Source organism: Trachurus japonicus, chromosome 17 (genome assembly GCF_045865225.1).
Source record: "Trachurus japonicus isolate A0001 chromosome 17, Traja_1.0".
Classification (NCBI taxonomy): domain Eukaryota; kingdom Metazoa; phylum Chordata; class Actinopteri; order Carangiformes; family Carangidae; genus Trachurus; species Trachurus japonicus.
In genome coordinates this window covers 32,521,678-32,592,117 of record NC_140923.1, presented here as the reverse complement: position 1 = coordinate 32,592,117, position 70,440 = coordinate 32,521,678, and the positions used below count along the sequence as shown (strand labels likewise).

At 42.5% G+C, this 70,440-nt stretch overlaps 5 protein-coding genes across 8 annotated transcripts; 3 read left to right on the top strand and 2 right to left on the bottom strand.

Moving 5' to 3' along the window:
- Positions 1–790: 790 nt before the first annotated feature.
- LOC146971126 (peroxiredoxin-6-like) lies at positions 791–3,366 on the bottom strand. Its single transcript, XM_085805215.1, has 5 exons — positions 3,234–3,366; positions 2,406–2,562; positions 1,543–1,692; positions 1,233–1,379; positions 791–1,075 (listed from the first exon to the last, which is right to left on the bottom strand). The coding sequence occupies exons 1-5, from the start codon at positions 3,323–3,325 to the stop codon at positions 932–934; spliced, it is 690 nt and encodes a 229-aa protein (XP_085661341.1). The 5' UTR covers positions 3,326–3,366; the 3' UTR covers positions 791–931.
- A 400-nt stretch (positions 3,367–3,766) lies between these two features.
- Positions 3,767–6,235, top strand: LOC146971125 (polyisoprenoid diphosphate/phosphate phosphohydrolase PLPP6-like). Its single transcript, XM_085804113.1, has 2 exons — positions 3,767–4,255; positions 5,643–6,235. Exons 1-2 carry the CDS (start codon positions 3,871–3,873, stop codon positions 6,062–6,064), a joined length of 807 nt encoding a protein of 268 aa, XP_085660239.1. The 5' UTR covers positions 3,767–3,870; the 3' UTR covers positions 6,065–6,235.
- A 3,434-nt stretch (positions 6,236–9,669) lies between these two features.
- Positions 9,670–12,744, bottom strand: LOC146971124 (myocilin-like). The gene is made up of 3 exons (XM_085805197.1): positions 12,116–12,744; positions 11,560–11,664; positions 9,670–10,759 (listed from the first exon to the last, which is right to left on the bottom strand). Exons 1-3 carry the CDS (start codon positions 12,594–12,596, stop codon positions 9,957–9,959), a joined length of 1,389 nt encoding a protein of 462 aa, XP_085661323.1. The 5' UTR covers positions 12,597–12,744; the 3' UTR covers positions 9,670–9,956.
- Positions 12,745–22,740: 9,996 nt separating this feature from the next.
- dnm3b (dynamin 3b) lies at positions 22,741–45,243 on the top strand. Its single transcript, XM_085805196.1, has 20 exons — positions 22,741–23,922; positions 25,826–25,899; positions 26,112–26,261; positions 27,847–28,050; positions 29,355–29,453; positions 29,578–29,738; positions 30,090–30,232; positions 30,386–30,521; positions 31,566–31,633; positions 32,190–32,328; positions 32,441–32,527; positions 34,488–34,558; positions 34,778–34,832; positions 36,443–36,556; positions 40,351–40,460; positions 41,259–41,373; positions 42,224–42,388; positions 42,507–42,742; positions 42,865–43,038; positions 43,528–45,243. The coding sequence occupies exons 1-20, from the start codon at positions 23,762–23,764 to the stop codon at positions 43,568–43,570; spliced, it is 2,505 nt and encodes an 834-aa protein (XP_085661322.1). The 5' UTR covers positions 22,741–23,761; the 3' UTR covers positions 43,571–45,243.
- Positions 45,244–46,500: 1,257 nt separating this feature from the next.
- On the top strand, positions 46,501–62,813 carry LOC146971122 (SUN domain-containing ossification factor). 4 transcript variants are annotated; one of them, XM_085805193.1, is made up of 24 exons: positions 46,501–46,756; positions 50,003–50,111; positions 50,892–51,014; positions 51,363–51,580; positions 51,758–51,856; positions 51,965–52,106; positions 52,199–52,316; positions 52,408–52,532; positions 52,628–52,695; positions 52,796–52,903; positions 53,170–53,275; positions 54,467–54,487; positions 54,949–55,004; positions 55,901–55,983; positions 56,175–56,240; positions 56,320–56,385; positions 56,498–56,588; positions 57,844–59,196; positions 59,304–59,391; positions 60,493–60,597; positions 60,890–61,047; positions 61,732–61,823; positions 61,959–62,014; positions 62,106–62,813. In XM_085805193.1, the coding sequence occupies exons 1-24, from the start codon at positions 46,692–46,694 to the stop codon at positions 62,565–62,567; spliced, it is 3,978 nt and encodes a 1,325-aa protein (XP_085661319.1). In that variant the 5' UTR covers positions 46,501–46,691; the 3' UTR covers positions 62,568–62,813. The 4 variants fall into 4 exon arrangements, with proteins under 4 accessions (XP_085661319.1, XP_085661318.1, XP_085661321.1 ...); XM_085805192.1 differs by having other exon boundaries at positions 50,003–50,123; positions 50,898–51,014; XM_085805195.1 differs by lacking the exon at positions 54,467–54,487.
- The last annotated feature ends 7,627 nt before the right edge of the window (positions 62,814–70,440 follow it).

Sequence of the window (70,440 nt, the reverse complement as noted above, 5' to 3'; positions counted from 1 at the left end):
AGAGTCATGTTTCCAGCAGACGCAAGTGTGTGGGGTTACCATGTAGACATAATCCTAACTGAATGAACCTGCTGAGACTGGCTTGTCATTGCCTTTAACTCACTCAACCGCGCATTGGACAAGTCCCAGCCAGGTCCATCACTTTTTAGTGTCCCCTCAAAACACTTCCTTTGCGTTGTCAAATCTAATGATGTTTTCTAAATCTACAGCACAATGAGCACATTTCTGTCTTTGTGTGTCTTTTCTGAAGTTGCAGTGAATGTGTCCAGCTCTGCACAGCTGAGTTCAAAAAGCAGAGAACTAAGGATGAGAAGATAGCACTGTGATCCAAAGCCAACAGCATCAGAGACGTTTTAGTGATTCTTTGTCACTAATCACCGCTCTTCAGTCAAGATTGTTCAGCCATTATGCTTTTATTAGGTGAGAGACATACATCGTACACTCAACTATTAGAATACAGCCTCAGTAATCCATGAGATGAATTATCTTGACCTGGCAGAATAAAGGCAAAGTTATCACGACCAGTTACTCGATTAGACAATCCTGCACCTACTACACCATGAAATGTATATAGTGTAATGTGAAGTTGCTTTGGGAAAGATTGAGAGGTGAATTGTTCTGTATTTAACTGTGTTCAGAGTAGTTATATTATTCTGTGTGTAAGTGGCAGCAGAAACCACTTCCTCTATGAATAAATAACAAAGGTTGCCGGGTGACTGACCTTATAGCTTTAACACGTGATGACACAAAATTAGTAAATCTATCTATCTTTCAAAAGCAATCACCTTTACCTGACGTAGAACATCTATGTACATACATCTCTATGTTTTTATTAAACCAGTACAGTTTCCACTCCATCAGCTGGATGAGGGCTCAGGTGTGTTGGGTTGTGGAGAGCTGCTGGACGGAGGTTGAGTCTGTGCGACAGAGGTCACTGTTGTGCTTCTTCTGGCCGAGGTGTGTAGCGCAGGTACTTCTTTCCAGAGGGCAGCTCTTTGGTGTAGACGCCAGCTGGAAACAGAGCGGCAGCCTCCTCCTCAGACAAGCTGGGAGGAACCATCACACAGTCGCCCGGCTGGGTGGTGGTGGTGGTGGTGGTGGTGGTGTTAGTGGCAGAGAGCAAACACACACAGAGAAAAAAAAAGAAAAAAACAGCTTTATCGTTGCAGCCAGCTGCTGAAGTAATCGGTGCCAACTCAGGTCACTAACAAAAGGTGCGACACACACTGTACCTGCCAGTCAGCGGGCGTAGACACTCTCTTCCCCGCCGTGAGCTGGAGCGAATCCACCACCCGCAAAATCTCATCAAAATTTCGTCCTGTGGTGGCGGGGTAGAGCAGGGACAGCTTCAGCCTTTTGTCGGGGCCGATGATAAACACCTAAACACGATCAGAGATAGAGAGAGAGAGAGAGATGGAGACTGAGAGAGCTTCTATCTCACTCTACAGGCTCCACCACAGATAAGGCGCCGGTTTTGAAGGCCTTCCTGTAAAAGCAGCAAATGAAATAGTGTGTTGGGGCGGAGGGAGTGAAGGCGCTCACACAGCGGGCAGTCAGTGGCATGCCGTCTTTGTCCTTCTCTACTGGGTCCAGCATGCCCAGGGCCACTGCCAGCTCCCGTCCACTGTCCGCTATGATGGGAAAGGGCAGCGAGCGGCGGTCCGACTCCTCACAGTTGTAGGCCAGGATGTCCTAGTTAGTGCAGAGACACACGTCCAGCTAGTTAACTAAACTGCTCCATCCATTCCATAAACAATTTCAATATATAATCATAAAAAAAAAAACATTTAATTTAAATGTGTATCAGTAAGAAAATTCAATCCTGATATTGCATTGAATTTGAAATTTGCAAGTGACAGCATATGGAAATGTCCCTGTTAGCATGATGCTAAATTGAAATTGAAACTGAATATTTTTTTTTTTTTTAGATCTCAGTGGTTCTCAATTTTTTTTTCACATCAAGGACCTTTAATGTGACACAAATTAAACCATAAACACCCATTTGATAAGATTTTTGCTTTTAGATGTTTTCTTATATAAACTGTAACCAAAATTGTCTAAAATTCTGTTATTTCCTTATTCATGGATGGAAATGTTAGGAAAATAAATGATTTCCCTTTTTGCAGGGACCCCAACTAGAAAACCACTGGTTCGAGTTTTTTTGTGTAGTTAAAACCTAAAGCATATAAAATACAGTCACCTGTGTTGTCTAATGTGTTGTTAAAACGAGTCTTATCAAAGTCACAATATTCAGTGTCGAAGCAGAGGAACAACTGCCAAGCAAAGATCGACATGAACCTTAACTAATGTAAATCTACCCATCTTGCAAACCCTCCTGCAGCCTCTGCTACTCTGATGCTATCGCTGTGTGTGGTTTCTGAAAGCAGGCGCTGTAGCTGCCACACCGTGCTCCAGCCGTGGTGATCCTCCAGGCAGTCCACGGACAGGGCGATCATCTTGACGCCACGTTTACTGAACTCTCCGTGCAGTCTGGCAGCCCGGCCCAGCTCCGTGGTGCACACCGGGGTGTAGTCTCTGGGGTGGGAGAACAAGATCGCCCATCTGGGGTGGAAAGGGAGAGGTCAGTGAAGTGAAGCTGTGTCAGGTCAGGTGTGGTGTAGATTAATAAGGTCATATGAGATTTCACAAATTAGTTTCACTCTGCCTCAGTTTCCTCTCATCAGCACAACACATTTTCATGATGTGGTAAGTAACCATTGTTGCTTCTTGTTGGATTGCACAAGAGGATGTTTGCTGTAGCTGACACCAGTGAGTGAGAAGAAGAATCATTCTTCTATGGGGCTATGGCCTCTGTGTCAATCAGTTGCTGCAAAAGTAATAAAGTCTTTTTAGTGGTGGTGAGGCCTAAAGTCTAGTCTTAGGCGTGGTCAGTTTACTTCATGATTTTAATTTGGATCATCTCAATATGAATGAGAATCCTGAGGTCAGGTCATAAACTGCCATGGTCATAATAACAGACTGGACTGATCTATTTGTCAATATCAGCACTATATTATTAATTTTTATATTGCCTATGGCCACTCTTTCATCACTACACACTATACACACCTAATTGCCAAAGGTAGAAAAAAAAGCAGAAGCTATAGGAGGCTGAAACAGGAACTGGACTCAGGTCAGCTCTAGAGCTCCCTCTCTCATATCAAATACATTCTTCATTAAAACCTAAAATTAAATTCTAAATACATTAGATAATAATCATTATGGTTACTTACGAATCACCCAGAAACTCGTGCAGTTTAATTTTGCCAGTGGTGGTCTCTGCCTCGAAATCAGGAAATACATCTCCCAGCAGCAGCCCCGGCATGGTGAGGCTCAGCAGCTGCTCTGGTGACTGACAGCACGACAAGAAGAACAAGAGGAGGCGGGAACTTCCCCAATGAACAGGCAACTGTTTACACTCTCATCTATCGAAAGGGACAGTGGGCTATATAATGAACCCGACTGCTGTGGTGCGTTCAGGGCGCGTTGTGAGTGATTGGTGCGCGGCTGCTGCAACTTTTCAAATTACCATTTTTTTTCTTTTTTACGCACGCGTAGCCTACGACATTAAAATCAACTTTGTTCAAGTGCAACACTGAAACTCCGCTAAAGTGAAATATATACGAATAAGTCGAAAACACCATTTATAGTATTAGGCTAATACATCTGAAAAGTTACACCACATTAAAACTCAGTTCTCTTAATTGCACCTTAATAGGAGGATACTGCAGCCACGTGACCAGAGCAGCCCCGTTCTGACCCGGACTCCCCAGTTTGCAGGATGTTTAACATCTAAGCGCAGCAGGATCAGACCTGGGGGGTCCACAGAGAAGGGCGGCTAGATCACCGAGGACTCTCTGACACACCAACATGTCCTCACCAGCGGCCAGACGGAATAGCTGCCGTGGAAGCGCGTGTGGGAGCCGCGCATCATCTGAGCTCCATGTCCGCCGCCGGGCCTCCTCCTCCAGCTGTTCCTACTTCTCCTCTGGAGGACAGACTGAGGACTTTACCGTCAGACTGAGTCAGCCCATGTTCGCCATAACGCTGCGCCTTTTTCTGGCCATAGATCTGTGGCTCTCCAAGAGGCTCGGGGTGTGCGCCTGTGAGGAGTCTCCGTGGGGCAGCATACGTCCGCTGGTGCGGCTGGTGGAGATCTCCGGCCACGTCGCCCCGTGGCTCGTCGGCACTCTGTACACTCTGCTCCGCGGAGAGACGGCGGCGGAGCAGGAGATCATGCTGAATTTGGCCCTGGGTAAAAAAAAAAAAAAATGTGTCTCCTGTTTTGAATTTGAGCCAGGTGTGACCCTCATTAGGCGACTGAAGGACAGGATCAACAGCGGTAGTGTATCTGCCTCTTAAAACTATCATCAACCTTGTCATAACCTTCTCATTTGTTCACTTAACAAATCTGTGACATCTTGGTGACAGCTTTCATGAACACAACACTCTGAGTCATGTATCACCCAGATGCCATTGAAGTGTCTTGTTTACGCACCTTTATTTGTCGCCACATTAGCAGCGCGTAAATCCGATGCGTTATTACGCACGGTTGTGCCAACACCAAAGTGAAGCTTTTGTGGCTTTGTAGAGCTGAATAATGTTCATATTCAAATAGGTCAAACACAGCAGGACAAAGCCTCGTCAGTCCAATCAAGTGTCAAATAATGCATTAGTTATAGAGAGTTATAGGCTGCTCGTGCGTCCCCGCGACCGAGCCGCAGCCATGGCACGTTTTCTCTTTTGAGCCGCAGCTGATGGCATCTGCAGTCACCGAGAGACATGCACGCGAGACACATGTTTCTTTATTTGCACATTTGGATTATATTTGCTGACTGACAGGTCTGAGGTCAAATCCTGTGCTCTGGAGAAGTCCCAGAGCTGCTCTTGACTCTGCAGCCTATAGGATGACATTATGTTTTGGAAATAGTATGGCCACCAATCAGAGAGTACAGAGGTTTTAAATAGAGTTCATTTTATAGGAGAGAGTATTAGTGAAAGGTAAAAGATCATTTGATAGCACTTTATTATATATACTGTATATATATCGAATTAGGATACTAATGACATTTGTAAGGGAAAATATTTATTGGTGCTTAGTTAAGACATTAATAAGTATGATTTCCAGGTTGCTAGGTTGTGGGGGGGGGGGGGGACCTTTTGTCTGCAGTTCATCCTTCAACATCGAAGTTGTCTTCTTGCTCTTTTAGTTGGATGGACTATCATAAAAAAAATGATCATGACTCATCCACACAACTACAGTCTTAATGACATATGAGAAGAGAGACTCAGTATTTGACTGTAACTATATCATAAAACTGAAAGAATAGACACCCAAAGAGATTTTTCCCCAAACCATGTTCTTATTCATGGGTTGATAACACATTATATTTACACGATTAGTTATTTTCCATAAAGATGGTCTAATTAAGAATTAGAAAAGCAGTTAAAACCCTGTACAGAGTGTCTAAAGGATACACAGAGCCCTAATAGTTTAAGAACAGGAGCAGTAACCAAGAAGAAACATTTAAGAATTGAGATAATTGGGACTGTCCTGGATAAAGCCAGCTGCTTTTAGAACAGGTCCATTTTCAGGCAGTAATGCAAAGTGAAACTGGTGTTGTCTTTTCTCTCTCTCACAGCTCTGCTGCTGGATCTGCTTCTAGTCAGAGTTGTGAAGACTCTGGTCAGACGTCGAAGGCCTGCCCAGAACCGCTCTGACATCCTCTCCACGTTCTTTGTGGAGCGCTACTCCTTCCCTTCAGGCCACGCCACGCGGGCGGCCATGTGCGCCCGCTTCCTCCTGGCCCAGCTGGTGGACACGGCCTCCATGCGGGTTCTGGTGGTGGGATGGGCCACTCTGGTGAGCCTGTCCCGGCTGCTGCTTGCCAGACACTATGTGACAGATGTGGGCTTTGGCTTGGTAATGGGTTACTGCCAGTACAGCTTGGTGGAGAGGCTGTGGTTGACCTGGGACTGCCTCCAGGACATAATGCTTATGAGACTGAGAGAGAGACTCAACAGGGCTTATGGTGGACTCTGGATGGCAGATTGGACACATTAGGTTTGGTGGTTCTGTGTGTCAACCTATATGGACGGGGGAAAACATGTAGCATGAGTGTGTGTGATTCAAAAATCCCCTACAATTAAAAAGTGAACTTTATTTCTTGTGTATTGAATCTGTATATTGGAATTAATGGCCTGCAGTTGCTGGCAAGTTGCAGCTTTTCCCTTCAAGGTGCACTTGCAGCTTGTTTGCACATGATGCACTTGCACTTAATCTCACAAAGGTGAAACCAAAGCTGAATTTAATTAGAGCCCCTTTTGAATAAAAGGTAAAGTAAAGTGAGCTGTGTATATTTCCAGATGTAGTTCTTGAGACTGTGTGCGTTGGTGGATGCTTATCAAAGCTTAAACTACTGTATGAAACTGGCACAGTTTCCTGAGGTGGTGACACATTGTCGCAAGTAGTGTGTGGTTTCGTATGCTGTGACAACCCACACACAGTGGGTTCTCTCTATTTGTGTGACCGCTGGTGGGGATGAAGTCAACTCACACTCACCCAAGTTTCCATCAGCTGCTGCTGAGCCTCCTGACTGTCATTATACTGTAATACATCCCATCTCCTCTTACACTGTTGATAAACTCTGCTGTCACCACCCCACTTTTTTTTAACATACCATAGCAATTTTGAAAGAAAAAAAAACTTCATAAAGGTGTAGAGTTTATGTGGACTTGGTTTAAAACTGTTAAAGAGGCCGGAGAATGGACAAGGCCTTTAGTTTTCCCTGTGCATATCTGAACTAGAATCAAACAGCTGGAAGGTGTGCGTGTAAAATATAGATGCAGACAGTTTTCCACTGTGCATAATAATAATACTGTGGCTGCAAGTAGCAACATGGTCTTTAAGCAGTATACATATGGATTTAACTAGCTCAGGACTTTGTCATTCATGTGTGTTGGGTCAGGACTCAGGGACTGGATCGGTCAGGTTCAATTACTCAAGATTCTTGCCCATCTATTTGCCCCAATGCAGGTGGGTTCATCAATAATATCAATTTCCATACATTTTAACTGCTAAAACTCCACAAACCTCTGGCCTCAGCTAAAATTAGCTGTAGCACTGCTCCTGTCTTTCTACACTGAGTTTACCTTTGAGAATCAATAATAATAATTATGATAATTATCCATTGTTGCTGAGAGGAAGGGGGAAGGGTTCAGAAAGAGGTCACAAGAGTGAAAGTGCATTTGAATCTACAGCCCTTTACCAAATGTTCTGTTAACTTATTGTCATAATCATAACAGAAATATTAAAGTTAGATTCATATCAGGGTGGACTATGATATAATCAAATTCATGGTCTGAAGTTTCAGTCCACCCCTGGACACAGTGCATTATTTACCTGATAACAGTGGAATAGGCCTATATAATGATGTGGCCTTTATATGACAGGCTGCACATGTGACATTGGTGGTTATAGATGATCTACCCAACATGCAAACAACATGATGCTCCATTGTTGTCTAATAAGGATGTTAAAAAGGAAGCCTGAGCCTGACGCCAGCCACATAGTTACGTAGTATGAATATTAAACTGAGCTTTGGCTTTGTTCTTCCTTATGGTTTCTGAGCTGTCTGTTCTTGTTGTGTATGGAAACATATCTGATGTCTCTACACAGCTCTGGGTCTGTGAATGGGAAACAAACAAAATGGCAAAGACCGAGTAACACAACACTAATCCAGCTGGGGAGAGCAGGGAAAGGGGGCAGAGAGGTCAATCTGGCATACAGTATACTAAGAGATAATGCCAATGTAAGGATTACCAGGGGAAGCAGGAAAAATAGTCTGCCCTTCTGTCTGAGGAGCTTTGAGTGGGATTGATCGTAACTTCAGACAAGACACTAGTGGAGAGAGTGGAGCTGCAAGTTCAGAGGAAAAAGTCAGAAGAACCAAAATTTAAAAAGAGATGCTACTATCAGGCAAAGAGCTGTGTCTACACCAGAGGTGCTCTCCAACGATGGAATCTGCATGGACGGTAAGAGAACTTCACCCCTAGACTTATCTGCTGGGACAGCGACACAGAGGAGGCTGAGAAAGACACTGACAGGGCTGCTAAAACTTGTTTTGATGCTCCACTGTCCCACTGCTGCAGGATTTGCTGTCCTGATGGCCACCAGTCAGAAAATGGAGGAGAGGCCTCGGGGAGTTGAAAAGCATAAAGACGGATGCAGCAGTCGCTCTATTCCTGCTTGACAGATGAGTAACTTTATTTTAACAGTGATGAACAGGGACAGTAGGTCAGTTTTTTCTATGTCTATGGGAGTGTGGATGTGTGCAGCTGGATTACTATTTGCTCCATTTTGTCCATATAATGTCCATTAAATGATCCATTAAAAATGTTAAAACGCAATAGTGGTTTTAGTGGTAGGCCTAATTTGAAAATGCTTTATGGTAACATTAATTTTTTTGTTTGAAGTTTGGGGGTTGGAGCATCAAACTGACCCTCTGTTTGTTTTGCTGCCACTATAAATGTCTGTTGGTTTCCCGTTCAATTTCAGTTTCATTTCAATATCACTGTCAATTATAATTTCTAAATCTGTCTGCTTACATGTCACCTGTCCTACCAGTAGGTGGTGCTATGCACATCCACAAGTATCCTCATGATGTAACCCAAATAATGCCTGTTCTTTAACATGTCATTCCACCTGGTCCTAGTTATGATACTGTCTGTTTTGATATGTACATGGGACTACATGGAGAGGAACTGTGTGTGTTTGTGTGTGTGAACCTAACTACGACAGGAAGACCTTCAAGTTCTGTGGTAAAACCACTACTTCAAACCACACGACATGTCACAGCTATTATTGTTGTGTTGTGGGGCGGTGTTTAGCTCAGTGTTGAGGTTATAGCCCTAATTGCAGGCGACCCCGGTTTGAATCCCGCGCCGAGCGGTCCTATCCTCCACACACACACTTGCACACACACAGAGCCACAGAGAGTGGCTAATTAATTGCTTATAATATGTTTTAAAAGTTCATAAATGAAATATCTGATAAATTGGTAAATGGCAAATTTATACCCAATGTATCTTGGGAGATACAAACTCTAAAATGAAAAATAAAGGTCATATTTTGTTATTCTACCCTAGAAACATTAGAAAATAGCAATTTTTTATTTTTCCAAAATTTTTATATATGCTTGCCCATTTAAGGGATATTGTATAAAATGTTTTATATTAAACTGGGCCTATAGTGCCATGAATAAACATACCGTGTTATTGTTCATGCAATACTAAGCTATTCAAATAATACACAGGTTCATATATTCATATTTTTTCTAAATGTGTACAGGTAGGGTGGCTGTGCCGCTGCCATTTAAAAACATACCTTGTTAACTGATACCAATGTTGATATCTGTCAACTGCATGATAATCATGCAGACAAGCTATTCAAATTGACGTTTTTATTTGAAACATTAATGCGGAAACTAAAAGATATACAACATTATCCACTCAACCAAAAATTCCACGACCCCTAGGGGTCACGGGCCACCTGTTGAAGACCTCTGTTTTAGAGCTCTTGGAAAAAGGTTATGTTTGATAAACCAAATAAACAAATAAAAAAGGCAAAGAGTTCAATTGCCAGCACAAACAATGACAAAAGTTCTTCAAAAAACATTTATTGAAAACTTACAGAACATGAATATTTATTGACAGATAACAAACATATTTTCCATTATTCCTTTTTCTGGTGATAGCTGATCATCATCATGGGTCCTATCACAGCTATCACAGTCATTATACATTTTATTTACAATAGTAACAGACAAAATAGATTTTAATGATGCAAAAATATGTTGGAGCCTTGCATTAACCGCAATACAGTGTCAATATTTGATCTCATTCACTTGCTCTTTCATCAGCACAGTCCAGTACACAGCAGTCTCTCTCTGTCATGTTTAGCTGCTGCCATGGCTGGCCTTGCCCAGTCTGACATCATAGGTGACCATGTGGAAGTTGTCCCAGGCGTACAGCTTCCTCTGGGCGTGGTTATAGTCTAACATGCTGTTGTAACGGTACTTGTTCTTGAAGGGCACAGACACTGCTTGCCCCACGCCGGTGGCTGTGTCGAACACAAAGTTAATGTTGGTGTTGTTTGCTGTGTAGCTCGCCACCGTGTACAGACGTCCACACACCATGAAGGCATTGGCCACCGTGTTCTTCCTGATGTTGGTCTCCCAGCTCTTCTTCACCCCCAGGCTCTCGGGGTCCAGTTGGGAAATCACAATGGCACCTTTTGCTTTGCTTGTGCTGTAGATTGCCCACAAACCCTGTTCGTCCACGGCCAGGTCGATGTCGGTGTAGCCTCCCCAGGAGTAAGGGTGTTGCCCGTGGAAACCGGCGTGGGGCAGGTCCAGGCGCGACGCCACGCTCTCAGAGGCCAGGTCGTAGCGGATCAGGGTGCGGCTGCGTTTGCGCTGGTAGTAGATGGAGCCGCGGTACATGGTGGCCCCTGTGCTCTCCACAGGCTCCGGCAGGACCAGGACCTTCATGGGGAAGCCTCGGGCAAACTGATCCATGTCTTCATATGCAAAGAGCTGACGAACGTCCTTGCCCACTGCATCGATGCGCCACACGGTCTTGTTGGTGTAGAGGTCGCCCTGAGGCTCGGGGTCTTGGAGCCACACTCCATATTTGCCTGTGATACTGTCAGCCTTCCTGTGCATCACAGGATCTCCCACTGAGAGCAGCTCTCCACAGCCTGAGGGGGGGAAATAGAGTTAAAGGGATAGTTCAACATTTTGGCAAATTGGCCCATTGCCATAATTGCTATAGTCATAGCAGTAGGTTCGTTACCTTTAATTGTAGGTGTAAGCTATTTTTAGTACAGCGGAGCGCAGCAGCTGGCTGCTCAGAGCTACGCTATGGAGGCTAACGGAATTTCTTGGTTTCCCTCATTAAACTCATCAAATACAAAATCCCAAAACTCCACAGCGCTTTTGTAGACAAGTTGTGACCTGCACAACCACCACGCTATGAGATAATGACGGAACGTTACGAAACGGAGCCGTTTTCGAGGTAAATACAGGGTAAATACGGAGACTGCTTGCTGAAAAACTGTCCCTGAACGCAACGCGCATCAGCGGTTTTGTATGAATTTACCTCGAAAACGGCTCCGTTTCGTATCGTTCCGTCATTATCTCATAGCGTGGTGGTTGTGCAGCTCACAACTTGTCTACAAAAGCGCTGTGGAGTTTTGGGATGTTGAATTTGATGAGTTTAATGAGGGAAACCAAGAAATTCCGTTAGCCTCCATAGCGTAGCTCTGAGCAGCCAGCTGCTGCGCTTCGCCGTACTGAAAATAGCTTACACCTACAATTAAAGGTAATGAACCTACTGCTATGACTATAGCGATTATGGCAATGGGCCAATTTGCCAAAATGTTGAACTATCCCTTTAAACCTCATACTTGCTATACACTATTCAAAGTGCATAGAAACAGACTACATCAGCGCCCCACTACTAGGCCAATTTGAGCAGAGACAAGCCAATTTTTTTTACCAGTAAAGGTGTGATTCCCCTCAGGAATGAGGTGGGATGCTGGAACCTCTGTCACCTCCGCCTTCATCTCCTGGTACGCCCCATTCCCAAAATCATATGCAGGGTCTGGGATAGACAGTATAAAGGAGAAAAATGTAAAATATTACACAAAAGTTTAGATTTGGAAGAAACTTCAGAAGAACATGATAGGAAATAAGAACTTTTACATATATTAGTAGTAAAACAACACTCAGACAACATCAAAGTGTAAATGTGTCATATGTTTGCCTCAGAGCACAGCAGCTTCCCTCTTACAACCCTGCTATTGATCTCCTGAAAATGATCACACACACATGTAAACAGACATGCATGAGTGACAAAGCCATAAAAGAAGAGTGTGTTGTAAATTCCTATCCTCTTACTCAACCTTGGATTGCTAACTGCGACCTGACCTGTTGCCCTGGGAGACTTTTCATAGCCTGAGTCAGCCACAAATACATTTAGAAAATACAACCAAACGTACAGAAAAATGTATGGAAAAGAAGATCTACATTTGGATTTGTTTTGATGCACATACCACTGGCGGGTCTGTTTCCACGAGTCCCAGCGGAGGTGTGTGTCTGTTTGCAGGGCTTCTGCCTGAGGGTCTCTGCCTCCTGGCTCAACTCGCCCACCCTCCTCTGCAGCTCCTGGATCTGCGTGTTCAGACGCTCCTTGTCTTCTTGCAGCTGGTTCCTTTCCTCCGTAACCTGGGCGAAAGCTTCCTGGAGGACCTCTTCGCCGTCAGGCTCGATCCCAGTCCCCGTGCCCTTATCCTCTCCTGCTAAGAGCCGACTGACCGAAGCCTCCAGCAGGGTGAGCCGGGACAGGACTCCATCCATCTCTGGTCTGGCGCTGCCTCCGGGGCAGCTGGTCTCCTCTGGACTGGCCACGGTGAAGGTGTAATGGCAGCGTGCTTTGGGGTCATTTGAGCGGTGGAAGATGGCACGGTCTTCAGTCTGGCTTTGACTTGACAGAATAAAGCAGGACAGACACAGGAGAGACACTTGGAGCCACATCTTGGAGTCACTGATCCTCAAGTTTAGGATTTATTGCAGAGATACAATTGTTTATCAATGTCTTCTCTTTAGGTGACAGTCCCCTCTTTTCTGTCCTGCACTAGTCTCTTCCTACCTGAGTATCCCTGGTCAGTGCAGGTCAGTGTCTGAATCCCAGCAATGCTCAGAGTAGGATATTTATACAGTGAAGTGTCAGGGAGTGGGAGGGGACGAGGAGCGTGGCGGGGAATGAAATAGCCAGGGGGGTGTGGAGCTTGTGTGTGCATGTGTAAAGGTCCACGTGTTTTTGCTTTTTTTTTTTTTTTTTTTTTGCTGGTGGTTAAGTGAGGTGCACTGAAAGGGACAAACAATGTGAAACTCACCAAGTGTCAGTGGAAAAACACACAATTTGTTGATGTTGTTGTTGTTGTTGTACAGTATGGAAAAAGTTATGTGGGTATGTCTGTGCAGGTTGTTTTGACTGGACAGCCTCTCTTTATGACCGTCGGCTGTGGAGCTGTTTACTTCCTCCGTAAGTACCATTAAACCACCTTGTGATTAGTACGAGAGTTGGAGAATCTGAAGCTGACATTTGCCAACCACACTCAGCTGGTGCTCTTCTCCTCCCTTCACAGCTGGACAGGATGTCTGGCACAGGAGGATAGGCTGGCTGTCTGGCAAGACCTTGAGATGTGGTGGAGTTGCTCTTCCTCTCTTCCCACAAAATCCCCATAATTTCCACAAACTCGACCTGCCAGTAAATCAGCCAGACTAATGGCTCTTACGTCAATGCGCTCCGGCATAGAGGGGCTTTGAAGTGATGCATAGGTTTAATGATCACCATGTTCATCATCACCTAGCATGATAGCATGCTTACCCCCTTCCAATTTTTTTTGTTACAATTTATCCCAAGGTAGACATAAATGTCTTTACCAAATTCCATGGTAATCTATCCTGCATTTATTTAAAACCACAGATCTCCACCTCATGGTGGAGGAAATGTCAAGGGATCACCACAGTTATTTTGATACAATATTTGGGAACAGCCAATACCTAGGTTAAGTTGGGCCATCTATCAAGTAGATTCTAAGATGTTTTCACAGATTAAAAGCCAACTATGATTTTCTAATATGTATGGCACTCAAGAAATAAAGTGAGCTAAGCAAAGTTATTAGCATTCACTATCTGTGTGCCATAATTATCTGAAAAAATGTCATTGAAAAAAATAGATTTTGGCCTTGTGGTTGCGCTACAATCAATTAAACTCATCAGGCATAATTTTCTGGCAAAATTTAAACTGTCATAGCAACCCATCCAGCAAATGTGGAGATATTTCAGTCTGAGACTGTAGACATTGTCAGTGCTCTAGCACCAAGCCACAATTAGCCTACTATGTCTTAAACTGTGGATTAAAAAGCCATAAATTTGTAATTGACTGGATAGTGATTTTTTTTTTTATGATCAAAATTACACTTAATCTTGTGTTGGAATCACCGCACATCAATGTTTTGGTGTTCCGATACTGTTCACAGTAGCCATCAACACATCATTACTGATGATACTATCACATCAGTATTCTATCCTTAAGGGTTTGGTATTGGCTTTCTACCACACTGTGATATAAGGCCCACCTGTGCTCCATCTGTCTACACGTGATATAACTGGGACTTGTCCTGGGTTTGTGTTGAACGCGGAGGGGAAATACCAAATATATCACCACGGAATTCCAACACAAGTGAATCCATTGTACGAACGCAAAAAAAACATTATTCTGGTCTCTGAGGGGATGAAGACCATTAGTTACAGATATGTACTAGTACAACTTCCTCTTATGTCCTGTGCTTTTCTTCACCAATGTCCTTTTCATTTGTCTTTAATCTTAATCAATGTCCCCAGCCTGGTTGTCACAGGACATTTCATAAATACCAACAGTTTCCCCCCAGAGACAGCTTGCAGCGGTGCACATCTGTATTTGGTTCCACAGAATATATCTGCTGCCTAGTTAACCTGTCTGTTTTATGGCCCATGGAAAGTCACCAGTATTCCACAATGTTTTTACCACTGAGGTGCACTTTTCTTATGTAACATAACGACTCAGGCAACTTGTAAAAAAAATTTGCCCCAGCTCCCCTGTCAGTCCTTAAGAGAACAGATCACAATGTGCACAGTTTGCACACACTTTTCCATAGGCATTCTCGCTATATGCAAAGGTACTGTAGCTCTACTGGGAACCAGGACCTCAGTGTTAGTTGTCTGCTTAAATACTCAACATGTGTACCCTATCTTGAGCTAAGACCACGTTTTTACATGATGATGATAAATATTCTTCTTCTTCTTAGGTGTATTAGATACCTGGGTTACCTGGCTTTCATGAGACAAAGCTACATTCATTACACTTTCTAAAATATAGGATTTGTTGCTTAATCTATCCAGTCATCGTTTCCACTTCTCACTATATGTATTATTAGCCTGTAGGTTGAGCCTTTATATAGCCTACCTCGTTCACCATCTTATAGCCTATAGGTCTTTTTCTCAAATTTGACCTAGGTGTCCATGATTTGATTCATGGCTGCACGAGGCACCTGGGGGCAGCACAAGCTCGTTGTGGATGTAGCTAATGTATCGTCACCTCGTAGTTAACACCACAAAATCATTAGCAAACAGTTACTGACTTGAACATAGAGCATTTCCAGAGTAAATTTATCTTGTCCCGGGCCACGTGCTGAATGTAAGTGTCCTCTCTCTTTTAGCTCAGTGTTTGGTCACTGCCAAGGGAAATACCTGACACTGCTATTTTACAAAAGGAGATTAATACAAATTGTTTTTTGTTTTTTTTTTACTCTTAGATCAATTAAGGTTCTGGAGGCTACAAACATGTAGTATTACAAATGTTACTTTTTGGCAAATTTGTTTTCATTTTTGGCAATCCTTTATTCATATCATTTTCAATTTAAAAAAGAAAAAAAAGTTGGTTAGCTCTGCATGATGTCTGGTGGAAACAGCTCACCTGGTTACTGTATGTGTAAGATTACAAAATCTGCCAGGCACAGATAGTTGGAGCAATACATTACACACAGTTTCAGTTATAAAATAAGGTCACACTTTATTTTAAGGGGTCCTTGTTCCTGTGTATCTACCTAATTAATTACAGTGTAATTACCTATGTAACCGTATGTAATACACTATGTATTTACAATGTAAGTACATGTTATTACATACGGTTACATAGTTAATTACACTGTAATTAATTAGGTAGATACACAGGAACAAGGACCCCTTAAAATAAAGTGTTACCTAAAATAATTAGGTTTTACCTGTAAAAAAAAAAAAAAAAAAAGAATAGCAAATGAGTGATATCATCTACTGAAGAAAAATAGTTGTCTTGATAGCTACTCTGGCTGTCATTTTAAATACTATTTTGGAAATACTGTCCCAGAATTCTTGGCTGTACAGGATTTCCACTGAGTAATCCTGAAGGGACATTTTGCTGCCGCATGTTTGAATATGAAGTACTACTTGTAATATTATGCAACAGGAAGCAGAGGGAGGGGTGATGGGATTATTGGCCTCGCAAACCGAAAACAAAGCAGATGAGAGAAACAGTGTGATTGCTGAATAAGGACAGACACATGGAAAGTGAAGAGCTTGCCATCCGAGTTGTTTACACAGCAGCTACTACTACAGATGTCATTTGCAAGAAAGGGGGAGGGAAAGGGGGCTTGTTAGCGAATCAAATGATGTGCCACTGCCAATTCTCTCACTGGGTCATTACAACAATGACAACATTATTTCTCAGTGGCGACAAAGAGCAAATATGAGCAACTCCCACACGGAACAATCACTGGCTCACCAGACGTGCATTTACAAGTGTGAAGCGTTGTATAACATGCATTTACATAGGTTCCAGTCTGGCTTGTGGATGTGCAATGTGACACGGACATGAGACAAACAGTCACCACAAGAGCAGTGTCGGGGCTCAGTAGTTATAACACCATCGCCCCTCGTGGTGTAGGTGACATTTTCACAAGAAGTCTCAGTGCTCAGACCGGAAGTAGCCTACAGAGTGTGAGACTGCATTGGTTTTTGTTCAGTTTCAAGATGGAGAGCTAGACAGTCTTGACACTTTGAATGTGTTGTGTTGTGCTGCTGAAGCTGAAATGAGTCATGGTGTTTCATTCACAGGGGAGTGTTTATAATTATAGTTGTATGCCTCATTGTTCACTGAATGGACCCACAATTGGTCAGTGTGTTGTGTGTGTCAGAAAAGCATAAAACGTGTCTGTCTGTCTGTCTGCTGTGACTCTGAGGGTATAATCACTGTGGATAACACACCCACACACACACACACACACACACACACACACACTCACGAAACCTTAACTTTGCAGCGGCACAGTAGGTGTTGTTTGGCCTTTGACAGGTCAGTACAGGTGTTACACCACAAGTTCTTATTACTGATGCAGACAGTGTGGCATGGCTCCACAGCTTTGTGAAGACACAGACAGTCACGTCATCACATACAAACAGATCAGATCCAACCATGTGCACTCTTGCTCTCAGCTAATGTTGGTTTTCTCTGGAAGAAAGAGAAACAGATATCTGAACAGAAAGTGATAAGGTGTGAAAAGTTGTTCCAGGAATTGGGGGCATAGACTTCTCACCAAGTAATTGACACAATTGTTTTTCCAAGGCTGAATATTTTCATACAGGTACATTCAAACATGTCACAAGACTGATTTATGCATTTTGGGAACTAAGTTTATTTACTTTCTCAATAGATAGATAGACAGACAGACAGACAGACAGAAATTCAATGAAAGTTAAATTGTGACTGCTACATCTATTATTACATCTATTAATACATCTGCCAATCAGAGCAAGAAGACTTGGCGCAGCATTAAGACTGCAAACCTACTGAGACCACAGACTAACAGGGGGCTGTATTGTCTTTTTCTAGTAACAAACAGTAACCTACTCAAAATATGTCAAACATAATTGATGTCCGTCTGAGAATTCTTACATTTTAGATTCAAGTATTATTTTGTAAATGATCCACACCTGATGTCCATGTGTCTCTCTTATATGACATTACATCATGTAAACACACAGGGTAAAAAAAATAAAATTCCTGCCCATTGTAATGTCAGTAATACCTCCTCAGCCCGTCACGCTTCAGGCACATTGTTTTTATAAGTGTGGGTTACGGGATCGCAGCAGCTGGAATATGTACAGTCAACAGTTTCAGTAAATTCCTCTTTTTCTACCTATGACACAAACTGTCATTCCATCCGTGGCTCTGTGTGTGTGTGTGTGTGTGTGTGTGTGTGTGTGTGTGTGTGTGTGTGTGTGTGTGAGGTGCAGAATGTTACTGTTTTAGGTGTTAAGGGGTGTGTGTTACGTAATGGGGCCACTGTTTCCCTCATTGATGGCAGTTTAACCCTCTCATGCATGAATTATGATAAGCTCAGTCAGGATTTTTTTACTAAGTGTTTTTATACATCTTTAGGGATGTAAAACAAGGTTTGAAAAAACATTTTTTTTCTATCTTTATTCTATAAAGATATATTTATCTGTCCACTCAAGTGTACTTCATGCGTTTTGTATTGTAAAAAACATCAATGTAATAACATGGTAGTTATGTAGGTATAGTTGTAATTTAGTTATACAGTGCAATATGGTTGGAATGGTGGTTCCTCCACTACCCTGTAGGCCTCTCTATTTGAGCTCTATAGATAAACTGAGTCAATTAAGTCAATTAAGATTTTTTTTTTTCACTAAGCGTTTTTATTTATCTTTAGGGATGTAAAACAAGGTTACAAAATAAAGATATATTCTCTCTGAACTGAGGATAGTGTGACACAAGTAGTCTCTGAACTGAGTGTAGATCCTCACAGTATCTTGACGGTGTTTATCATATTCTTGTCAAGTCTCTCAAATGTTAAGTCTCTGAACTGAGCATCTTCTTTCCTCATAGTATCTTATAGCATTTATCATATTTCCTGTCAAAGCATCATTCTGGATCTTGGGTATCTGACATATGACAATACCATATTCTTTCCAAGAAATGTTTTTTTTAACTCCTCTGAGGTCAATGCCAGCTTGTCTTTTCCTTTCTGGACAGTGTACAGGTTTGTATTGTATGCAATATCATCGATCATATAAGATGTATGAAGAAATCTATTGGATATATGTTCCCTCAACATTCATCTTGCTCTCTCCTAAGAAAGGAGGCAGGTCTCCCTCAAACTGGTTATCCTTAACTTTTCAGACATTTCTGACACTCTTTTCTTTTGCTTTTTTCCCCTGAGCTCTGGGAGGTAGTGGTCCCTCAGGTTCCCCCTGTATGCCTGTCTTTATGAGCTATAAGGATATATATATAAACAAAACTAAAATTACATTCTAAAAACATAAAAAAGTTGATTTACAGCCAAAACATTACAGGATATGAATTATTTTCAAGAACAGCATTGGTAGTAATTGACATTGCATTGAAGCTGAAACATAGCTAGTGATGCATGATGTACAACTGAATGGACAGATGATTAATCGGTATTTCCTCCAAATATAAAATCAAGATTTGGAAAATCTTTACACAATATGTCATATGTAATTATATATATTTTTTACCTGCAATGGCATCTTTTTATAGAAGGTAGAAACCGAAATAGCTGAGGTGGTTGGTCTTTCGCCCTGTCTGTCAGCCATCTTGGTTTCACTAACTACTTTTTCCCATTGCAATGACCAGCCAATGGGATTTTTTTTTGTATGGGATGATGCAATAGCTTGGAACTATATGCAGCAGTGCCCAAAATTGCAGGCATATATAAAGAAAAAACACTTTTAAACAGCTGTATACTGTAGTGACCTCCATGCATGAAAGGGTTAACGCCTGCGCACCAGGCAACAATTTAGCAACTTTGCCATCAGGCTCAAATAAGGGAAATTTACAAAATCTGTGCCTATTCATATCATTTTTCCTCACAGGCTAAATCCCTGAATAGTTTTCAACCTTGCAAACGTCAATCATTGATCTGTTTTCATCTTGAAATGACAGGAGCTCATACATTTCCCCTTAGCTCATCTCAGTGGCCTTGCAATCTCATTTAAGAGCGGAAGAAAGGACCAGATCAACTGAATTCCTTCCCTGGCAACAGCTTGAAATCTGGGGCTGTATCAAATTCAGCAGCTGTATCTGCATTGCTGTTGGGCTACGCAGCAGAGAAAACAGTGACCTTTTTAGCAAACAGCAGCTCCTGTTGTTGTGGTGCTGCTCAGACCGGAGACAGTCAGGTCATTTGAGTGTGAGCTCAGACATGGTGGGCAGACAGCACCGTCCTGTGAAAACACAGTGCTGCAATGAAGCATGGGCAGCATGGGATGATGGAGTGGTGCATGGAGACCAACATGTTTAGAACTGCTCTCTCTGGCCCAGGTCTTTGACTCTGAGCCAATAATCTGTTCTCCACCAGCGCTCCACCATCTGTCTCTTGTTCAGAATACTATACAATGACAAACAAATACATACGAGCACAGCATCGTCATGTATTTCATTTAAACAGGACGTGCATATTTCTCATTGCTGTTCATTTTATCAATCATTTCCCTGTAGTGTTCCATGATCTAATCTGATCTAAACACCTCATGAAAGAGAAGTTATTCTCCAAAATTGTTTATCTGCAATTGTAAACTAGAAGGCTCCAATCAATACAACTTATTATTGTTACAGTATACATGTACGTGTGATATGTACAGCAGATTTTTTTTTGATTTTTTTTTAAATAATACTTACACCTCTTTTCCGCAGCATTTTAGAGGGAAGTCTTATTATTTATACTTTTTATGTTGACTATAATTTTTGCAGATGTATGGTAGTTACTTTTAGGTTTTTTTAGGTAATGATTTGGGGCTCTGTAAATACACTATTTGAAAAGTGCCTCAAGATGACTTCTATTGTGAATTGGCACTATAGACAGCATTACAAAATGACACATTCCCTGTATGGGACTGTTACCACTGAGAAAACTGGGCAGAGAAACATATTTCTCCCTTATTTATTATATGACTATTAAATGCATTATACATACTACATGCAATGTGAAATATAAGAAACACAGGCAAATAAGTGGATTTTGAAGTTATTGTATTTAACTTGGATGGAGTAAATTCTATCATTATCATGGACCCAAAACCATGTGTTAAAGCCTGTGTTTACTTTGGCTAATATAGGGACATAATTGTTCTCCACTTGTTGGTTGAACAGCTTTTGTTACGAGTTAGGCTACTCCTTAGAACAAGATTTTACACAATATGACAGAAACTTGAGAAACAGAGGGGGCATGGTGGATTTTTTTTTGGGTTGTCTACGGATGTTCACATTTCCGAACTAATGGAATTAAAAGCATTGAAAAGTTTTTATTTTGAATGTTGTGTTGTTGTTGCAAAATCTTAATATGTATTCCACTACTCACATTGTGGTGTTTTATATGACCTGGTCTTAATCATATAGCACTATTAGATTCTAAAATACAAAATATAATCTATAACATTAGTGTCAGTGATTTACAATGCCACTATGTCATGTGGCGCCAATATATGTAATATTATCAGTGTATTTGTCTTGTGATCCTTTGACAACAACAGCACTGTGGTAGGTCGGTTAAGGCGTCAGGGGTTCCCCAGGAAGATGGACACGCTGAGCCCCCCATAACATCTCACAGCACTGACCCAGTAAATAGGTACAATTCCTGGAACGGCCTTTGGACCGTGTCCAGCTCAAGGCTCATTTCAGAGGTGTCCCTGCTGCCTAAGTGGACAGGACAGGTCAGTGGTGAAGTGACTGCCAGTTCCTGGACTAAAAACAGGCCCACCTATATTTTGAAGCCTTAAAGACTGACCTGGAGACCAACTCTCCTGTTGCCCCAGATACCTCAGGAAACAGGATCTTTGGCAGGAGATGAAAGTGAAGGTTTAGGGCGAGAGAGGGAGAGGGTGTAGGGTTGATGTTGGTGTTACTGGATACCCTGCTCACACATCCTCTCCCTGTCAGGTAGATTCACAGGGGTTGAGCTGGAGATGGGCCACAGCCTTTCAGCAGTCAGATGGTTTTTACGTCAGTATAACTCTCCATTAAAACAGATAGAATCTAAAGAACAAGACACACAAAGCAGAATTTATAGACATATGAACATATTTATATACATATGTTTTTCCCTTTATTCAGACTGTGCTGTGATTAGAAGAACTATGTCACTGACATCTGCATAACAATTACTTAACTTAACAATGAATCAACTCAAGTGTAGCCTACTATTCTATAGCCTACTATCAGTACTATGTTCATACATTGAATAGATGACCAGTAACCACCTGAATATCATCTGGACCCAGGCACAGTGTGCCACCTAGTGGCAGCAGAGCTAACTACAACACAAGTGTGTCAAGTAGACCTCGTCCTCAGAGGCCTGGCCATAATGAAAAGGGCAGATACTGGGCTAATCGATACAATTTTACTATCTATGGCAAGTGTTGGGGGGATGGTGCTGTTATGTCCTCGACGTGCAGCCTATTAGGTTTCGGTTCAATCCCCCAGCGGAGGGAGCAAATTAGATCTCAGCTCCTAGATCATCTCAGGATAGCAGATATCAGCCAGTGGAGGAGAGGCACACATGTTGTCCTGAGAGAGGATAAGACAGACTGACAGCGTCCTTTCCGCATGAGAGCCTCCACCAGCCCGGCCCTCTGTCACAGTCTGGGACCGGGCATCTCACTCTCACGTTTGAGTCCAGTTAACGCAAACCACCGCCAGCAGGCCCTTCTGTTTCCAAACGTGTTCCCATAATGTCAGTGTCTCAAAAGCTGCAGCTTTTGAGACGATGCACGAAGCAAAAGCGACAGAGAGTGAACGCCACGGCCTGTAAAATGGAAGTGAATGAAATGTACGACAGCTGGTGTGTCTCCTATAGAGTAGAGAGCCTGGTGCTGCGGGGATCTGAAGGAGCGCATCCACCTTCTTCTGTTGCAGCGATGCGCAGCCGTGCCGCATGACTCACAACGGGCAAGAAGTGGCAGGGATGTAAACAGGGGGCGGGCTCAGGTAGGCCTAACCTGTACCTGGCCAGCCAATGGGGCGCCGCGCTTCTCTGGCTTCGTCGGCGAAGCCCGCGCGTCTCATTGGTCCCCTCGCGCGTCAATATGGTGTAGGGGAGCGAGGCGCAGCTTCGCAATTACACCGCGGAAAGGAGAAGAGGGGGAAAAATGATTAATCTGTCAAAGGCGAATTTGTGTTGGAGATGAGACCGCTCTGACATTCAGCCGACCGTAGCCGAGCTCTCAGGCCGAACACAGTCAACACGGGGAGGCTTTTTCCGGCGGGTGCAGGTGATGCTTGTATAACCGACCGGGGGTCTGTCATCGTCTTTGCTGCCTGATCTGCGTGGTTTCAGCACTGTGGACAGCGACCGGTCCGGGACCATCGGACATTGAACGCACCGAGGGAATCCTGAGGCGGGGTAGGCTCACTCAGCAACACAATAACACGATCTGGGGATTATCACAGCGCTGGACGTTTTCAACCGCACACGGGTTCTGTCGTGTGTTCGCGTGCAGGCAGCGGATGGTGCTTTGTTTTTGCATTTTATTAGGCGTAATTCGTTGGGGGTTTTTTTTTTGGGTGCACGAGCCCCCTGGGCGCACCGGGGGTTTTGCTCGATGTGACGAGGCTGTATGGGAGCCAGTGGGGGCTCCACTCACCTAATGCCCTTGAAACTACACGGGCTTCGTGCGGCTCACTGTGTGTGTGTGTGTATGTGTGTGTTCGTCTGTGTGTTGGTGTGTGATAGAGAGAGAGAGAGACAGAGAGAGAGAGAGAGAGAGGTTATGGTGATGGTGGTAAGCAACTGCGCAATTGTCTGTCCCTGTCTGTTCATATCTCTCTCTCTCTCTCTCTCTCTCTCTCTCTCTCTCTCTCTCTCTCTCTCTCTCTGTGCTTCCTCAGTCGGCCGACCCTCGCTTGGCTCGGGGCAATGCGCGGCTAGATGACTTCACTACATCAACAAGCACCGCGGTATCCTGGACTAATATAGCAGCGGCACATCTCTCCCCCCTCCCCAACTCCTCTCTCTCTCTCTCTCTCTCTCTCTCTCTCTCTCTCTATTCGCTGATCCCGAGTCCGTCGGTCTAAAGGCACCATGGGAAACCGTGGCATGGAGGATCTGATCCCGCTGGTCAACAAGCTGCAGGATGCGTTCAGCTCCATCGGCCAGGCCTGCAACCTGGACCTGCCGCAGATCGCAGTGGTCGGCGGCCAGAGCGCAGGGAAGAGCTCCGTGCTGGAGAACTTTGTAGGCAGGTAAAAATGACCACCAGAAATAGGATAATCCCTTCTCCCGTTAACCTTGAGGTGACGTAAGAGGCCTATGGAGCCAATCTCTCTGTGCAGAGTTCAAACCATCTCTCCCCAGCTTTAAGTCACTGCTGTTGCACCTTGCAACGAGTAGAGACCTTCAGTTGTGTGTTTTTTTTTAATGCAGTGTGTATTTTTAAACACACAACACTGTCTTGTGGCCACTGACAGAGGAGGGCAGCAGTATTTGGGTTACAGCAGCACCTTGGGGAGCTCATTCCAATCAGCACCGACTGCAGTCGGGCTCCTTTCACAGTCCTAGAAATATTCAAGCATCCATTCAAAGCCATACATACATACATACATACATACATACTATCTGCTGTTATAAAAGGACATGTTGTATAAAATGCAGATTGCAGAGGCATGTGGCTGCATGTTAGCATTTTAAACCACCTCATCCTACTGTACATGCAGCCTTGTGGCTCCCACTCCTGAAAACAGACATGAATATTCAACAAATAAATCATGAGCGGTGCATTAGAGGTGTTTTTTTTTTTTCAAGATAAGGATCAGGCCATTCACATATAAAGGATTTTACTGGTTGCATAAATTCCAGCATTTATTGGGGTCTTGAAATTTATCAGAAGAAAGAGCTCATTCAGGTTACACAACCACCGTGCTCTTTGTGTGCTCTTATCTGCTGCAAAATGTATTTTCTCTTCAACAATATGGTACTACAGTCATTTTACAGCACTGCATTTGAAAGACTTAACCTTAAATGATGGCTTTTAAATGAGGGCTAATTATAATGGCCTTCAGTTTTCAGGTCTAATCGTTTAATCTCTGGCTTTGCTGAAAAATTGGCTGAAAAGTATTTCAATGGATGGATTTGTCTCCATGTTTCTTTTGCTGCACTGTATCTGTGCCAGTTGAAATAAGAGGACAAATGTAACAGCTGTACATAACACCCTGATGATGTCATCTGGGTCATCTTAAGGGCTTCTTAGGCTATATGTAGTAGTTTGATAGACAAGGACATTTACTGTAACATTGAAGGTATTGGACGAAATGCCAGTAAGTTGTATCATTGAACCAGAGCTTTTTGGACTTTAGCCAATTAGAATGACTTGTGGAAGTGTAATAGTAAAGCCAACTTACAGTCACATTTCCTCACTGTGACCAAATGGTGCATTTCTTGTGCACCTCTAATATGCATGTGCACAGTTCCAGATGGATTCATTGATTTTGTCCTCGTCCATCCCTCATTGAGAGTCGTGATGCTGAGTAATGGTCCATCTGTCCAGCACAGGCTCTGCAGCCTGCTGAATGGACAAATAGGGAGCTCGTCTTTTTTTTTGAACTCATCCCACTTGAGGGAGTTTTGAGGGTCGATATGTGTTAATCAGGTCTCTCAGAACAGACCTGTAGTATAGGAGGTAGCAGCCAGAGCTGTCAGGTGTGTGGCTTGCAAACACACACTGATACACACACACACAGTGTGCAACACCCCAGGAAATAGTGAAGTCATCGTTTTAAATGAGAGAGCTCCCTGTCAGCGATGCAGCTCTTCATTTTGACCTGTTGTTTATCAGGTCACACTGTGTGCTTCTGATGGAGCAGCTGGTTGCAGCAGCAGCAGCTGAAAAATGCTGCTGTGTTTTAAAATGACCCACTCTGGCTCACAAAATCTAAGATGAATGACAGTGAGAGCTCCACTATGGCTGACATGCCATCATATAGAGTGTAATTATAAGACATTTCCCCTTCAAGAGGTGCAAGTGGAAAAAGGCTCCAGATGTCATCCTGATATCAGCACACCACCTCCAGCCTGCTCTATACTCTTTGATAAATGTTAACGTTGGATGTGGTTTGATGTAATGAGGTCTGATTGGTCGTCTTTCCTCAGGGACTTTCTACCCCGTGGATCTGGTATTGTCACCCGCAGGCCCCTGGTTCTGCAGCTTATCAGCGCCACTGCAGGTGGGCGCACACACATTTACACGCCCACACATACTTGCATGCACACATTCACACACACATGCATACAAATTCAACCTCCCCCCTCATTTCTTTTTAAATGGTAGTGTTTTGTTTTTTTTCCCTCTCACACTGCCATTTTTCATCTCAGACACATTCAGCACAGCCGCCACTAATCTCAGTTATATGTGTTTTGTACATTTTCTTCCTCTCAGAATGGGCTGAATTTCTCCACTGCAAAGGGAAAAAGTTCACAGACTTTGATGAGGTTCGCCAGGAGATCGAGGCGGAGACGGACCGCGTCACCGGGGCCAACAAAGGCATATCTCCTGTACCCATCAACCTGCGGGTTTACTCTCCACACGGTGCGAAATCAGTAACGTAGCCTTCTTCCTTTCACTGTCATATAACACCGTGCAAAAACACTTCTGAATCAAAGTAGACCGTGACGAGCAGTGAGTCAGCATACTGAATGATGCCTTAATGCCTGGCAGGAGATCTTTGTTAAACATGGTGTCATAAAAAAACAAAGAATGTGATTTTGCTAGCGAACTAGTTATTGTTGTGGACTTAACAGGAGAAAGCAAATCACTTATTTTGATGACCCTGTGTTGATATGGCTGAATATTGCATCAATTCATATAGTACAGTATATGCTCTACTTATAAATGAAATTCATTTCAAACGATGGATTCATCTCGCGACCATCTGAAATCCCCTGCCACCATTCAGAATACTTTGATTGATGATTTCAATGGTTTGAAATAAGCTAATTGATATTAACTTGATTTCTTCTTTAAAACTCATGGAATGTAGAGTAAACATCCAAGATCATTTTAATCTTGAATTATTGAGATACAGATACCTGATTTATTGATAAATCAGATAACTAGACCTAAAATGCTTGATCAAAGACATTTTGATCTTCATTTAGTGTTCAAATGAAAAATGCTCTCCTGTTTTGCCACTGGAGTAAAAGGCATTTTGCATCAGGTTCGAGGTTCTGGCAGGGAGTTCATCTTATGATGAAACACTCACAGATAAGCTGATTTTTCTCTTTACTATGTTTTTCAAAAGCACTTATTTAAAGGTAAATTCTCTGTTTTCCCAGCGATTCTTAAAACATAAAAACGAGCTGTTGGAGCATAATGAACATTAACATTCAAATAAATGTCATTACTCAAAGTTCATGTCGAACTATTGGTTGCCAGTGTTTACACAACACAATGGAATTAAGTTGATAAAGCAGTATTTGATTAAGTTATTCAACCTAATCAAAGGGGATATTTGTCATTTTTGCTCTTGCTACATCACTGACAGTGACATCAGCAAGTGTTTACTTAGAATAGAAAAATATTGTCATATTATATTGTGAGTGGATAGAAATGCCAAAGTTATCTCCAATCTGTATCACATCTTGCCATCTATTCAATCTGCACTACCACTCATCTACAGTACCACTACCTACTGATCTACCCTATTTGTCATTTAGCACTTAAGATGTATTATAGCTACTAGTTATACGCTATATTTCAAGACTGAGATGAGTTGCTCCTCTTAATGTTACAGTCATTTTCTGTTAAAATGCTGTTTGATAGCAATTACTTTTAAATACTTTTCACTAAAGTCTAAGATATTCATCGTGTTGCAGCCGGAAAGGAGATGACTAGTCTGACACTTGTTAGCATACAAGTGAATTCAAGTGGATACATTCATCAACTTACTGTAGTGATGAATAAATAGCCAAGCCTAGTCCCGGTGTCCTGCTGAGAAATATGACCAATACTTCACAGTCTTTCTATTTTTTCCATCTGTAGGGGGCAATGCTAAAACTACAAGGGATCCACTCAGCTAAAAAGCGATGGATCCCCATCGACCAGCAATTTGTCACAGAAATGTTACACCTGTCTGTATGACCAGTTCTGATACTGTATTTCTTTAATTGTGCAGTACTGAACCTGACTCTCATCGATCTGCCTGGGATAACGAAGGTGCCAGTTGGAGACCAGCCTGCAGACATCGAGCAGCAGATCAGGGACATGATCATGCAGTTCATCACCAGGGAGAGCTGTTTGATCCTGGCCGTCACTCCAGCCAACAGTGACTTGGCCAACTCCGATGCCCTGAAACTGTCAAAAGATGTCGATCCTCAGGGTGAGTTGTTGGGATGCTGGGAGTAATGGGGCCTGTAGGTGGGATGTAGTTAAAGCAAAAGAGGGGAAATATTATGGTTATTAGGATGTCCTCTAGAAGACACAGAGTCTATGAGCTGCAGGGATGGTGCTCAGTGTCTGACCTTGTGAGCTGACCTCTCCAAATGTGGAAACAGAATTTCCCTAAAGGGATCGATCAAATGTCACATTATTATTAGATAGAAGGGGCTGAGACAAGGGGAGAATGTGGATGAATTGAGGATGAAGATGGCACGAATCACAAGATACTTTGGAAAAGGTAAGATAAGAGACTGAGGGTGAGGTTAAGGAAAAAGAGACTCTGAAGTGGCTTGTTGAGAGACGGTAAAGGGAGGGGAGAAGAATCGTCTCAATTTAATGGTCAGGAATTTGAGCTACGGACAGAAGAGGAGGACACAGGCAAGGAGAGGAGCAAGAATAGCCAGGGATAGGGGGCAGAGGAGGACAAAGTAACCTTGTGGGAGGGATAAATGATATCAGACAATGAGAGTGAGGTGGAGGAACACAGGAGGGATCAGGGACGGAAAGGGCGCCAGTGGCCAAAGATGCTGGAAATGGTGAAGTGGGAGAAACGTAAATGGTTAGGAAGATTTAGAAAATTTCGATAACAAGAAAGAGAAAGATTGGTAGGAGAAGAGGGCATGAAAACAGTCACACTGGATGCAAAACTGGATTAGACTCACAGCAGCCGCAGAGTTCCCAAGTTTGTTGTGTGGTAATTGGATTAAATGCAAATAAATGTATGCTGAATCAAGCTGCACAAAATGAAAATACACAGAGAAAGCCTGGGTAGGCTAATATGACCCTCCATCATGTCACAGTACTGAGTATTGATTGATTTCTGGAACTGCAGTAAAAACTGTAATCCAGCCAGTCACATGCTATCACCAGTGGATGCTTGAAGGCAACAAATATGAGATGGGGAAAACAGATCATCAGAGAATACATGAATGAATGTTTTCAGGGATGTTGATTTAATCATTTTTGTACAATGAGGATGGATAATGTATATTTAGTAGATAATATAATGCAGCAGTTGTGGCAAAGTGTCTGGCCTTTACACAGCATGAAGGGTTGCAACAAATGTTTTGATCAGCTGATCAGCAAAGCCCAAATATGGACAGCGATAGAGAGAAAAGAAGATAGTACTTACTGTCAATGTGAGAAGCTCCACTCCATTCACCAACTGCAACCAAGTCATTTCTCAGTTTCTGCTGCCCCCCTCCTCCTCCTCCTCACTCTTTGACTTTTTGACCGCTTTCCTAGGAATGAGGACAATTGGAGTGATCACCAAACTGGATTTGATGGATGAGGGCACAGACGCCCGGGAGGTACTGGAGAACAAGCTGCTGCCACTGCGAAGAGGTGTGTGTCTCTTTCAACTTTCCACTCTTTAATTCTCTCTCTCAACATGGAGTCAATCTACCCTTTGTTCTTCTGTTTACCTTTCTCATTCTGTCAATGTGTGTCCTCATGAACTGATACCAAGGTTACATTGGAGTGGTGAATCGCAGTCAGAAGGACATTGATGGGAAAAAAGACATCAAGGCAGCTCTGGAAGCCGAGAGGAAGTTCTTCTTGTCCCACCCATCTTACAGGCACATGGCTGAAAAAATGGGCACCCCCCGCCTGCAGAGAGTGCTCAACGAGGTGACCGGACATTTATTCCCAGTGCTTTCCTACAGTGCACTCTACATAATTAATAGGAAAGCGGCCTACTTTTCTTTTTCACTCCCATTGTACCACACATCAGTGTGGGTGATCCAAGGCTGTCAGTAGGTGGAAAACGCACACGCGCTCTTTCTAGATCAGCTCCTAAGAATGTATAATTTCACCCTGTGTTTTCTCTGCATTGCTATTGTATGAACGATGCTTCCTCTGAGATTACAGTGAAACATACACTCTGGACTGTTAAACTGCAGCAAAAATGCCAGTAACATAATCTACTTATTGACAGCCCTGTGTAATACGTTTCATTTTGCTGGCTTTATGTCTCCATAGCAACTCACCAACCACATCCGGGACACCCTGCCAGCTTTCCGTAGCAAGCTGCAGTCCCAGCTGTTGGCTCTGGACAAGGAGGCCGAGGAATACCGGGGATACCGACCTGATGACCCGTCTCGTAAAACCAAGCAGCTGCTGCAGTCAGTACCCCGTTTTTCTCACAGCAAGAGAATTTACATTGCATTTAATTCACAGGAAACATAAGTGTCTGTCTTTCTCCCCTCATTCCCGTCCATATCAGGTTATATTTTAGATGGTGCAAGTAATTGCTTGTTTTCCTGGTTGTGTTTCAGGATGGTGCAGCAGTTCTCTGTGGATTTTGAGAAGAGGATTGAGGGTTCAGGAGACCAGGTGGACACAGTGGAGCTGTCTGGTGGAGCCAAAATCAACCGCATCTTCCATGAGCGTTTCCCCTTTGAGCTGGTCAAGGTGATAGACTGCATTTAAAAGAAGGTGGCACAGCAACAAAGAAGTAAAAAAAAAAAAAAAACGGCTCTGTTGCAATTAGCTGATCACTACCAAGTACATTTTTCTCCCTTCCTCACTTCTGGCCACAGACAGGAGATCTCCCCTCACAACCTCTGAGAAAGTAAAATCCCTGAAAAACATTTCACTCTTTGGATTTTTTTAATATTTCATTTATTCATCTGTTTACTTAAAGTCGACTAATTTAAACATTACTATATAATACAGCAATCACATCATGTCAGCTTTTGAAATTGTTCAGTCAACCTCCTCACAAGTTGCTATAATGCCCCAGAAAGATGCACAAGGTCATGACCTCAGTGCCCTCGGGGTCATTCCTACAGTATGTTCCCTCAGCCCTATGTTCCCACATTTCTAATTTTTGTTGTCACTGAAAATTAGGCCCTATGTTCCCACAGCCCTTTGGTCCCACCATTGGTTGGGTTTAGGCAATGAAGAAAGGAGTTGGTTAAGTTTAGTAAAAAGACCAGGTAGAGGCTAGACAGGCCAGATAGATAGAGTCCAGATAGGTAGAGAGAGTCCAGTGGGAACACAGGGCTGAGGGAACATAGGGCTGTGGGAACATAGGCACGCTCCCGTGCCCTCAATGGCAGTTGTGTGATTCTTGTCAAAATTGAGACCCATTTCAAATGAAAACCCTGGCACAAAGGAAAAGGTATATGGAAAACGTCATTGTTTTGAAGGCTGAAGATAAGATGAATACAAGTGACTTTTTTTTTTCAGCCCACTTCCTCCTTTGTTTACCTTATTCTTTGTGCTGATTCCTCTGATCTCAACATACTGTACAATGCGCAATGTTGTCTCTCTATTGTGATTTTCTCTTGAATACTTCCTGAATAGCTTCACTATTATCAATGTCTGTTCAATCTCGAAAAGATTTTTTTTTCCTTGTAACATCTTCTCTCACTGTCTCTCATCGTTTTAACACATTTTACCATTTGATTTTCCATGTCCACCAGCGGAAATGATCTTCTCTTTTTCCCTCAGATGGAGTGTGATGAGAAAGAGATGCGTCGTGAGATCAGTTATGCCATCAAGAACATCCACGGTATCAGGTAGGAATTTTTCTATCAGGCTGAAATATGGGATTTTCTTATTCCGATCACCACATGTGCTAATATTTGACTTAGCAGTGATCACAATACCTTGACAAGTATAATTCAAATACTTAGCCTGTGGCCACATCCACATGATGGTAAACATCGTGCAGAAAAACAAAATAAAAACAGCCAACAGCCTAAGAAAAACATGCTTCGGTCTAGATGGGAATTCCAGAGGGAATTCCAGTCCGGCCTCTCTGTGTGTTTCTTTATTGTTTCAGCAGTGGTTAGCCACCACGACTAAAGGAATCGCCACCCAAGTGAGGGAGAGGCTGACATTTAAAGAAACACCGCATTTTACAGCAGCGGGTCAAATGTCTCCAGTGGCCATTTTAACACACATCCATAAAAGTGTTGGAAATGACCCTTTATTGTTGCAACCGCAGTCTATGGTTACAGCTTGTAGAACGAAAACACAGATCAAACCCAGGGAGACCAGCTTCAACAGCAAAGCGCATGTCAATGCTTTTCATCACTGTTGCACCTTGTATGTCTTTGTCTTGGACATCAGGACTGGACTTTTCACACCCGACATGGCGTTTGAAGCCATTGTAAAGAAGCAGGTCATAAAGCTGAAGGAGCCCTGTGTCAAGTGTGTGGACATGGTCATCCAGGAACTGATAAACACCGTGCGTCAGTGCTCCAACAAGGTAAACCGTGTGATTTTATGTTGAAGAGAAGGCTCACTGTTGTTTACAGATAGACGTCAGTTTCTATTATTCATACTTGCACAGAGTGATGAACTGTGTGATATATTTTCAGCTGGAATGCTTTCCACGGCTGCGTGAGGAGACTGAGAGAATTGTGACTTCTCATATTCGAGACAGAGAGAGTCGGGCCAAGGACCAGGTAACACTCATTAGTTATATGGAGCTGTACATTTAAGGTAGTGTCTGTGGGACACAGAGCCAATTTAAGTAGCTTCTTCTACACATATCTGTCACAGTAAACTTATGGAATTTAAAAACATATAACATTTTTTTTTTAAAATATGTACCTTTGAATGTACATGCACATCTCAATAAATTAGAATATCATGGAAATGTTCATTTATTTCAGTAGTTCAATTCAAATAGTGAAACTCATACATTGTATAGATTCATTACATACAGACTAAAATATTTCATGTCTTTATTTCTTTGAATTGTGATTATGATCCACTTTTAATGAAAACCCCAAATTCATTTTCTCAAACAATTACATTTTTTGTGAAAAAGTTAACTATTGTAACCTAATGCTGTCACATTCTAATCAGCTAATCAACCAAAAACACCTGAAAGCTTTTCAATGGTCTGTTAGTCTGGTTCAGTAGCTACACCATCATGGGGACGACTGTGGAACTCCATGATATTCTAATTTATTGAGATGAACCTTTATGTAACCTATGAAAGAGCTAGTTTTGCTTCATAGGAAGCGACATCATGTAAACAGCTGTTTATTTACCAGTCTGGTACCACTGCAGGTTCAGCATCAAACATTCCTTTTTTTTTGTTAACAATTTTTTATTCATTTTTCATGTCAACATATAGCAATCAGTATAATCAGTATAATTAAATAAAATAAGAACATATAGACAAGTCAAGTGTATTCCCTGTTGGCAAACAATATACTATTTACTGTATGTTCTAAAACAAACAAAACAAACAAAAACAAAATAAACACACACACACACACACACACACACACACACACACACACACACACACACATGTTTATACATATAAGCATACATATATACAAAAATTCAGAACACAAACAAACAAAACGAAAACAAAGGTGCCATACACGTTCTAACGTCTAAGAGTCAACCCCTCCACCCCCCACCCCAAATCAGACACATTCACACACTCACACACTCTCACACTCAAGTCCAGATCCCTGCATCAAACGTCCCTTCATTTGCTCAGTGTTAGAGAGCAACACACACTCTACCACATCTATTCTTCTAGTGAAACCAGCATGCTAACAGCAGCTAGCTCCAGATCCTTGTGCCACTTTGCTGTTGCTTCTAACCTGCTCTGAAAAAGTAGCACTACTCAAGGAATAATTTGACATTTTGGGAAACATGCTTCTTAGTGTGACAGTTGAGGTTCCTGTCACTATGCCTCCAATTGATCATGTGCCCTGGCTACTTGGCCAAGGGGATGTCCCTTTGGGTGACTGGCAAGCGTGCATGACTCTTACCCGGGAGGTGTGGGTTCAATCCCCGCCCGGGCCCTCTTCACCTTGCCACATTCTAGTTGATAGGTCCTGTCACTATGCCTCCAGTTGATCATGTGCCCTGGCTACTTGGCCAAGGGGATGTCCCTTTGGCCGAATGGTTAGCGCGTATGACTCTTACGCGGGATTCTGGGGTTCAAAGCCCGCCCGGGCCCTCTTCACCTTGCCACATTTGCAAGAGTTTGATCAAAAGATTAGTTACATGCTGACATTTGTCTGTTAAAACTGATCATAGCAGAGCAGGGGAATGCAAGGGAAAGTACATATAGTATATAGCTCTATCATTGTCATAAAATTCACTGGTCAGTGTAACTAAAGGTCACCAGTGAATATTTTATGTTTGCTGTAAAAGTGGACAAACAAAAGAAACATATGCTGGACAGAGGTAAGCTAGTTGTTTACCTGCCTCTTTAATCTAATAAGCTAACCAGCTTCTGGCACCAGCTTCATATTTACCGTAGAGACATGATGATGTCAAACTTCTGACTCTCGGCAAGAAAGCATGAAAGTGTATTTCCCAAACTGTCCAACTCATCCTTTAAGAACGAGTTACACTCATGTCATGGTAATTGATTTGTTGTGGTTTCAGGTTCTGCTGGTGATTGACATCCAGCTCTCTTACATCAACACTAACCACGAGGACTTCATTGGCTTTGCTAAGTAAAGACTCTATCAGCTTAACTCCACAATAATCAATTATTTATTACTTAAGATGTCAAGCTCGTGAGAAGAGCTCTACAGTATGAATGAATGTTGAATATTTCTTTGCAACCTAGTGATGTTTTCTCTCTCCCTCTTTTCTCTACTGTATGTTTCACCATCTTCTCCCTGCCATCCCGTCTTTCCCACCATCTCTGTATTGTCGTTTCTCCACTGCAGTGCGCAGCAGAGGAGCAGTCAGACTAATAAGAGCCAGAGTTCAGCAGGAAATCAGGTGAGCATTTGTCATGCCATGTGTGTCACACACAAATAGCAGAGCACGAGGTCGAGGGAGCAGCGCACACCCACACAGAGACAGGACAGTTACTGCAGGAACACAAAGAGAGATGCTGAGATGAAAGAGAGCTGACAAACTCTCTTTCATTGTATCGAGCCATCTTTTGCATTGCACAGATTTTATGTTACACACATTTTACCTTTTATGTTCTATTTCAGAGTTTACTATTATTAATTTTAGCCATGCATGCTGTATTATTTCTATTGGGGCACCAGTTGCGTACAGTGGTTTGTTTGCTTCTTTGGTTTTATGATTTTATCTCAGTAAAAGAATCACTTTGGGTTCTATTACTTTATGCCACCATCATCACTGGTGTTGTTGTTGAGACATTTCCCTTTGTTTGAACCCCTCCTGTGTCATCAAGGTGCCACTTTGCATTTCATCCCCATCCCTTAGTGAGAATCTCAGCTGCCCTCTTATGGGTGTTTGTTGGTGAGTATTGCTCATTGTGGGTTCTGGTTTGCAATGTCATTTGTGCCTGCAGTAACACTTCTGCCCATTGTGTGGTGCTCTCCAGCACCACTGCATAAAGACGCTGTCATTTTCTCACTTTCCGCTCTGACAGGTCAAGAATGGCTAATTGGCTGTGTAGACTACAGCCGGGCAGAGACAGTTTCTTTAAGACAAGTTGCACTAGAAAAGTAACAGTTGTGTTAGTGCTGCAGGGTGTCTAAAAGAGCCACATTCCTTCCTGTTGCAGGCCTCCTCTCCTCCCGCATCAGGCCTGATTGTAAGACTTTACTGTCTAACCATTTACTCTCTAACACCCCCCACCCCCCCCACCCACCAAGGCCTGCAGACTACAAGGGGTTGCCAACTAGACAAATAGAAATGAAACATTTCCGTGGTTTTGGCAGCTAAAATATCTCATTATTTCTAACATTAAAGTTAGAAGAATGCATTCTTTTAACATCCTGTCATGGATCCAGCCACAAAACAGCTCTCTCTGCCTATGACAGAAAGGCTTTGTAATGATTTGGGTAACCTCCTTAGTGAGTCTTAGGCGGTGCAAGACTGACAGTAATCTAACCTAATAATCACTTGGCACTGTGCCCTCAGGCCTGTTTATGTAGGTCTTGTAGGGTTAATACACCTAACACACAAGACACACACAGGCTTTGTTGTGTGCTCGAAGCACTTAACACAATGGTCACTTAACAAGCTAACACGGGTCTCTGCTTGTGACATAGTGAGCACACTTCCTTGAATGCACACAGTCACGTGCTGGCCCCACGAATGAGTCACCAAGACACAATGACACACCTAACCTGACCTTCACACACATTTCATTGGAATTCATGCATTGATGATTTGCTCACGTTGATTACTTTGGGCTAGTGTTAGCCACAATGTGTTTTACAGATTTGTTGTTTGAGAGGTGGGTGAGATGTTTTTTAAAAAAGTCATCAGAATCTATAAGGATAGAGAGCTCCTGTCATCCTTTTCTTTTCTTTTTTCTGGGGTGTATGTATTTTTTTTTATTTTAAGGTTTTTATATTTTTTGCATCACAACTACTTCTGACTTTCTGACCTTCCCCTACCTTTAGGTCATCCGCAAAGGCTGGCTGACCATCAACAACATCAGCATCATGAAGGGCGGAGCTAAGGAGTACTGGTTTGTGCTGACTGCCGAGAGCCTCTCCTGGTTCAAGGATGACGAGGTGAGTGATCTACTTGACTGTGTGTGATGTGAAAGGAGTGAGAGAGACAGATTCACCCGACTGTGTTGATGGTCCAGTTTCAGGGTGTTGTGTTGGTTTTCTGGTGGCAGACAAAGTTAGTGACTTCAGCAGAGCCACGGGGATCTTTTTCTTTTTCAAATAGTTCAATTAATATTTGAGACATCAACCAACACCACACTGGACATACCAGCAGTAACCACACAGGTGTCTTTGATTTTGAGAACTGCATCATCTTTATTTCCATCATCACTGACAATACAGAATTACAGACCATGGACAGCATACTGGTTTTGTAGGAAGCCGCAGCATTTGGTCCGTCCTGCTGGCTCTTTTGGCGGGCTGATGTCTGTCTGCCTGTCTGTGCCTGCTGTACAGGTTGGAGGATATTCTGCACAGCAAGTGTAGATAGGCAGACACACTGCAGCTCCTTCAGCCAGTTGGTGTTGTTGCTGCTTTTCTCTTTGTTTATTGGACCTGCTTTAGTCAGTTGTCAGGGTACAGTTCCAGGAGAGATACACAGAAGAGATTTTTCTTCTCCAAAAAGACAAAATCTATCTTGAGAGAACAGCATTCTCTCCAGCTTTGATAATCAAAAGGATTTGATATGCGGTTGCAATTTAAAGTCATGTAAACCCAGTGTTGATTTATGACCCATGAGCTTACAGTCTGAAAGTTGCATCATCACCATAACGGAGCAGTTTACTGTAAAACAAATTCACCTCGCCCGTGTTTCTGTCATTCACAGCTTTTTTTCCTATTCATCTTTCCTTTTGTCCTGGAGTTTCCCATATTCTCTCTCTTTCTTCTCTCCCCACCTCTTTCCACTGGGATTTTAAGCATTCGCCTCTTCTTTGCAAATTTGGAACAGTCACAGTCCCAACCAAATGTTCACTCACAGACACCCAAAATATATGAAAGCACACTCAGCCCTCAGACAGCACATGGGCCGCGCAGCATCGGGCCTACAGATTGTCATTTGATACGTTAGTGTGGCAATGTAAGAAATTATAGACTCTGCTGGCTTCGCCTTGTATATTTCTGTTCTACACTCCGTGAACTTTCTATAGTCACATATGCATGCGTGTGCACACGCGCGGATACACATGCACACATTCGCACACCCTCCTCCCTCTTGGTGTGGTTGGCAGTTACTTTGGAACTGCTCGCATTCTTGGCAGGAAAATCACAAGTTTTTAATCCAAACATCGGCCTCCAATGTTTCAGCGGAGAGAAACCCTTCCATTAAATATCAATACACACACCCCCCCCCCACCCCCACCTCCCGCTCCCTTTCCAATCTTAAACTTCATATCCAGATACCGCTTCATGACACTAAGGCTCTCTTTTGACACGTAATACAACGGTGAGGAGGTTGCATTTCCACTCTGTGTCTTTTCATACTTTTCATCACCACAAACCAACAACACAATAACGTAACTACACAAACGATCAATGGTTAAACTGACTGGTGAAATGTTTAACATCATATGTACACATATATTCTCAGTGCCCTGGGGGGGGGGGGTTGCTGATGTACTTCTTGCACCTTCTTCAAAATACTTTTCCTACCAGCCTTTTGCAGTTATTTGACACCACAGCAGTCTAGTACACATCAGTATCCTTTGCCTTCAGGCTTCCAAGTCCTTCTTGGCCACCCACTGAAATAACTTCACTGGAGGTGTCTGACTGTATTTTCAAACTCCACTTGATTGATTGGCCCTTCGTTCTTTTGGCCTGTGTTTGATGCTTTGCAGCCACAGTGGCTCCTCCCCCTTCCAGTGGACCACATCTTCATCAGAGCACCGGGCTAGCAGCCTGCACACTTACTCATTCATGCTATAAATTATGTGGGCTCGCCATTTTATGAGTTTTTGCTTTAAATATTGAAACCATTCTGCCTCAAAATTCGGATTCTTACACGTTGTTTTTCTCAGAGCAGTTTGTCAAATCTGCAGTTAGTGTTGAAAACGTGTGATACATGTTTATTCCAAAAAGGAGTGAAATGGAAGTGGTGGGTGTTAGAATGTACTTAGGACAAAATACAGAGGAACACAGATCAAATACAGATTATAAATAGATTAATAATAGCATAGGGTGAAGAGGAAGCAATAGATGCAAAAAAAAAAAAAAAAAAAAAAACACATCTTGGAGACCTGAAATGCCAACAGAGTCAGAGAGAGCGACACAGAGAAGACAGACTGACAGAAGAGGGTCCATGCCCAGTCTAACCAATGTGCAGACTACTGTACACCAGTATGACAATGAACAGGTAGTCTGAACACTGGGTGGACGGAGCCGGAGTTAAGAGTCAGGCCTTGTGTGCTGCTGTATTCTGCCATTCCAGATGCTTGCGGCTCTGTCGTCTGTGCCCTCCCTTCGCCCCCTTGCTCCATTTTGGCAGCAAGGATCCCCTCGAAATTGCGAATCGCCTCATCCGTGTTTGTCTGCGTCTCCCAGCTTTTTGGTGCGCGTCTCGTGGCTTGTTTATTTGTTTTGGTCGGCGTTTTTGAGCGCTGGGTCCCCTCGCGGTCCGTTTCGGTCACGCCGGCCATGAAGAGTATCCAGCCTTGACGTGGCATATTCGCTCAGACGACTGGGACAGACTGGCTGCACGTTCAGGGAGGGGATATTACAAAAAAGAGGGAAAGAGAGAGACGGAGTGGGGGAGTGAGCGAGTGAGGAAGGGAGAGGAAGAGAGAGGAAGAGGGAGGGGACCTGTGTGACCATATATGGGCTGTAGTGACCCCTTGGGGAATACAACACTGAATGGTCTGCAGAGTTTTCCTGTCTTGTCCTTTTCTTCTCTCCTCATCTCCTTTTCATTCTTACCTGCGACCATCTACCACCGCTTTCCAGACCGTCAGACCAGATGTGGGCTTTTCTTCTGCAAATCTTTTCGCAAATCCACTTCAGTGTTTCTCCTCTGCAGTCTCTCCTCCTCCTTCAGCCGCCGTCTCTTTAACTTCTCCCTCCTTCCCTGGTTCTCTGTGTGCTGCTAAGCACTACCAGATGTTGAGTTTTAACGCCAGGCTGTCATTTAATCTCTCTCTCTTGCTCTCTCTCCCCCCGTCTTCAAAAAAAATCAGGCAGGAAGTGGGCCCCTCTGGAATGGAAAGAAAAAATATTGAAAAAATATAGAGGGGGAGGGATAAAAGAAAAAAAGACAGAGAGAGTTAAGAAAGATGGAGGCTGGGATGGAGTGTAGAAATGAGGAGCAGACTTTCCTGAACCAAAGCATCCATCGCAGGCCGTCTCTGAGTCTGTCAGCCTCTACCTAAGACCATCAACATTGTGTTTGACCAGTGTGTCGTGCAGATTTCCAGCACTTTGACTTATCAGCGTTTTGCCCGTCTTTCCAACGGCCTGTAGCTTCCAGCTCTCCCCGGCAACAACCACCGTGTCTTGACCCACACTGTAATGACTTCCACATGTGCGCTCCTTCTCCCTTTTTCTTTCTGTTTCTGCCACCCCTCTCCCACTCAGCCCCCCCCACCCCACCTCTCCACCCACTCACCCCTCTCTCCCACCTCCCACTCTCATTTCTCCCCCATTCCTCCTCCCTCCTGTCACCCCCCCCCCCCCCACCCCCCCCCCCTCTCTTTCTGCTAACCCCCTTTCTCCCGCTTTAAAAAACCTGATTTCACCCCTCTCTTACTGATATCATGCGCTGCTATTGTTTCCATGATCAAGAAACTCACAAAATAACAAACAGAGCAGTTGTATAATGCATAAGAAGCCTCATCATCCACACCTTCTGTTTTCCTCATTCACAGGAGAAGGAGAAGAAGTACATGCTCCCCCTGGACAACCTGAAGGTCCGCGATGTGGAGAAGAGTTTCATGTCCAGCAAACACATATTCAGCATTTTCAATACGGAGTCGAGGTCAGCAGCATGGCCCTGCTATATCTACTTTTCATTAACCTCTGTAAAAAAAAGTTGAATTTGAAACTCACATGGCTGCAAGTAAGAGAAAACCTTAGATAGGTCCAAGGCCTGTGTGCTTGTGCAGTGGCAGAAATGTGTTTTGGATTATGTGTAATGTACAGTATGTATGTGTGCATGTGCTGTGCATGAATGTTGGCCAGAACAAACTGGAATCATTTTGAGCACATCTACAGCTCAGTTTGCTAAGTTTTTTTTTTTTTTTTTTTATGAGAGTAAAATATCATTTTAAAATACCAGAAAAAAACTTGAATTTCTCCTTGAAATTATGAAGCAATCAGTGAGTTCAAGGTCACATAATGGGCCGATGGTGATGATGTCGAGAAAACAAAGGACTAATTACAGGACTGTAACCTATCCATAACATGATAAATCAGTTTAAAATGTTAAGTACCATGTCTGAACTTTCAGTAATTGGTGCAGGATGCCCTGTAAAAAGTTTTATGATGATTCAGTTTCTTTATTCAATTAAGTTAACTCTTGGCCAGAAATCTTAAAAAAAGGCTACATAACAAAATATCTGACATGAAAAGAAGCACAGACCTGATGGATGTCAGAGTTGATCTCCTTTGTTTAACACTTTTTTGAACAATGGAGACTGTTGTCGGTCTTAGTGGTTATTTGATTTAATGTACGCCTCTTGTGTAGTGTCTTGTTTATACTCTTACATTTTCTATAGTAGGTCAAGTTGCTCCGCGGCCTCCACTCACATGTGCTGTCCTGTGTGGTGGTGTTTAGGAATGTCTACAAGGACAATCGCACCCTGGAGCTGGCCTGCGACTCCCAGGATGATGTGGACAGCTGGAAATCCTCTCTCCTGCGCGCTGGAGTCTACCCCGAGAAGACCATCACGGTCAGCACACTCCATCACTTTTCAAGTCAGATTCTTCTGTTGTTGCCTGATCGGCAGTTCCTCTTATGAGACCCCACCTTCCGTTTGCATATTTTACCAGCAAACACAGAACAATAACATTGATTTTCCTGTGTTTAATAAAAACATTGAACACAGTCTCTATTAAAATGGAATTTTCATGCAAAGCAAAAAATTTACCTGGATGATTATTTCTACAAGAATTTTTTTCTAAACAAGTATAGGGAAGAGGAAGTGTGTTAATGGAGGATGATGAGGGATAAATCGATAAATAGAATAGTGTTGATTGTTATATTGTAACTAACTTAGTATAGGGTATATATATGGTATACATTTAATTTTGATTTTAATTTTAATTTATATATATATATATATATATATATATATATATATATATATATATATATATATGTATATATATACTGTATATTTATATTTAAAAGGATATATTTTTATATTTGGAATTATATATTTATACAGATATTTATGATGTGTATTTAGGGTATATATTTATATAGGTGTATTATATTATTTAGGATTGAGATAATTATTATGTGTGTATATATATGGTATATATTTATATAGGTATTATGTATTATGTAGTAGTTACAAACTGAAGAATAGTTAAAAGGGGGTGGGAAATTAAAAAGTTTTTTACCTCTCCCTACTCCTTTTTCGAACAATATGCTGTGTTTTGTTATGTCTTGGCTCTATTTTTTATTTTATTTTATTTTATTTTTCTTTATTTTGTATGTACAAATAGTTACATATATTTTTTTATACATGTTCGAAAATAAAAACATTCATTCATTCATTCATTCTCCCTCCACAGGTTGAGAGCGAGACCACCACCACCTCAGACAACTTCTCCATGGACCCTCAACTGGAGCGTAAAGTGGAAACTATTCGTAACCTGGTCGACTCCTACATGGCTATTGTCAACAAGTGCATCCGTGACCTCATGCCCAAGACTATCATGCATCTTATGATCAACAATGTAAGAAAAAAAAGACCAAAAACAGCTATTGCATTTACATATACATATACTAAAAAAAACTATTCTGTTCAGTCACAATTATGATTGATCATCCTGAACTTCCTCTCTACACCACCAGGTGAAGGAATTCATCAATGCAGAGCTACTGGCTCAGCTGTACTCTGCAGGAGACCAGAACGCTCTGATGGATGAGTCCCAGGAACAGGCCCAGAGGAGGGACGAGGTGCTGCGGACCCACCAGGCCTTGAAGGAGGCCCTGGCTATCATTGGTGATATCTCCACCTCCACCATCACCGTTCCCGTGCCTCCACCCGTCGACACATCCTGGGTGGGAGGAACCACTGGTGGTCGCAGGTGAAGTCAAGTTAAAAGGACTGTGCACGTGCATGCTGGGATCTGGTTTTACATCTTTACATTTGATCTGCCTTCTTTCTTCCATAATCATGATTCTGTTCTTTATCCTCTCTCCTCCCCAGGTCTCCTCCACCCAGTCCCACTGCTCCCAGGAGGATGTCTTCAGGCCAGCGCCCGGCTCCTCGAGGGGCCCCGCCACCACCAAATCGCCCAGGACCCCTGGGGCCCTTTAATAACACTGCTGACAGCCCCCAGGCTCCCAGCCGCCCAAACAGGGCCCCTCCCAGCATCCCCAGGTAAATGCAGCTGAGCTCTCATGTGTTGAGAAGACACAAAACATGCTCTTTTCATATTTTTTGTAAAAGTAGGGAGGTTTAAAGTGCTATTTCTTATTGGGATAAATAAGGTGCTATAGTCTACATTTTTTTGTAAATTCATTCTTGAACCAGAAATTAATCTCTTTACATTAAATTGAAAATATGACAATATTGTTGAATAACTTAACAACATAGGACAGTTTACATAGAGCATCAAGCTCAAGCATCAGTAGGATCAAGTTATCCCCTTATAATGTCTCTACAGTTCTGCTGTGTGAGGAAGTTTGTCTTGTTCAGCATATCGTGTAAACACTGAAGATTAATTCTCTTCTCTTCTCTTCTCTTCTCTTCTCTTCTCTTCTCTTCTCTTCTCTTCTCTTCTCTTCTCTTCTCTTCTCTTCTCTAATCTCTCCTCTTTCCTACTCTGTGACATTTTGGCTACGTCACATTACTTATTACCTTCCTTAGCCGGCGGCCCCCTCCATCTCCTACACGACAAGCCCCACCGTAATCTACCAAAGGGGGGTTCCTCGTGCCCGTATCTTCCTCCGTCATCCACCTCACCCCCCCTCTCTTAGCCATGGCTCTGCTGTCCTGGTCTCTCCTTAGTGCAGATCCTGAAGTCTTTGACCCCTCTGACCCTCAATTTCCTGCCAGGTGACGATGTCCATATATCTATGTACAGTATGGTACTTGTCTTGTGGTGTATGTGTATGTGCGCTTGTTGCTCGCCTGTGGTCCAGGTTTGCTTAGCGGATCCACTACCCAGTATCAGTCCTTGGGACCCACACCTCCTCCCACAACCCCCTCACCAAGTCAGCCACCACCCCCACTTGCTGCTTCTACATGAAAATACGCTCAGCAGTTGTACTGCCCTCCTCATTCCAAAATGCAGCATGGCACATGAGCTGCTTTTATTGCATGGGAGTGTGTGTATGTAGAGTGTGTGTGCGTGTGTATGTATATGGGGGAGGGACTCATTTGCCTATATGTAGGCCGAGTTTCATTTAGTATTGTATTAATTTATTGTATAATGTCCCCCCCTCCACAGTAAGTGTTAATTATCAGCTACATGTTCTCTTAGGAACAGAAGTTGTATCTTAGTATGTGCGTGTTTGTGTGCGAGTAATTTTGTGTATGTGTGTAAGAGTGTGTGAGGACATGTGTGCATGTGCTGTCTGTCTGCACGTTTGTTGGCGTTTCAGTTGTATTTGTTTTCATGGTCAAAGCTGTTAATGATGAATCATTAAACCCTCGGGGGTTAATTAAATGTTGGACTTTTGTGAGTTGTTCCTGTGTTGTAGTAGCAGCCGTACACACATAGCAAGGCTGAGGAGCACCTTCAGTATTCTCTATATGGAAACAGCCTCAATAATGCATTTAACCTTGTCATAGGTGTCCACCTGTGCTGTACCAATGGTCAACTCGTGACCCTTGCAGCCTTAAGCTCCGATCCAGACGCTGACTGCTGAGATGGAACTTGCCACTTGAAAAAAAAAAACATATACATATATAATATATATACGTATATATACTGTATATATACACACAGAGGTGCAACTAAATGTGGCAGAACACAAGTTCCTCCACAATTGAACAAAGACCATACTTCTACATGTTTCCATTTAGCCTTTGTCTCAGGTTTGAAACATGCAAATCCATGCACATCACAAACTACCACTCTTTCTCTTTTCTCAGCTCTTCATATCTCTAAAACCATTAAAGCCAGGCAGTCAGTCAGCATATGCATCAGAGCATAAGGTGGTATTGTCAGTGTTCAAGTGCTTCTCTGTCAGTTTGTTATTGTGTATGTGGGCCCAAACTGTGTTCTGATGTATATAGGTAATGATAAGGAGATACTGTACCTGTGGACTATGAAGACCTCATCAAGGATCCTAGCGCTTTAATCGTTCTCTATGTCTCTATTCACTAAATGCTCTCTTCTCTCTAATTTAGACTGCCTTACTGGCATGAATTACAATTCTGTATTGCCAAAGCTAAATATAGAAAGAGAATCACAAAGTTGAAAAATAAAATTCTGCTGAAGACCAACAACAAAATGGTTCCAGTTGTAGTGAGATGGCATTGTTTAGCAGAGGGCAAAATGTTAAACTGGGGAATTGCATCAGTTGTTATTTTCTGTGTCTCTGTATCGCTCCTCAATAAACTTCTTCCTCATAATGTTATATTTTGTCCACAGTCTTCATTGTCAAACCACTGATATTCAAATCTCTCACTAGAGAGCAGCAAATAAGTGTTCGCTAGGGGCTGCTTACCTTTTTATTATTATTAATAAGGTATTCTTGCTGGGTACATTGCCGACAAGTCACATACAATAATTTAATAGCAAATTCTGAAATAGCATATTGTAGGCTACAAACAGCCAAATGTATGTTGTATTGTTACTATGTAATAACGAATTATTACTACTTCAAGACCAAAGCAAACTTGATATTAAATCTAAACCCTATCTTTATGCATAATCGGAAGTCATCTTTGACAGTTTAATATCCACATCTAAAGTGACACTTTGAATTTTATATGTAGCCTACAAGCTCAACATCTGCTATGTTAAATGTGCATTAAATATATGAAGTATATTAAATATATGAAGTGACACTGAAACAGCTTAAATACTTCATCTGTTGTCGATTTGATGTTCTGGGGATCAAATGTTGCCTGCATGTACTGCCAAGTAAATACAGTATTCATTCAGTTCATGTGTGATGACAGTTTTTTCTTCTTTGAATAGAATACAGTGCACACAGCATGCTAAAAATATGCAACCACTGGGATTACTGAGGAAAAGCATGAATACACGACCTGCCACACGATGGCAGCAAAGGTCTAGTTGGATTTTGTAGACTAGTTACCTCAATGCCATCTGCCATGTTCACATGCTTCCATCCAAGTTTCAACCAACTCATCTTATTAGCGCTTTACAAATGCTGCTGAGGTGATTAGAGGGCGCCCTCTAGTGATATTAGCACAACATTACATCCATGTTTGGCGTTCACAAAAAAGTGGAAAAGGCCGGAGGCCAAATACACAATTGGACAACATGGCATAGCATATACATCACACTGGTCCCTAACAAATTAGTGTGATGAACGGTTTGACTTGCACAACTAGCCTACGGTACGTTTACCATTTACAAACAGTCAACCTCCTAGTGTGAATGTAAGATATCCGCGATGCGTTGGTGTTGTTCAGACAGGGCATTTAATAAAGTATGTGGTTACAAAATGTATCAAAAGAAAGTTAAATATGTGAGAATATGAAGGACTTTGCTGTCTTGCCCGGTTTTAAGCGCCTCACCACGACAAACTCCACCCACTCGGGTCACGCCGGTGTGTGAAACGAGCGCTTCCCAAACACACCGGGTTTGAACTGCGCAACGGCCTCTCTGCCTCTCCATTGGACGACAGACACGTAGGGACATGACAGTCGGTAGCAGCAGGTTGAGTGGATGACAGCGGCTAGCATCACACTCCAGCAGCGAAGCGGCTGAACACCAGAGTGACCGAGTTGACAGCAGATGAAATAATATCCGTCACCGTTGACTGAAAGGACACGACGCTATTTCTGAGTCCGGCGACGACGATGTCTGTCCCGGCGGCAGGAGAAGAGGGATGAAGATGACACCACTGTTATGGCGAGTTGTGTCAGTGTGGCTATGTGTAGCTGTAGTCTGTCGGTAAGTTGGCTAAATGTTGTCCCGTTTGAAGCGGAGTGCTTTCATTTCACAAGTTAAAACGCCGTGAGAAGTGTGTGACTGATGTTACTGTGCGTTAGGGCGCGTTAACTCGGCTAACTAACGTTAGCTATCGTTCACATCGCTGTGATGTGGCACCTGGCTGACTCCTGACTTGTTGTCAGTGTTGGGAGTTAGCACAAGTTGTTGACCACTAGGTTCAACCCTGCTAGGTAAACAAGTTGCCAACTAAGATACTAAATACGGTTATATGTCATTTAAATTAGAAGCTGAATCTGTAGTTTAACCTTAAATGTGACCGCCTGTGTGTGGATCTGTTTTGAGAAGAGGCTTACAACTGTGAAATGAGGTTATAACGCCTGACTGTAAACAACAGCAAGGTTTCCACTGGGTCAGCTGTAGTTACAGCGGTGACCGTTTGATTCCCACGGACCCCCCACGCACCGTGGACAGCGCTGACGTTAGCTGAGGTTACACAGCTTTGGTTCATCAGCTCTTGACAGGATTACGGGCCTTTCACGTCAGCTGCTTCTTGAAAGCTGGAGGTTGTAAGGTCTGTGTCAATCTGAGAGACACGGGAAGGCAGCAGAGAGAGAGAGATTATGCGGGATGATGATTATGGGCTCAAGCCATGATGGTGGAGGATAGTCACAGCACATAATACTCACCACTGGGTAATGTGTTCATCTTCATACAGAGTGGAAGGGGAGGGTGACATGATGTAATGTGGTATTAAGATCTTTGTTAGTGATGTTGACCTGGCCTACTTTCATCAGCTGTCATTTTTGCAGGGAAGCTTTGAGTGATAGTATCTTTGTGCTTTAATGTCAACACTCAGCATTTGAGTTGATTATAAAGTCTTAATGAGGTGTTGAAAGTTTGCCAGCTAGCATGACATGATGTTAACAGACTTTGATTCAGGTGTCAGACATGCCACAGGCTCAGGTGTGTGTTACTAATAACATAAACAGCGGTTGGTTAACATTTGGGTGTAACAGCTCCTCGGCCCTGTGTGGTGAATGCTGACTAACTGGAACTGTCTACTGGGACTCTGTCTGGAGGGACTTTGTTGTTTTCATCCATGCTTTTCTTTCCCTAGATGAAACCTCACAAACTGAATGTCATTAAAGGTCCAGTGTGTAAAATGAGGGGAAAACAGTGACATCTAGCATTCCGACTCTATTATTTATTAGGCTATCTATTAAATAATTCTATTGTTTATGAACATGCTCTCTGGTTGGCTGGATTTTCCATTCTATACAAACATGGCGGTGCAAGATGGCAACACCCTCTAAGCAAGACCCTTGCTATAAGAAGAATTATAAGTCTATGAGAACCAAACAGATTTTATTTTAGCGATTCGATTATACACTTAAACAAATACATATTCATTGGTAGTATATTCAGATTTTGCCAATAAACCTTGACAAATATTACACACTGGACCTTTAAATACATTCTTTTGTCATATATTTATTTTTTGCTGGATTAGCAAATAACAGCCACTCCTGGCCCATCCATTCTAAACATGGACTTCTTTTCAATTAATTGTTGATATTGTGATATAGAATCAAACCTTTAATCTGGGATGGTACACTTTATCTACCACGGCCACCTCTATGAACAGAACACTAATGATGTGCCTAAACATAAAGGCCTGGGAATGAAAGGGTAACTCGTTATGTGACAGTAATTTTGCCAGTACAAGCATTTCCCTAACAAGTTACAATATGCTGATGCCTCAATATTAACATGTTACTAGAGGATGTATCATGATACAGTATGTCACGATGCTAGGGATTTCTTCAGTGTATGAAGTCATAATTACCGGTCAAATGGGTGGAGTCATGTATCATGATGTACTGATCTTATTAGCAAATGAAAATGTGGAGTAATCAATGATGCATCGTTTGTTACATTCATGTGAGTCACCTGTCAGACAGGTGTGTCCAAGGACAGTGTTTATGAGTTGACACATGTGATCTTTGCTCTCACTGGAGGCGTGTATAATGGACAGTCCACTCCTACGTATCCCATCTGCTCTGTCAGTTTGCTGTCAGTTTAAAGTTTATTTTATTTTATCAGATGCTTCATTGAAAAATGAGTGGAGAGAGCACATAAGGTTCTCCAACACACAGAACACCCATTCCATTACAAACTCATCTTGTATCTATGGTCAACTCTATCATTTCCTACCACTTTGAATACAAAGTCAGCTGCTTTAACTCGTTGTGTGTAGCCAGTTAGTTAATTATTTAGCAAACGGTGCCTTAAGACCACTCTAGCTCCTTTGGGATTTACATTATGGCAGCCGCCGACATTCAATTAGAAAACAAATGCTCTGTTGTTCACTAAACAACAGTAACTAGTCTGGCCCCTCAAGTCAGACCAACAAAGCCGTCGAGCCAGCCAAGTAAAGAACTTGACCTGGAATCCTGAATCAGATCCAGATAATAGCCTGGATTGTTGACAAGTTGCAGTCACTGTTGGAGTGCGGCCTTTGATACTGGAGCAGGGAGACCTTGTCCCCCACTGGAACATGACATTGATGTGGTTATTTAAAGTCTCGTTACTGCTAATTGTTGTTGTTTCCCTGCCATGAGTACAGATAGTCACTGTGACCCAGACCTCCTTTCCTGGCTCAGTGTCACACAACACAACTGTAGCGTTTGGAACAAAAGAGTAGGGTTTCAGAAGCTCAACACTTCCTACAAAGAGAAAACTGAAAAAAATAGAAGTAAACATTACTTGTTCGGTATTTTAACCACAGTTTGTTTTTTTTACTACACTGGTGACAGATACAACAGGTTTCAGATGACAAAGTTGTGAAAGAGTGACAAAAAATCAACATACTGTATTCAAATAGTAATCACGGGTTTCGTTTTAGTTGATTTTGTTTATGCACTACAGTCACGTTGAGTAATATGCAACGTGTCTGAGGTGTGTGTATGCATGCAGATAAGATAAATGGTCTGTGCTGGGGCACATGCCACCTGGACTTTTTCACTGCGTCACGCTGTGACACTGTAACGCAACGTCCTCTGTCTCTGACTCACTCCAATGAAATAAAATGTTCAGGGTGCTCGGCTCAAGAGCCAAGCAGCTATAATCTTAGTTTTCTGTTTGGATGCCAGAACATTTTCCTAAATGTGTTATCAAGTGACCCATATTCAGACAAATTGACTCAATGTTATTATGATGCTGACTGATCCTCCCTTTGCTTCGTAGGTACCCTAGTTGCTATGTTGTTGGCACGGAGTGGAACCAGGAGACCCAGGGGCCCGAAACCTCACAGGACGTCAGTTCGGAGGAAGAGACGGAGGGAAAGTCTCCTCAGGTAGCAGCAGTTGTGTACTGCTATGCTGTAACCTGCCTCATTCCCCTGGGGTTTCACTAGCTGCTGAATGTGAACACTCATGGGACCATACACAACATCATGTATCTGCAGGGCAGAGACATGAGCAGCTCAGTGAACACAATGGAGGTGAACGGTACAGGTCCCCTGTCCCTCATCAAACTCATCAAATACACAATCCAACAACTCCAAAACGCTCTCATGGACAAGCTGTGACCTGCACATTCACCACGCTATGAAATTGTTGTTTTCAAGGCAAATGCATAGCCGAAACTACACACATACAGCTGCTGGGTGGAGTGATTTCAAAAGCGCAAGTAGTTCCGAGTAGTTGCTTCATGTATCTTAATGTTAATAATTATACATGATTATATCATAGTGTGGTGAATGTGCAGGTCACAACTTCTCCATGAGAGCGTTTTGCCGCTGTTGGATTGTGTATTTGATGAGGAACAGGGGACCTGTACCATTCACCTCCATTGTGTTCGCTGAGCAGCTCACGTCTCTGCCCCGCAGATCTCAAAACAACATGCACTGATAAGTAAAGGTAATGAACCTACTCCAATGACTATAGGGATTATGACAATAGGCGAATTCGCCAAAATGTTGAACTATCCATTTGAAGTTTATTTAACACACAGGAAACCAACAGCCTAACCACACTTATCAGATTCACAACATTTGCAAATTTGTCACGCAATTTGGGTGTTTGTGCTACATACATATATGTGTGTGTGTGTGTGTGTGTGTGATATTCTTCAGGTTGAGGAGAGCTGGGGTTTACCTGCCCAGCCCTTGTCTGAAAATGAGCTGTTGCTAGAGGATAATCAACCAAAGGAGGAGCAGACAGCACAGGATGTGGATAATAAAGAACAACATCCTGAGGTACAGTTCTTCCTCTGATACAAATTAAAACCGCTGGTTTGGGACATTCAAATCCCAGTGTAATACTGCAAATGGGTTCTGTGCAGGGGCACTCGCTTAATGAACGTATTAATTCAAGCACACAACCTTTTTTTTTTTTTTAGCATTCGGTTGCTTCTTGAGCAGTGCATGAGTTTCAGACCTGGAGAAGAAATCAGATATTTCATTTCATCCAGTTGTTTTTTTATTGATCGTTCCTGGAACATTTCAAGCTTTAAGTGTTTGGTTGGTCAGTGCAGCTCGGGCTAATGGGCTAACTGCTTCAACGTTTCCCTCGACAGCTCAACTCTCTTTCTGTTTTTCCATTAGGCCTTTGAAGTGGAGTCCACTGCAGAGGCAGACAAGGAAATTTTACAGTCTGAACCCAAACCTGAGCCGAGCTCAGAAAATCAGCATCATGAAACCTCTGTCATTCATGAACAGGATTCAGCTGCCCTGCTCCCATCCCCTGACCCAGACTCTGGTGTTGCTGCTGAGCTTAAAGACAATCCCAGCATCCTCAATCTACAAGACAGCATCCCAGATAGGTAAACTCAAAATGTTTTTTTTTTCTTACCTTTTTCTTTCTCTCTCTTTTGTAATATTCAGTCTATTAGACATTTGTTTACAAAAAAAAGGAACACGTTTTTTTTTCTAAATGATTGCTTGATGTGTCCTTACAACTGAAAATATTATTAAAGGGTTACATTGTTTTTTCATTTTAGTGTTTCAGATGAAGCATCTGATGTAGCTGTACCCGAGATCCCTGAATCTGACCTCCCTCCTGACTGTGAAGATGAAACAAACCCATATGACAATGATAGGTAGGTATTGCTATTACTGTAGCCTGGAAAAAAAACACGTCAACATTTCTTTTGCATTGCTGTCAAGGCGGCCTGGAACAAGACAACAATGCGTTTGTGTTTCCACAGCAGTCCTCCTATAGTTCTGGAGAACACGTCCAATGTTCACACTGCAGGTACCAAAACCCACACGGACCCTTCTCTGGGTTCTCCAACCAGCCCCAGCCCACAGCACCTGGAGGCCAACAAATCACACGTGTTGGAAGAGCAGGTGAGGAACTCAGTGGAGCCACAGTGTGAACTATTTTTCCTCTCCCGCCAGAGGAAGTGACCCAACTTTCATTTTCTCATTATCCTTGACAGGACCGGAGTTCCCCAGGTACCGCAGACACAGATTCCAGCGTGAGCAGCAAAGACCCCGAGGACATCCCCACTTTTGATGAGTGGAAGCGGAAGATGATGGAGGTGGAGAAAGAGAAGAGTAAGATCCTGCTCAAACCAAACAGCTGTTTCATATCAATCAGGGATGTAAAAACCTTATTTTAATGCTTTGCCATGTTTTTCCTTCACAGCTCAGTCGACTCACACCTCTAACAACGGGGGGTGTCACACAGTGAAGAAGGTCCAGAAGAACTTCAATAACTACGCCTCAGTGGAATGTGGAGCCAAGATCCTCGGCTCTAACCCAGAGGCTAAGGTAACATTTATCTTTATTTATTTAGAATGTTTTTATGTCTATATATAATTTGTTGTTTTGTTGCATGCTGAAAAATACTGATTTGTTTCATACAGAGCACTTCATCCATATTGAAGGAGAACATGGACCTGTACATGCTAAACCCCTGCAGCAATAAAATCTGGTACGTCGTATTGTCGTATTACCCACAAACTTTAAACACTTTCTTTTAATCTACATCTGAGGTCCATTTTTCCATTCTGTGTTTTGCTTCTGTCTCTCAGGTTCATCATTGAGCTCTGTGAGCCCATCCAGGTGAAGCAGCTGGACATCGCTAATTTTGAACTCTTTTCCTCGACCCCCAAAGACTTTCTGGTCTCAATTAGCGATAGGTATGTTGTGCAGCTACTAAATGTAATGCAGTATGGAAACATTTCTGTTATGCGATGTCTGTTAATCTGGATATCAAGCAGAGCTCTAACAGTTGGCAGCTTGTTAATGCTAACTGTATAAATATTAATGCAAAGTAAATGTGGGAGCATGTCTAAGTGCTCAAAGCCACCAAAGGACCTTGTGTGACATAATGTCTAATGACACCAAACTGTAACCATGGCATCAAGGCCACTGAACTGACTGTTGTATAAACTTTCTCCTCCAGATACCCAACAAATAAATGGTTAAAGTTGGGAACCTTCCACGCCAGAGATGAACGCACAGTCCAGAGCTTCCCTTTAGATGAGCATCTTTATGCTAAATATGTGAAGGTGAGCTTCATTTTTTTCCCCCCTAGCCTCATTACGTCTTTGCCTTTCTTAAAGGTAGTGTTGGAGATCCTGGAAAACGGTTCTAGCAGGCCACATTTTGAAAATACACAAGTCAAAAGTCTAAGTCCCTTTCCGCCTCCAGAGCACAGGGACACGCAGGGCTTGTTGAACGCTGGGTTCACCATCAAGGTGAAGCCGTGAGGGTGTCGATGTAATTCCACTGTGAGCGACGCGGCTTTCCGCGCTACTGACGTGTGTCACTATGCAGCATCGCTTATTTTCCTCCAGCTTTTTCTCATGGCTCATTCAGGTGAAAGAAAACACCTAAGATCATAATAAACCACCCAGCATAAAGCTTACATTGGGTTACTGTTGTTGTCTTTTCAACGGTCGTAACTCGTTAAAGACTCTGATCATGCACGCGATTAGTGCACGAAGAGCAGTACGCACAGAGGAGGGAGGGAGAGAGACGGCAATTTGATTGACACATCACGATCCAATTGACTTCATGGAAAATCCTGTAAAAAAAGAAACATCCAATCATCGCATTCACGATGATTGGATGGTTTTTCTTACAGGATTGTCCGTCCCACAGGTGACTGACTTGTTTCATTTTTGTGAAAAAGCATTTAATAAATTGGTTGCAATCGGAGTGTGAAGAGGATTTCAAACTATTTTGTAAAAGAAAAATGCTCCAGAATAGGATCTCCAGCCCTACCTTTAATTCTATGGAAATGCAGAGTGAAGGATTTGTTGTCCTCTTTTAATGCAGTTGAATATTTCACGTACTGTTAGGAGGGCTGTTCCTTCACACTGTCTCTCTGATTCTAAATGAAAGGAAGTGTTGGCTCCTATAGTGCCACAAGGCCATTCTCTGTCTCATAAAATGACTATTATGAGAATGTGTTGACTGTCTTTACTTCTGTACAGTATGTAATGTGTTTGTGTAAAGTCAGTTATGTTGGTTAACTTAAGTGTATTTTAGCGTTGTTAATATTTTTACAGCAGCAGATGTAAAAGATTTCTCGACTAGTTTGGAAAGTTTTTGATTTTCTAGACTAAAATGACCAGATGTCAAGACACAATGGTCTCATTTTGCATAAAAGCAACACTCACTATTTGTTCCTCTTGTGAATGCATGTATAAATTTCCTTAATTCCTTCTCTCCTTTTTCTGTTTCTCTTGCTTCAGATGTTCACCAAGTACATAAAGGTTAGCCTCCATTTCTTGTAGTGGTCTATGGTGGAGTGAATTTAATAACTAAAATGGAGGGGAACATATTTTGTTTCACTTTTGTTATAGTGGTGTGGTCAGCTTTAAACAGAACTGGATCTAACCTGCTACGCTAGCTGCTAACCCATCATAACGTCAAGAAACATTCCTTTACGACATTTCATGTTGCACATACATTAATGAACATTTGATAACGCACAAATCAGTACCCAGTAACCTGGATTTAATTCAGATAGATTCTGTCAAATGATCAATCTCATTCAGATGTTTCCTCACCGAATAACTCACTGTCAATCAGCCCATTGATCAATCCTTTTAACTCACTGTCATAATATTACAAGAAAAAAAATCACGGCTTTGCTGTTTGATCATAACACAACTACTGCAAGGGTTAATTTATGTTTGGTATAATACAACACATATTTCATGCATTTTTGTAGGTCGAGCTGCTCTCTCACTTTGGCTCTGAACACTTCTGTCCACTCAGTCTCATAAGGTACGTAAATATAAAACTATAATTAAAACTATATTCTGTATCTATTCGTTGTTTGTTTCATGTTGTGTTAAATTGTGTTTTTCTTAACTTATGTTTCTTTTATGCACACGTATAAGAAAAATTTCCACTGCTTTTTGCAGGGGACAATAAAGGTTTTCTGATTGTGATTCTGATTATAATTTTTATGTTAGGTTTTACTTTGAAAAGCTGGTAAAAAGGAAGTGAGATTTTTTTTAAATCTTAGATTAACCAATAATGGTTATTCAAAATGGTGCTAGTCCATGCACATGTGGTTTTATCGCGTGTGTATGTGAGGTGTATGTCTTTGCTGTATATTAAACGTTTCTCTGTTACTGAATCAACTTTAATTAAACCATTCGGCCTGAAGCGTGTGTTTTCCAGATGATGGCTTGTTACATACTGTATGAGCTCTAGTGGTGTCAAGTGATATTATATAATGTTTGGCATGTGGTCAAGGTGTTTGAGCTCACATTTACCAGACCATTAAGCCTTTACTGGGAACAAGTGGAGCTGATTCATACGTTAGCCGCCGCCGCTGCTGCTGCTGTCAGTCCACTTCTGCGAAATGTTAATATAAATCTGGCGGAGGCTTGCACACAAGCATATTGTGTACGTGGTGCGGTTTTAGGAGCACCATCAAAGGAAATCTAAAAACAAGTTAGTTGCCTGTGTTCAAAAATGCCTCATGCTGAGATGAGGGAACATTTATTAGATGACTTTCCTTTGTTGTATGTTTTCAGTACGGTGCTCGATCCCTCAGAAGCTATTTGAAGATTTGCGCGTTGACTTCTTTCAAGTTGCTGCAAAAACAGATGAGAGTTTCCTCCTGTCTGAGTTTGGTTATAGAATGATTCTTGATGTCATTTTTGTGTCAGGGTCTTTGGCACGAGTATGGTGGAAGAGTACGAGGAGATAGCTGATCCCTCAGAAAGGCCTGACGATCAGGATGATGACGTGGGTAAGAACTGGAAAATTCATTCACTGTAGTTGATACAGTTGGAAAGACGCATTACAACACGCAAGATACACGTTATTCGTATGCATCATTTTTCATGATCTGTTTACGGAAATGAAGCTGCTTTCAAACTCGTATTAATTAGTGTCCTGTTGCTGTGGGACTGATTTAATTATGGACGCTGCTTCCTTCAGATTATCCCCCTGGATATGCAGCTGGTGAAGTCAAGTTATCCAAGAATCTGATTGGATCAGCCAAGGGTAAGTCTGGCTAAAAGGGATTTCTACTGCGTTCAGATGACGTGTATTACTGCATTCATGTGTTGCTTTTTCTCCTTAGATGTAATTTTGAACATGGTCAATAACATCGCTGTTAATGTTCTGGGTGGAAGCTCGGACATGCAAGGTATGACCAGCACAGTAAGCCGGATGCTTCGGCTCTCGTCCGTTTCCCATCTGTGATTAGTAATAATTTGTGCATTAAACTTAATGTTTTATTCATTATTTACATTGCCTAGGCAACATTTCATCTCATGAAGTGAACGTGACTGAGCCATCAGTGGAGCTTGAAACCACCACCCAAACCACCACTAAAGATCTTACATCAGGGTGAGTGCCTGCTGCCAATATCACTCATATTGCGACAAACGGCAACAAAGGTCAGTTAACCTGTGATATCCTCAGGGAGTGTGATAACAGTAAATAACCTGTGTGAGCCACAGGTCTGCTAGGTTTGGCCTGGGTTCTCCACATGGTAAGGAAATGCACCAACAAATAAAAACCTACAGTAGATTGTCAGACTTTCAAGCAGACGGCATCAGAAACAAACCATATTTCAAATAACAAATGACATAGCGACTGTGCACAGTATGTTATTCATGCAGCATTTCATTGAGAAACTGATGCGTTTCTCATTTCGAACAAGAGTTATCTGTAGAAACTGCTGTTCCGGTGACTGATCAGACAATGCGAAAGACATTACAGAAGGTCAACCTCTATTGGTGGCTTTCAAGAAGAAAATCCTTACTTACAGCAAGATCAAAGTAAATGCTGTCAGCACAGTCTTTGGTCAGATGAAACCAAAATGAATTTGTTTGAGTTGTCAGATGTTGTATGGCGAAAACTGGCGACAAGAACCCTCCAGCGATGTGCGGCTGAAAAAAGTAATCTGTGAAGAGTCACAGTCAGAACATCTCTCTCACAAATTTGTGCAAAACTGGTGTCATCTGTGACATGATGGGTTTAGTCCGTCTTCAAAAATAAAGGTGGACATACAAAATATTCAAGGAAAGAAGAACGCAGGCTCGCTAATGAAGGATGCGCTACAAACTCTTGTTGAAGCTAGTTCTCTGACCTTTGAGCCGATCTCTGTTTTTTTTAATTAACTGGCTTCATTCTTAGTTATATTGACCAGGTGGTTGTGATGCAGACAGTGTGTGAAATGGTTTGCAATTGTTTTGTAAAGTGTAATTAGACTTCCTTCTGTTTTTCCTTTAAAATCACACCCTGTAGATCTACAAATGAACATGTTTGAAGGATGGATTTTTCTTTTTTCTTTTTTTGCAATATATTTTATTGACTTCACAAAAACAAACAACGAAGCATACAGCACAGACACAGCCAAACTGCAAAACAAAAATACACTAATTCACATACATGAATTGCACATCATACAACATACAAAAATGTACATGGGGACTATACTGAGAAAATGTTCTTGTTTTCAATTAAAAACTGAGTCAAAGACAGTGAGGTTGCTCTGCAGATACTGTATAATATAAGATAATGTTTTTTTGTGTGTTTTGTATTGTTGTCTATGTTTTCTGTATTCAACATGCACTATATTGTATATCTTCCATTCTAGTCCAGACTCTGAGGAGGTAGAGATCTCACCAGACCCTGACATCCCTACAACTGCAGACCCCTCTGCAGAGACCCCTGTGTCAGAGACACTTGATGCTGATACAAGTAAACAAGAGCTCCCCCCAGTGGAGGACCAAGTTGTCATTCCTCTAGAGAAAGACGAGGAAGAACCCATCAGCTCTACTATCCGCCTTTTGGATAAGGAGGAGGAGTCAGAGGACGAAAAAGACAAGCGGGAACATGAAAATCTAAATGACTGTTCGCTCCTTCCTTCATTTTCTTCTTCCTGCTCTTGCGCAGCTTCCCTCCAGGAATATCTCCATCAGCAGTGTTCAGCCCTGCTCTCCAAAAAGAGGAAATGCCAAACAACAGACAGTGGGCAAACAATTCCTCCCATCCAAACACCCACTTGGCACCTACCCCCGCCCCCCTCCGCCTGCCCCGAACCTCAGCTGCACCCCAGCGAGATACATCAGCTCCGTGAAAAAGAACAAGCTTCTGAGCAGGAGCCAGAGAGCGGAGCCAGCCCATCAGAAGCACCACAGCCTCCAGGGAGCACGATAGAAAGGCATAAAGAGTCTGTGTCCCAACCTCCTGTGCTGGAGCCCAGTCAAACCTCGAGCCTCCCCAAACCCAGTGCCACCGATTCATCTGCCGCCAAACCCACTCCTATTGTGGAGACGCCGCCGCCGCCGTCTTCTGAGGAAACGGTGAAAGAGCTTAGGCCAGAAAAGAGCCAGGATGTACCGGCTGTGGAGAAGCATACTGAGCCTGCAGTGTCTCTCAGCAGCTCCGTCGGTGTGAAACCCAGTGACACACCGGATGATGTCTCTGTGGAATCAACTGAGGATAAACCCAATTTTGACGTTTCTCAATTAGAAATAAGCACCCCCGTCCAAATCCCAGATAAAACCGATCAGTCTCAGGTTCTCCTTCCCACCACCTCCCCTCATGTAGACCATCACCCTGACCCGCCGACTGTACCTGAAAGCAACACGGCCTCCACAGAGCTGCCCCACCCTGCTCCTGACACCCTCACAGAGCTTGAGCCCACTGGTGGCCCCCCGGTCATCACGGAGACTAAATCTGAGGATCTCCTTGAAGACATAACTACACCGTCAGCGGGCAACGGTCATCTGCCTCGTCCCCCTTCTCCAACGTCTCCGCCCTCACCTGGCTCACCGTCCCTCTCAGACATCTATGCAGAGACGCCCAACGGCACCGAGCAGAATGGCAACCTGGTGCACGGCTCCAGCCAGAAGGAGTCCGTGTTCATGAGACTCAACAACCGCATCAAGGCCCTGGAGATGAACATGTCGCTGAGCGGGCGCTACCTGGAGCAGCTCAGTCAGAGGTGAGGGATGGAGACACAGGAGGAGAGCAGCGTTCTTCATGTGTGGACTGAGTTTAGGGTGAAATTGATTGATTTTTATTGATGATTATTATCATTTTTGATTTAAGGTATCGGAAGCAGATGGAGGAGATGCAGAAGGCTTTCAACAAAACCATCATTAAACTCCAGAACACGTCCAGGATAGCAGAGGAGCAGGTGAGCAAAACAAACGTTAAAGGGATCGTTCAACATTTTCGCCCATTGCCATAATCCCTATAGTCTTAGGAGTAGGTTCATTACCATTAATTATCGGTGCAAGCTATTTTTAGAAAGGCGGAGGAGAGCCACGAGCTGCTCAGAGCTACGCTACGGAGGCTCATGGGATTTCTTGGTTTCCCTCATCAAACTCATCAAATACACAATCCAACAACTCCAAAACGCTCTGGTGGACAAGCTGTGAGCTGCACATTCACCACACTATGAGATAATAACAGAACGTTACCAGACAGAGTTGTTTTAGAGGTAAATTCATGCAAAACCGCTGATACACGTTCCTGTCGAGAGCAGTTTTTCAGCAAGCAGTCTCTGCATTTGCCTCGAATGGGCCAATTTGCCAAAATGTTGAACTATCCCTTTAAGACCAGACAGTTTCCATGGACAAAATGCAGTTGAGAGTTGATTGTTGCCTCGGGTTGCCATTTTATATTTTTCCAAAAGCTTTCTGCTTTCCGCTTCAAACTGCACTAATCAAAAAAAAAATTGGTATTGGCAGAATGTCAAATGGCTGAGAAGTGTGAAAACACATCTCATTGTGACAATTGTCACTAGATTCAGCAGAGCATTTTATCTTCTTTTAGCCAGTTGTTTCTGGTTTGTAGCCCACACCTCTGCTGGTTTAGTTCATTCTCACTGTTCTTTTTATCAGCCTGTTTCCAGCAGCAACACACAGCTGTTTTTAGCACAGTGTGCTAACACCAACACCAAAACCAATTGGCAGACAGACAAAATTGGAGAATTGCTGAAGAACGTTGTGGTGAATTTAGCATCTAAAAAGCCAGGAGCTTGTGGAGACAAACACAGCAGGTCAATATTACTGTAGACTTTCAGCAAGAGTGAAGACTGACGACTGCAGATGAATGATTATTGACTGTATATCATATTGAATATTCGGTTTTACAGCAAAACACTATCACAAATGTATCTTAAAGATTGTTCTTTAAAATTCTTAATGATATCTCTCCATACTAGTTCAGTAATGCAAAATCTGAATCAGTGTGTGTGGTTGTTTGTTTAATACGCTGTCCTTTTCTCCCACAGGACCTGCGTCAGACTGAGTCCATTCAGCTGCTCCAGGGTCAGCTGGAGAATGTGACTCAGCTGGTTCTCAACCTGTCTGTCAGAGTCAGCCAGCTGCAGAGCGAGGTAGATACAGCACCTCAGGCTCAAAGCCTTCATCTGTAATCACACGTTTTTCAGCTGAGGATTGAATGGAGTGAATTCAGTCAATTATTCTGGTACCACGTCATTAGGACGCACCAGTGCTTTGCATGGCGCATTAGTCTGAGAAACGTCTCATCTAACCTCTGATTCAACTCCTGAACTACACATGTGAATATGTGCTTTGCATTTTCATATAGTATGTGTGTCTCTTAATTTGTTATATCAGATGTTGCCACTGTTTAGCTGTTGGTATAATTGCCGATGTTTCTCCCAGGTGTCAGACAGGCAGAACTACCTGCTGCTGTCTCTGGCGCTGTGCGTGTGCCTCGGCCTGATGCTTTGTGCCAACCGCTGCCGCATCTCCGCTATCCCTCCAGCCACAGAACCAGAGTCACCCATGCCCAAGAGCTACACCTACTGCTGCCCCGAAAGGTAGGTCAACAAATGTTTCTGCAGGAAAGGAAGACGGAAACAACTACAAAGAGAGAGATGGGGAGGGGGTGGAAAGTATTCAGACCACCTTCAGTTTTTCACCATTTGTCATGTTGCAACTTTCTGTTAAAATCAAAAAAAAAAAAAAAAAGAATCAGAATTTTAGAAATGTTTGCAAATTGATTAAAATTGAGCGGAGGCTCATGGGAAATGTAGTGTGAAAACATTTTGCTTTCCGAAACTCCTCGTAGTCGCTTTAATTTGCAAAAATTTCAAAAATTCTGGATTTGTGCTGTCATTATGGGGTGGTCAAGTGTACATTGATGAGAAAAAAAAAAATAATTTGATTGATTTTAACATAAAGCTACAACATAACAAATGGTGAGAAATTGAAGGGGGTCTGAATACTTTCAGTTCCCACTGTATATGGGTGAGGGTTGAGCAGCGACGACGGCAGATGTGAAGAAGTAGATTGGCACCTCTAAATGGGCTATTACAGCAAGTGGTGAGAAGTGACAGTGCCTTGAATGGCTTCCACTCATTAAACCAGTTTATTGATAGGATAATTCATCAAGGATGTCGCAGCCGGAATCCTAAGTGATCCCACGGCTGCGGCTGTTGTCTTAATAAAAGGTGCTATACGCAGCCACATCCCCTCAACCATTATTACTGTCTCCTTAACAGGCAGTTCTCTTCCTGCGATGAGACGGGCTTGAAGCGGAGTGCGTCCTACCCACTGATCCACTCTGAGTCATTCCAGTTAGCCACCACTGAAGGTAGAGTTGTGCTACTTTAAGTGTTATCACTGTAATAATACTAATTGATTTCCTATATATTGGGTAACAGCCAACCAGTCCAGATGTAATTACTGCTTCTCTTGGTATGAAATCATCTCATTTTTTGGCTCACAGGCCCAGAAGTGCTGCACCCAGAGGAGATGCACAGTCTTTGTCCAGCGAATAGAAGGGTGTGTTGTACTACAGACTATTGATGTTAAAAATAGATTTAAAATACCGGCTGTAAATGATTAACAGTTCATGTTTCCTTTCTACCCACAGAGGAGACGTCGTAAGATCAAACCCATGGAGAAAGTGGAGACTCTGAAACCCTCTCTTCATGCCGCTCCAGGACTGAGTAATGGAGCTGTTATATGTAACGGCGTGCCTATCACCACAAACCCCAAGCCCCTGACAAAAAGGTTACTTCAACCCACCTTCAGAGACTCGCCGTCAGAGGGCAGCTCCGAGGGGTCGTCGCATTCGGACGACCCCTCCTTCTGTGGCATCACCACAGCCTGCTCGCGAATCTGTGACGGCCTCCCTCCGCCTAAGACCCGGGCGGAGAAACGGACATTGAGACGCCAGCGTCCCAAGCCCAGCTGTGCGGTGGTGGACTTACTTCAAGCCCCAAAGAGGGACAAGAGTGAACCGTTACCCATCTCTACTATAGAGGACATCATGAGCAGGAAAACAGAGAAAAGCTCGTTCAGGGTAAACGTCGCTCTGTCAGGTCCAGTCTGACACAAGAAAAGAGACTCCACTTGGTCTTCCCTCTCACTCACTGCAAAACTCTTTGCAAAAGGGGATGGATGTTAATTTTTGCAGCCACAGGCAGCTTTCAGCTCCAAAATAAGACTTCACTCTCACTGTTTCAGTTTTCTGTTCATGTTCTCTGTTTTGTTCTTGTCATACCTTTTTTTATTTGTTATACTTGAAGTCAAAGAAATGTCTTCCCAGCTTACAATTAAAGCTTTTCTCATTTGTTTGACCTAAAAATTTAACAAGAGATGTCTCGCTCTTCTATCTTTCCTTCTCTTCAAAGTAAATCTTCTACCAGAGAGTCGCATCAGACTTTCAAGGACCAACAGAGGACTGTTATTTCTTTCAGTTTCACCTTCAGAGTAAAAGCACAGAAACTATTTTCAAATGACGGTTGATGGCACAGCAAAGTGGACGTACTTAGAAGACAAGACATACTGTATCAAAGTATCAGCAAGTATCTTTAAGTGGACAGATAGAGCCATGTAACAGGCATACATATGGGCATAATGCCTCTATAGTTATTGATTCAGTGAAGCAGGAAGAAAAGAGAAGAGCTTTTACTCATAAGATGAACAGACTTGAGGGAAAATGTGAGTTTATTATACAATACCTACAGTATAGAATATACTTACATGCAGAGGCCATGCACTCAACCTTGAAAGAAATAGTACACTGTGTTTTTAAAAAATAAATACTGATGGGTTTAATTTCCATTATGTAACTGTCTAATTAAAGATTTTAGCCTCAGGTTTGAAACGGCATACTCTCTCCTGAAGCTGCTGCCCTTCTCATCATCTGAAGTGCGACCGGTCGGTGTGAGAGAATTGTCGACTTACTTTTCAACACTTTCATTCATATTCCAAGTGACGCTTCGAGTGCTATCAAAGGAAAATTAAAATTAAGGACCCGGGTGGATTTGAGTGTAGTGCAGACCCTCCTGAGAGCTGCGAGTACCCACTTGACTCAAGTACACTGAGCTGGTCAATGAGACCCTCCTCTCCCCCAGGCCAGGGGCCAGTCTCAGGAATGTTCTGTAAGTGACCCTGACAATTAACACCCCACCCACCCTGCTTACTTACTTTACTTTATGTGTTTATTTAGTCGGGACAATGCATATTAATGGACAGTGAGTGCTAGAGTACCCACGGTAAATACACCGGATTTAGCACATGTGCTAAATTACATCTGTAGTCCCCAAAACAATACAACAAATTAACATAAAAAGTCCATAAAGACGGAGGACCAGTAGGTAACAGGAAAAGTACATTTACATAGTTACAGGGTTAGACATGATTCTTTGAATTGTAAAAAAAAAAAATAATAAATCTATATAGCTGGAATTAACATGATTCATTGAAACTGCTACTGATAGTTGTCAGTAGCAGGACTTGGATGATGTTCTATAATATTTCCTGCTTGTATTATCTGTGTATCGTGGTGGACCAGATGTGTGGAGGGTTTAATTTACAGGAGAACGAGCTCTAGTTGATTAGTAAAGACAGTGATGTTGCATAAAAATTGGAGACACAACAGGGTTCACCACAGAAAACCAACATGGCTGCTCACAGACTGATGGTTCACAGAAGACGGTGGTGTAACATCTTTTAAGTGCCACTGACATTCATGTATCTTCCTCTGATTGGCTGAGTGATTTTTGCACAGATTTTTGGGGGGCAAATGGTTCATTTCTCTCAACCTTTAGAAAGGTTACAGTGTGTCGCAGTCACAGCTGTGCACTATTAAAATGCAGGTAGACATTTAAATTTTCATTAGACAGTAATTTTGGGTAGGAATACTCAACAACAACAAAAAATAGCTATTTTGCTCAGGACTGCAGGTAGCGGAGAGCTAAACTCTAGTAACCTCTCTTATGTAAGTGTGTTGCTGCTTTGTGCAGCAGGGGGCAGTGTAATCTTTGCCTAAACCTACAGTGAGTTTTCTGATCTACATCACCATCAGTTTCCATGTGATGAGTCATTACTCACAATGTCAGTAAATTATTTCAAGGGCTAACACTGCTTTCCACCATGCCAGCTTATTTGCCTTTGTCTGCTGTTTTTTCACCGCCACAGAGCCGCTGAAGCCGCCATCCTTATTATCCCCTTTGTGTTCTCCTATTAAATGCACTTGTTAGACTGAAACAAAGAATATTCCAGTTAAATGTTCTGGCTGTTTTTGTAGTGAACATTTGAAGTGTTTTCAATGACAAAAAGAGAAAAGAAAAAGAACTGACTAAAAATGTGTTTGAAGACAGGATCTTTTGATGTGCTGCCTCAGCCAAAGGCATTTATCGAATGGTTCCAGCTGTGTTTTTTTTTTTCCAAGTCGAGAAACTGGATTAATTCTATTTACTTTTACACACACACTGTCTCTGGCTGTGGTCAGGCACGGTCAGAGTGGTGGTGGATGTGAAAAATTAGGTTAAAACCTCTTTATTCATCTGACCCGGTTGGGTAGCAGGAGCCTTTCAGAGATAAGCGTGCCTGATGCTCTTTTTTTTTTCTCCTTCATTTTGTTAACAGAATTCCTAGGTTTCTCTTTGCCATGCCTCGTCCCAAAGATTATCTGTAAATGCAGAGTTGCAATCCTCTTTTCCCAGGCACTCTGTTTTTATCCGTGGTCTGTTATGGGCTGAATATTCTCAGTGTGCTGTTGTGTACTGTATACTGTATATGTTTTCTTATTTTAGTTTACAGGTGGCGTGTCTGCCTTACTTACTATTAGTGTATTCACTCTTCAGGAGAAATTAGTCCAGTCTTTTGGCAGATGGCTTTCTAACACTATAAATACATTAACTCAGTGTTTTTCAACCTTGGGGTTGGGACCCCACGTGGGGTCGCCTGGAATTCAAATGGGGTCACCTGAAATGTAATTGAAAAAAACAAAATTACTGATAAAAATATTTTGTTAACTAATTATTATTCTTTTTTAAATTATGATTAATCAATCAATCAATCAATTTGTTTATTTCGGGCATGTCAATTTAAATCATCATCATCACACTTCATCATCAAATAATACAATACATGGCCGAAAGGGATTAAAAACACCACTCACAATCTTAAACAACTGTATTCTGTACTTTCACTTTCTTGGTTATAAATCGAGTTCAAATGAAATGCAGCATATAAAAATATCTGAGCTGGCGCATCTTGATAAACGGCGACGTGATCACGGGGTCAGCAGAAATTTGCGACGTCAAAATGGGGTCACAAGCCAAAAAAGGTTGGGAACCACTGCTTTAACTATTGGACTCCACATCTTTCTGATTATTCCTTCTCTCATTTTCAATCGTCTCTTTATGTTTTAGATCCAATAGGTCTTTTCTTTCATGTCGAAACATTTTCACCTGAGTCCATTGGCTTTATAATGAAACTGTGTCTGAGAACATTTCAGGTGTTTGAGCGCTGTCACCTCCAAGAAGGTTGTTGATTCGATTACCAAGCCTTGGGTTTTTGTGGGTGGAGATTGAATGTTCTCCCTCTGCCTGCATGGCTTCACTCCAGGTTCTCCAGCTTCCTCCCACGATCCAAAAACCTACAGTAGGTTGACTGACGACTCTAAATTTATAGTGAAGTTGTTTGTCTCTATAGGATAGACTGTTGACCTGTACATGGGTTTGACTCGAGCTCTCCCCTGTGACCCTACACAGATAAGCACTATAGCTAATGGATGGATGGATGGATGATGGCTGTTTGCCTAGCATGAAGGGTCAAACAAAATGATGCTGTTCTCGTGGAATTGCATTGAGGGAAATATCTGGCACAGATTAAAAATCAAGATGTCTCGCCTTCTGTTGCTTTGATTTTGTTTACTGTTACAACTAAATGTGTCTCTTGTTGGTCCCACAACTCTGTGTGAACACTGCATCAGCAGCCTTTCTATTTGTAAGTTTTGCCTATTTCTTCATTGTAAACTTAAGCATTTACAGCAGTTTCCTTACAAATGTGACCGGTCAGTATCGGACTTAGTGTTCCTTTGCTTGCAGAGAGCTTCCTCCACTGATGACAACCATACACTGTAAAAAATATGGACGTAGCATCTGTGACGTCACCCATTGGTTTTGGGGAGTCGTTTTTGTGACTCAAATATGGCGGCCTGAACAGCGCCATGTTGGATTTACCGGCGGAGAACCCGCCCACTGGCCTCGAAGCAGCTGTCCACGGACCGCTCCGGACCTGTCACTCAACGTTTCAGTTAATTGGCCAGAATTTTAACCTAATAATAGTAAAAGGGTGGAGTTAAAAAAAAAGGTTCACCCTCCTCAGAGTGTGTGCAGGGGTAGAAACTATCGATTGGGACCAAAAAACGTTCTGACACCAGGCTTTGATCATGTTTATTGAGGATGTAAAGTCGGCGATTTTAACATGGGGGTCTATGGAGAATGCTGCCTTCTGACACCAGCCCCCAGAGGAAGCCGAGGGGATTGCAGTATTTTGAACGCGGAAGTGAGCTTCACTTCTCAGACCGACAACTGCCCCTTGGTGACAACTCTCTCTCATCACTTGTTAACGTGCTAACCATGCTAGCCAAGGCTGGGCTATACTGTCACTCCCTGATACCTTTAGTCTGTACTAATGTAGTTTTTCAGGTGACACAGTGAAGCATTTGCAGTTTGCTTCATGTGAATATGTATAACTGGTCAGTATCAAGAGAACAGGTTCATTCACATGTGTGTGTGTGTGTGTGTGTGTGTTTGTTTTTGAGTTTGGGGTTAAAACCTTGGAAGTGCCAGTTCTCATCGGCCCTGAATGCTCACCTGTCCTTTTAAAGGGCAAACCCTCTAACCTTCACTTTCTCCTACCATCTTTCCATTACCTGGTTTCTACTTTAATTCCCCTTTTTCTCCACACTTTAATATTGATTGACTCACACATTGAACTATTTTTTTCTCCCACTGCTCTCACCCTCCTCTACCTCCTCCTTCCTATAGCTCTCTCTCTCTTTTTCTCTCACCATGCCTACTTCTCCGCCTCAGTGTGGGAGGGGGGGGAGTCAATGAGGAGTGGAGGATCCCGTCAGTGTGAGTGTATGCGATTGGAGGAGAATAATCCTCTGAGTGCTTTGCTTTCTTAGATTTTTGTGAGAGGGGAGTAGGGGGGGGTTTCTTTGATGTTCTGCGGATACCATTTGAGACCGCGGCATTAAATGCGGATTTACAATTTCTGTCATAGATTCTCCCATCCCCTCCCTCCGCCTTCTTCATGACTGTTAGGCTACTGCTCATTTCCCTCTCTTTTCCTTAAATTGCACCACTCATATTTTCTACAGTCCAATCTCCTCCACTTCCTTCCAGTTGTTGGACATCACAATAAATGCACTTGTAGTTGTGATTTAGGAGCGGTTAAATCTTCTTCATGGGTCAGGCTACAATGGCATCCTGACAGGGCCGTTTAGCAGGGTGCTTAGCAAAAAGCAGATAAGACGTTGGCAGCCACTTGAAATCAATTCGGCCATGCTTTACCCTCAGTAAACCCACTGTCGCTGAAGTCCCATTCCCATGAGCTTGTGGTTAAGCTCACTGCATAGGGCTGAGGTAGCCATTCAAAAAGCGGTAGCAGACATGCCACATTTGATAAGCCTTCGGTTGGAGATGTATGTATATGAATAACAGTCACCTCCAGGGAAGCTTCTGCTTAATGTTTCATGGACTTATTTTTCTCTGTGCTTCTCTGTCATCTGAGATTTGCTGCTGTCTGATGCGACACACAGAAACATGAGGTGTTCCCTGTGATCTGGGCTCGTCTGACACACAGCAGCCCGAGGTGCGTGAGGAGGAATAATGGATATACTTCCACACACGCACACTCATACGTCCTGCGTTCGTCGCGAAGTGCAGACGTGGACATACAATATTGAGTCCACATTCACTGGGTCACACTGTGTTCTCACGCGAAGCCCACACGGGTGAGACACAGCTGAGACACACGCACACACAGATGAGATGTGACATGTTGACTAAATACAGGATGGGATGCACACCATTCAGCCTTGAGTAAAGAATGATCATGGCTGACATGCACTTTCACAGAAGCATGTAGCCTAACCTTTCCCCCGCTGATGAATGAGTCACAACCCGGATGCCAAAGGTGACCTTACACAGTGTGTGTCTCTGAATGTAGCCAGACTCTTTCTCATGCACCATGTTTGCAGACTCATAAAATCATGTAGCCAATGTCTCTCAGTATGACTAGCTAAATCTTTTTATACTGGTTATTTCCCCCCCACTTTTCATGAAAGTTCAGCAGTGTACATGTATCATCTTGACTCATTGTTATTTAACGACTTACCTCAGGTCCTGCCCTGGTAGGCTGAGCTGGAATTTGGTGCGTAAGTGCTGGGTGCACCTGACCAATCCAACCAGCATGACATTTAAGTCCATCCATCCCCACTGTCCCACTATATTATTTTTAACTGGGCTGTATTTCCGTCAATGTGTTATGGCCTAAGAGCTGTGTCATAATGACACACATCATGCATTATGTTAGCATGTGTTATTGCATAGCCTGCTACAGAATTTACTGTAACTATAGGCTGATATCAATAGGTCTGATGAATTTACATCTTGAAGCTAAGATAAGAAATTCTACTTGACATGAGAACCATCAATCAAAATAGCCTACTTAACTGTGTGTTTCATGTTAAAGGGACAACAAGGAGTTTTGGAAAAGCGAAGCGTTTTCACACTACATTTATGAGCCTCCGTGCGCACCGTGAAATTCTTTGACCGGCGCAAGACAGACTCATGTTTTCATTCATCAATAATTAAAGTCAGAGGTTCAAAGAGGTTCACATACCGTCGTAGTTCCGACCATAAACGGCGATTCGGCGGCGTTATTCTCATGATGACTCGCCACAAAACCAAAAGTAAAGAAATGCTGGTCGGCTCGACCAGCATTTCCGCCACCACTAATAATAACAAAATAACGATAGAGACAAAACGATATATTTATCGAAAATGGGCCCATTAACAAGTGTGGGTAGCGTAGATTCATCCACATTAACTGATTCTTCCTTATTTAGAGTACTGTACGGAGACATGGGGAAACACATACAAAACTGCACTTCAGCCACTTTTCATACTGCAAAAAAGAGCAATGAGAATTATTCACAGGGTTGATTATGGGGCACACACCAATGACTTATTTTGGAAATCTAAAACTCTAAAATTGTTTGATTTGGTGGAGCATAAAACAGTCCAAGTATTATATAAAGCAAGGAACTATCTGCTACCAAGAAACATTCAGAGAATGTTTCACGAAAGAGAGCAAGGTTATGATTTAAGAGAGAAATCAAATCTAAAGGTTGGTAGAGCTCGCACAACAAAGAAAAGTTTCTGTATCACCATTTGTGGAGTAAAACTGTGGAATAATCTGAGTACTGAAATCAAAAACATTTCGAGTATAATCATGTTTAAAAAGAGACATAAAGAAATGATTCTCCAGAGGTACATTGAATAATTCACACAAGGTGTTTGCTTACTTACTATTTGGATTAAAATGTGTAATGTGTAAAATGTTTAATTAGAACATATAGTTAAAATGATAGGGGTAGGATTAGATAAGTTTATACTTCTTCCTACTCCTTTTCGCTCATGTAAACTGCGTTGCTTATGAGATGTTGTGTATACATTTTTTTTCTGTTCACTTATTATATTATTATTTTATCTTATTTATTTTATTTTTTTTACACTGTCGTTTACATGATCGAAATAAAGATATCAATCAATCAATCAATACTTTTTTATAACCAAATAGAAACTCCTCGTTGTCCCTTTAAAGGAGCTACGTGTATGTTTTTCTAACTGGTAACCTACCAGTCTCAAAGAAAAGCAATGAGTTCAACACCAGCT

Bases quoted from the DNA above. Each gene is read 5' to 3' on its own strand.
- LOC146971125 (XM_085804113.1), top strand. From the start codon at position 3,871: ATGTCCTCACCAGCGGCCAGACGGAATAGCTGCCGTGGAAGCGCGTGT. The intron at 4,256-5,642 runs GTAAAAAAAAAA...TCTCTCTCACAG, and splicing joins CATGCTGAATTTGGCCCTGG to CTCTGCTGCTGGATCTGCTT.
- LOC146971124 (XM_085805197.1), bottom strand. From the start codon at position 12,596: ATGTGGCTCCAAGTGTCTCTCCTGTGTCTGTCCTGCTTTATTCTGTCA. The intron at 11,665-12,115 runs GTATGTGCATCA...TGTCTATCCCAG, and splicing joins TGGAAACAGACCCGCCAGTG to ACCCTGCATATGATTTTGGG. The intron at 10,760-11,559 runs GTAAAAAAAATT...TCCCCCCCTCAG, and splicing joins GGGGAATCACACCTTTACTG to GCTGTGGAGAGCTGCTCTCA.
- LOC146971122 (XM_085805192.1), top strand. From the start codon at position 46,692: ATGAAGATGACACCACTGTTATGGCGAGTTGTGTCAGTGTGGCTATGT. The intron at 52,317-52,407 runs GTAAGATCCTGC...TTTCCTTCACAG, and splicing joins GGAGGTGGAGAAAGAGAAGA to CTCAGTCGACTCACACCTCT. The intron at 56,589-57,843 runs GTGAGTGCCTGC...CTTCCATTCTAG, and splicing joins ACTAAAGATCTTACATCAGG to TCCAGACTCTGAGGAGGTAG.
- dnm3b (XM_085805196.1), top strand. From the start codon at position 23,762: ATGGGAAACCGTGGCATGGAGGATCTGATCCCGCTGGTCAACAAGCTG. The intron at 32,528-34,487 runs GTAACACTCATT...TTGTGGTTTCAG, and splicing joins AGAGTCGGGCCAAGGACCAG to GTTCTGCTGGTGATTGACAT. The intron at 42,389-42,506 runs GTAAGAAAAAAA...CTACACCACCAG, and splicing joins TGCATCTTATGATCAACAAT to GTGAAGGAATTCATCAATGC.
- LOC146971126 (XM_085805215.1), bottom strand. From the start codon at position 3,325: ATGCCGGGGCTGCTGCTGGGAGATGTATTTCCTGATTTCGAGGCAGAG. The intron at 1,693-2,405 runs GTGTGGCAGCTA...TGCACTAACTAG, and splicing joins ATCACCACGGCTGGAGCACG to GACATCCTGGCCTACAACTG. The intron at 1,380-1,542 runs GTGAGCGCCTTC...GATCGTGTTTAG, and splicing joins TGCCACTGACTGCCCGCTGT to GTGTTTATCATCGGCCCCGA.